The sequence below is a fragment of the Camelus dromedarius genome, chromosome X (assembly GCF_036321535.1).
Source record: "Camelus dromedarius isolate mCamDro1 chromosome X, mCamDro1.pat, whole genome shotgun sequence".
NCBI lineage: Eukaryota > Metazoa > Chordata > Mammalia > Artiodactyla > Camelidae > Camelus > Camelus dromedarius.
This window is the reverse complement of record NC_087472.1, coordinates 70,528,629-70,600,717: the sequence shown is the minus strand read 5'-3', so window position 1 is coordinate 70,600,717 and position 72,089 is coordinate 70,528,629. Positions and strand designations below refer to the sequence as shown.

General features: G+C 46.3%; 2 long non-coding RNA genes across 2 annotated transcripts; both read right to left on the bottom strand.

Annotated features, from left to right (window-relative positions):
* Positions 1-40,505: 40,505 nt before the first annotated feature.
* Positions 40,506-49,066, bottom strand: LOC135320145 (uncharacterized). The gene is made up of 2 exons (XR_010379380.1): positions 48,848-49,066; positions 40,506-42,748 (listed from the first exon to the last, which is right to left on the bottom strand). It is a non-coding gene; the product is annotated as an uncharacterized LOC135320145 (long non-coding RNA).
* Positions 49,067-49,125: 59 nt separating this feature from the next.
* Positions 49,126-59,082, bottom strand: LOC135320144 (uncharacterized). Its single transcript, XR_010379379.1, has 5 exons — positions 59,036-59,082; positions 54,229-54,359; positions 53,981-54,063; positions 50,659-50,745; positions 49,126-50,311 (listed from the first exon to the last, which is right to left on the bottom strand). It is a non-coding gene; the product is annotated as an uncharacterized LOC135320144 (long non-coding RNA).
* Between the last annotated feature and the right edge of the window lie 13,007 nt (positions 59,083-72,089).

Below are 72,089 nucleotides of genomic sequence, written 5' to 3'. Positions count from 1 at the left end.
ATTGACAGATGATTGGATATAGATGTTATATATATGTAGAGCATTGTGTAGAGCATACATATTGATATATATATAGACATAGATATAGATATATCTATAAATATACACACACATATATATACATACACATACATACAAACAAACATATACATACACACAATGGAATACTACTCATCTATACAAAAGAATAAAATAATGCCTTTTGCAGCAACATGGATGGACCAGGAGTTTTTCATATTAAGTGAAGTAAGCCAGAAAAAGAAAGAAAAATACCATATAAGATCACTTAGAGGTGGAATCTTAAACAGTTACACAAATGAACATAAATGGACTCACAGACACAAGAAAATATATTTACGGTTACCAGGGAAGGAAGGAGAGGGTGGATGGATAAGTTGAGAGGTTGGATTTTGCAGATTCTAACTACTCTATAGAAATTAGATAAACAACAATGTCTTACTGTATAGCACTGAGAACTCTATTCAGTATCTTGTAATAGTCTACAATGAAAAATAATACAAAAGGCATACACACACACACACACACACACATATATATATACATCACTATGCTCTACAGCAGAAATTAACATAAAATTGTAAACTAACTATACTTCAATAAAGAAATAAAGAGGAGGAAACAGTTCCCAACATTTCTAAAACATGGTAAGAAAATTAAAACTACAAATAGATCTCATAAATATGGACAAAAAAACACTAACAAAATCCACTCACGTAAAAAAAAGTATTATTTTTTTATAATCATGTTGGTTTTATCCCAGACATGCAAGATTAATCAAATGTACTAAAATAAATTTCTGTAATATACCACATTATGAGACTAGAGAAACAAAATACACACGATTATCTCAATAGTTCCAGAAAAAGTGTTTGACAAAATCCAAGACCCCTTCAATGCCTTTCATGAGCACTAAACAAACTAGGAATTGAAGATGATATGCTATGAACTGTACAGCCCAGAATTTCATATATTAATTCCAAACCTCTGATACATCGGAATGTAGCCTTAATTTGAAACAGCAGTTTTGCAGATGTATTTATTGACGTTAATATGAGGTCATACTGCTGTTCCCATAATACAATATGACTTATGTCCTCATAGAAAGAAGAAAAAAGTATACAAATGCACACACAACACCCACCCACCCACATAAACAGAATGTTGATATCTATATGAATGTGAAATATACTACTGGTGAGGTCTGAGACCGAAATGAGGAAGATCTTATTGGAAAGCAGAGCAGATATTTTGGGTAAATTGTGTTTGGTTGAGTAGAAAGTAGTGTAACTGAGCAGGACACTATGGGGTCTTCCCAGGACAGATCTCTCCCTTATATCCTCTGTTTTACCTCCTCTCTGAAGTACCTAGACAATAGTTTCTGATACCCATTTCTTGAGTTGCTTTAAAGATGTCAAACAAAGCACCAAATGGAAGATGTTCACTATTTGACGACCATGGGCACATAGCTCCCAGGCCTACTGGAGCCTAAGGACTGTTAATGTTAACCCTTGTGATACCACCTTATTACCTCACCATCAACAAATTGGAGAACCGTGATTACCCCCCACCATCTCATCTGGCCTTTAACAATGCCTTCCTGAAACCCATCAGAGAGTTCAGGTGTTTTGAGCATTATCTGTCCAGACTCCTAGTATGGTGTCTTACAATAGACTATGCAGTTTCTTTCACCAGAACCCAGTGTCAGTAGATTGACTTTACAGAATGCAGTCGACCGGACTCAAATTCAGTTTAGAAACAGTAGAACATGTAAGGAAAAAAGAAAAAACTTGTATATTTAGCTGAGGAGACATTTAAGCAGTGTTGAAAACTTGGCCTGGTTTCTCCTGGGCACTTATAATAAAACAACATTAGATGAATGATTTGAAAAAAATTATAAAACAGAAAATAATCAGAAATGAAAATTCAGGAAATTCTCAGCTTAACCATATTCCAAAGAAACAAACAAACAAACATAAGAACAAAATAGTGTGCTTTGGAGAAAACATCAGGACAGTGGCTAGACAAGGATTTGCTGAAGAGATTAAGTGTGGGACTTATGAGTCCAAGCAACAAATTCAGCAGAAACACTGTAAAGTTGTAGTGAAGAGGAGAGAGATGGGACAAAATTAAGGAAGGCTTTTAGACTTCTCAGATTCTACTGGCAGGAAATGGACATATAGAATTATTCAGCTGTGAATATGTGTTAATTTTCAAGTAAGTGTAAGAATGACCCTGAAGGTGGGGACACATCCTGGATTCCAGAGTGCAGGGCTGTCTCTTAAGGCTGAGGATATTAGGCCACTACCTTGGTGGACCCAGAGGACAGAACATTGAGTCAATGAGGATTATTCTCAAGCTTTAAAATCTAATGGAAATTGACACAACATTGTAAACTGACTGTACTTCCATTCAATCAATCAATCAATCTAATGAAATTTGACCAGCTGGATTTTGGACCAGCTATCGATTCATGATTGCTTTTTCTCTTCCTATTTCTCCTTTGTGAATGGGGACGTCTACCCTGTGACTAAGCCATCATTGTATTTTGGGAGAAAACAACTTCTTGCCTGATTTCACATGTTTATAGATGGAGAGATTTACCTGAGGATAAATCATATCCTGTGTCTCACCCATTTAGATAATACATAGAAGAAAACTTCAACTTAGGATCGATTCAGGAATGGGCTAAAAATTTTGAAGTATTTGGAAGGGGTAAATATGTTTTGTTTAGGAAAAACACATACATGTTGGGGTGGGCAAAAGGTTGACTGTTGTTGGGAGACAGAGGATAGATGTTTTGAAATGAGTATCTCCAAACTCATATGTTTGATGTATAACATCCAGTACCTCAAAACTTGGCCTTATATTGAAATACAGTTGATACATACATATTGGTTAAGATGAGTTCATACTGGAGGAGGGAGGGCCTAATACAATGTGATCTGAGCTCTGATGAAAGGAAGAAATGTGGACACAAACACTCACACAGGGAGAACATTGTGTAAGTATTGAATCCATGTGGTCAAAGAAAATAAATTTACAGAATCTAGGAGGAAAGACCTGGAATGGATAATTTGCTAAAATCTTCAGAGGGAAGGCTGACACTTTACTTTTAGATGTGTAGCTTTCAAAAATGAGAAAATAAATTTTGTTGTTTAAACCACTCAGTTTGTGGTATTTTGCTACAATAGCCCTAGCAAACTAGCACAGAAGGAAACTTCCCCAATTCATAATCCACCAAAAAACAAACAAACAAACAAACAAACAAACACCACCCACAATTAATATTATACTTAAAGTTTGAAGACTGAATGCTTTTCCCCAAATATTAAGAACAGGACAAGGATGTCTGCTCTCATCAGTTTTGCTAAACTTTTTCCTGCAGGTTATAACCAGAGCAATTAGGCAATTAAAAAAAAAAAATCAAAAGACAACGCTCATTGAAAATGAAGCAATTAAAACTGTCTCTATTCACAGAATATGTTATCTAGACTGTAGAAAATCATAAAGAATAACTAAACACTATTAGAAGTAATAAATGAGTTAAATAAGCTTGTAAGGTACAATAACGATACTGAAAAAGCAACAGTGTTTGTATATACTTCCAATAAAAGAAATCCCGAGGAGATTGAGAAAACCTTTCCATTTACAATAGTATCAAAAATAATAAAATACTCAGGAGTAGATTTACCAAAATAAGTATGAAACTTACTATTGTAACTACACAATATTGTTGAAAGAACCTAAAGAAGGTCTAAGTGAAAAAGAAGGCCTCCCATTTCCATAAGTGGAAGAATTAATATTTTAAGTTGGCAATATATTTTGAATTGATCTTTAGATTCACTACACTATTATCATCTCATCTGACTTTATTGTTGGTATTGATTACTTGATTCTAAAATTTATATTGTATTTCAAGGGACCCAGGATATTCAAAACAATCTGGAAAATAAGGAACAAAGTTGGGGTACCCACAGTCCTTGATTTCAGAACTTACTTCCAGAGAAACAGTAACCAAGATAGTGCTGTCCCCGGTTGAAGGTGAACATGCAGATCAATCGAATAGAATTCATATTTCAGAAATAAACCTTTGTGTCCATAACAACTGATGTTTTACAAAGGAGCTGAAAGCATTCAATGGGGAAATAATACTTTTTAAACCAAAGGTGGTAGGACAATTGGATAGTGACATTCAAAATAATTAATAGCACCATGTACGAAGTTATCTCTGATTAGATCAAAAGCCTAAATGTGAGTGAAAGCTTTAAAATTACTAGGAAAAATATAGAATTATAGTCATGATCTTAGATTTGGTAATTGATTTATTAAACGTGTCATCAAAACAGAAACAACAAGAAACAGCCTAAATGTCTATCAACAGATGACTGGAAAAAGAAGAAATGGTATATTTATACAATGGAATACTACTCAGCCATAAAACCCGACAACATAATGTCATTTGCAGCAACATGAATGCTCCTGAAGAATGCCATTCTAAGTGAGGTAAGCCAGAAAGAGAAAGAAAAATACCATATGAGATCGCTCATATGTGGACTTTAAAAAAAAAAAAAAAAAAGAATAAATACTGAACAGAAACAGACTCATAGACATAGAATACAGACTTGTGGTTGCCACGGGAGTGGGAGTTGGGAAGAGATAGACTGGGATTTCAAAACTGTAAAATTGATAAAACAAGATTATACTGTATAGCACAGGGAAATATATACAAGATCTTATGGTAGCTCACAGAGAAAGGAATGTGTCAATGAATATTTATATATTCATGTATAATTGAAAAATTGTGCTCTACACTGGAAATTGACACAACATTGTAAAATGATTATAAATCAATAAAAAATGTTAAAAAATAAAATAAAATAAATTGGACTTGATCAAATTTAATTGTTTTCCCCCCAATGGACAATATCAATAAAGTAAAAAGACAATTTACAGGGTGATAGAAATAATTGAAAATCACATATTGGCTGTCAAGAATAAACAAGTGACTCATAAAGCTCAATTACATAGAGACAAATAACTCTATTTAACCTGGGGTGGCAATGGATTTAAGTAGGCATTTCTCCGAAAGGAATATTAAGATGACCAAAAAACATATGAAATCATAGCGACCATCATTAGCCATCAGGGAAATACAAATAAAACCACAATGAGATAGCACTTCACCCCCGTTAGGTGGCTAGAATCAAAAAGTCAGATAAAAGCAAGTGTTGGTAGAATGCGGAGAATTGAATGTCTCATACATTGCTGGTGGGGCTGTAAAAAGGTGAAACCGCTTTGGAAAATGAGATTCCTCAAATGGGTAACATACAGTTACCGTATGACCCTGCAACTCCACTCCTACGTATGTTCCCATAAGAAATAAATATATCTGTCCCCAAACAGTCACAATCATTTAGAGCTGCAATATTCACAATAGCTAAAATGGAAATAACTCAAGCGTTCATCGACTGATGAATAGATAAACAAAACATCCATACAATAGAATATCATTCAGCAGTAAAAATAAATTAAGTACTGATATGTGCTGCAACATGTGTAAACCTGGAAAACATTAAGCTGAGTGAAAGAAGCTAGTCATAAAGGACCACATACTACGCGATTCTATTCATACGAAATTTCCACAAAAGTCAAATTCACAGAGACAGAAAATAAATTACTGATTTCTTAGGCCTGAGGGTTATGAGGGAACAGATAGACAGGTGATAGCTAAAAGGAAAATATTTTCTTTTAGGGTGAAGGAAATATCCTGAATTTGAATGAATACCCAGAACTTGATTGAACATATTTGTTAATATATAAGAATAATTGTACTGTACACTTTCAATGGGTAAATTACATGCTATGTGAAATATATCTTAATGTAGCTTTCAAATAAACAAGGGAAGAAAAAATACCTAATTATCCATCAAATACCATCTGGATAATTTTATTTAAATATAGTTGATATACAATATTATGTTATTTTCAGGGGTACTACATAATTATTTGACATTTCTATATATTATGAAATGATCACCATGGTAAGTCTAGTAACAATCTGTACCTATACAAATATATTAAAATATTATTGACCATATTTCTTATACTGTATACTACATTCCATGGACTTAACCTATTGTATAACTGGAGGATTGTACCTCTTAATCCCCCTCCCCTATATTTTGCCCACCCCTAACCCCTCCCTTCTGGCAACCACCTGTTTTTACTATTTATGTGTCTGCCTTTACTTGGTCATGTTTGTCTTGTGTTTTACATTCCATGCATAAGTAAGATCATGCAGTATTCGTCTTTCTCTGACTTATTTCACTTAGCATCATACCTTGTTGTTCTCTTCATGTATTCACAAATGGCAAAATTTTTGCTGCTGAGTAATATTCCATTCTGCAGTAGGTGTGTGTGTGTGTGTCTGTAACTTTATGTACTCATTTATCATGTACATTTAGGTTCCTTCCATAGCTTGGGAGTTGTAAATAATGCTGCATAAAGGTAGGGGTGCATATATTTTAAAAAAATGTTTTTTTGTTTTCTTTGAGTAAACACCCAGAAGGTAAATTGCTGGATCATATGGTAGTTTTCCTTTTAAATTTTTGAGAAGTTTCATATTGTTTTACATAGACTAAGAATAGACTTACCATATGACCCTGCTCCTGGGCATATATCCAGAAGGAATCCTACTGTGAAGCATGCGATCAGTCTCGAGTTTGCAGCTCCACGGCATTCTGCTACGGATTTCGAGTGAGTTCCAACCTGCGGTTCCGTGGTGACCTCATACGTCTCAGGGCGGTATCGGGCCCTCAGTGTCCCAGTCGGCGTCAGTGGCTTATACTGACCCATCAAATCTAAGAGGCACCTTAATCCCCACGAGGGGATTGGCCAGGCTGACGCAACGAAAACCATCCGTTGTCTTTTCTGCGAAACCGTCACAGAGTGGCTACACTGGGAGGGAAAAGGACATAGACAGCCAATGAGTCAATGCCCCTGTGCCCTCGGAGGCTAGGATGCTATTTTTTGAGAAAGTCTCCTACCTGATTCTGTCACAGAGCACACGAGACTTATTGTTCCCCTACAGAACTGACCCAAGTAGTGCCCCTTTTGCCTAGCCCCAGACCCCCAGGACTCAAGTTTAGAAGACGAATTCCTTCAGAACTCGGCTCACCCGGCCTTGGAGGTCCCTTTTCTAGTCCATTTGTTTTACCATCCGCCCTCAGTCCCATGCCCTTGATATGTTAGTTCAGGATATAGAGAGGATTTAATGAAGTATGTCCCTGGAACTTCTTGAGGCCTTGAGCTCCAGAGACATCAGCTGTGACTGGAATCCAGAGTCCCTGACGAAATTAGCCTTCAAAAAACTCATAGACTCAGCCAAAGAGAAGTATCTCTGGGAACTCCGGTGTTTTGAGGAATGAAGAAGAAAAAGATATAAAGGCTACCTTCCCAAACATCTAAAGCAACAGATCTATTATCCTTAAACATCTAAAAAGAATGGGAGGATCTAAGTCAAAACCCACCACTCTAGACTGCATGATAAAGAATTTCAAAAAGGGATTCTCAGGTGACTATGGAATTCAAATGAACCCTGGCAGGCTCCACACTTTGTGTGAGCTTGAATGGCTGGCCTCTGGAGTCAGGTGGCCCTCAGGAGGAACTCTGGACCTAGCAACAGTGCAAGCAGTCTATCAAATAATCATTGGAACACCAGACCACCCAGATCAATTCCCTTACATTGACTCCTGGCTAAATATTGCCCAAAATCTACCCCCATGGATTCGGTTCTGCTCAAATGGACCTGGACAATGCAAGATATTAGCAGCTTAGCTGGTCCAGGCCAAAAAGACAGACAAAAAAAAAAAAAAGCCTATTTACCAGCGAGACACAGAGAACAAAATGCGCCTGCCCCCTCTGTATGCCCCGGGGCACAAACACCTCCCCAACCAGAGGACCCAGAGGCAGAGCCCAGCCCCCAGCCTGAGCCAGTAGGAAGGTGACTCCGGTCAGCACAAGCTGGAAGGCCAGCACCATCAGCCCTCCAAATGCCACTGCGGGAGACACAAGGGCCACAACAAGTTGGGGAAGACGGGACTGTTCAGCCCGGGCACCCCATACTCTGCTACCAATCCTTTAGCACTACAGCCCATCTCAATTGGCGCCATTATACTCCTTCCTACTCTGAAAAACTGCAGGCATTTCAATCACATTATGGTCTTAACAAAATTAAGAAGAGCTTCCACAATAATAGCAGATAAAGAGCCACTGGTAAACTCATCAGGATTTTTGGTCTGCCCTCCAAAGAAAAGGAATAAAAAGTTTCAGAGAGGGCCACGGAAGACGTCAAGTGGAGCCACGCCAAGTGGTGGCGGATGGAACAGTGACCATGTCTGCCCGGCAACAGCAGCAGCAGCAGCCCCCACAGCCCCAGCACCACCTCCACCTTGGCCGCCGCCACCTCCATGGAAACTGTTGGGGAGGGCCGACCCCTGCCCACTCCCGAAGTGATGCTGGGATAGTAATAGGGCTCTGTCGCAAAGACATGTGAATATTTGGTCCCTGTCCAGCCCACGATGATTTCTAATTGGTGGTATGTGACGACTGTAATCAGGCTGTCAAACCGCAGGCTATGATTGACTTCGTAGAGTCTATCTTCCATTCTCACCGGCCCACCTGGGAAGATGTCCACCAGCTGCTTCTGACTCTTTTCAATACGGAGGAAAGGAGACGCATTCTCACTGAAGCACGAAAATGGCTGCAGGGCCAAGCCCCTGGGGACACAATGGATGTTGAGGGGTGGGCCATGACACATGCCCCTGACACCAGACCAGATTGGGACTTTAACACCCAAGAAGGAAGAGAAGTGCTGCGTGAGTACCAGAAGGCCAGCCTACAAGGGCTAAGAGCAGGAGCCAAGAAGCCAAATAACATGTCTAAAACGACCACGGTGACCAAGAGGCCAGACAAAACCCCCACTGACTTCTATGAGGGACTATGTGAAGCATTCCAAGTCCACACTCCTTTTGATCCTGAGGTCCAAGAAAACCAGCAGACGGTCAACACTGCCTTCGTAGCCCAATCATACCCAGATATATGCTAGAAACTCCAAAAACTGGGTGGATTCACAGGGATGAACACTACACAGCTGCTGGAAGTGGCAAACAAAGTTTTTGTAAACCGAGAACGGGAAGCCAGCGAGAAGCAGACCAGTGAATGAAGCAGAAAGCCGCACTCCTTGCAGCAGCTCTGAGGAAAACAAGCTTCACCCAGAATCCTGCACCACCCGGAAGAGGGGACCCCAACCATGGATGCCCCTGGGCCGAGACCAGTGTGCATACTGCCGGGAGACAGGACACTGGAAGAACGAGTGTCTAAACAGAAAGGATGGAAAGAGAGCACCCCCCAAAACGCCCACTATCAGCTGGTGCCACCAGCGAGTAATCACATCGGACTGGCTGGGGTCTACTCAGAATGGGAGAGATCGGGCTCCCTGTCCCTGGGACCCCAGGAGCCCAAGGTCAAGATGTGTATAGGGGACCAACCAATGACTTTTATGGTAGACACAGGAGCAGAGTATTCTGTGGTGATCCAACCTGTAGCCCCCCCGACCAAGAAAAAGGCGACTATTATAGGGGCTACTGGGGACTCAACTGCCTGCCATTTCTGCCAACCATGATCCTGCCAAGTAGGGGGCCAACATGCGATGGCCTGGATCACGTTGTTGAGCACTGTAACTTGCCCGAGATGCATGTGGGCGACTGGATGCTCTTTGAGAACATGGGTGCTTACGCTGTCGCTGCTGCTTCTACTTTCAATGGCTTTGGAGGCCCTCTTAAAGCGATATTTCCTAATTTCTCGTCTCCCTACTCTGTGCGCATCAGTCTCCCAGCGCTGCTTGCTCTGTGCACAAAGCAATCCAAAACAAGGGCTCACTGGACCAATGGGAATATAACAATGCAGATTGGCTCCCTTCAAAGATTTAGAAGTGGACTTTACTGAACTTGGGCCCAGTAAGGGATATAAGTACCTGTTGGTTGTCGTCTGCACCTTCACAGGGTGGGTAAAAGCCTACCCCACCAGGACAGAGAAAGCAAGGGAAATGACAAAGGCTCTCCTCAGGGACGTTATCCCTCGATTTGAAATGCCTACCTCCATCGGATCTGACAATGGACCCGCCTTCATGGCAGAAGTTGTACAGCAAATGGCAAAGGCACTGAGCATCTGCTGAAACCTGCACACAGCATACCAGCCTCAAAGCTCAGGGAAGGTAGAACGAATGAACAAAACACTAAAACAAATGATAGCTAAAATCAGCCAAGAAACCAAGCTTCCCTGGGTGGACATTTTCCCCCTGGCTGTGTTGCGAATAAGATGCACCCCAAGATTTAATATTGAGTACTCTCCCTTTGAAATCCTCTATAGGCAACCACCACCTTTAGTCAGGATGGGAAATCCCACCCCGCAGATAGGAAATTTAGGGCTCCACCAACAACTGTGGGGACTAGGACAAGTACTATGGGAAGTTTCGGGTTGGGTAATAAAGAGAACCCCCATTTCATTAGGGGTCCAAGTGCATCCCCATAAGCCAGGTGACCAAGTATGGATAAAGAAATAAAAAAAAGGAACCTCTCAAACCAACATGGAAGGGAGCATATTTAGTGGTATTAACTAACCCTACAGCTGTTAAAGTTGCAGGAATCATCCCTTAGATCCACCACTCCAGGGTTAAGAGAGCGACTTCACCTCAGACAGAGGGTCCTTAAAAACTTGAGTGTCCTGGGAGACCCGCTCAAGATCAAGATCAAGAGAGACCAGAAAAGGATCAACAAGCCCTGCTCTAGCCACACCTGGAAGCTGGCTAGTCAACACATGGCCAAAGCTTGAGGCAAGCTCAACGCAGCTGTTAAATGTATTTCTTTTGTGCTCCCTTGCCTCTTTCCTTGTTTGCTATACTAGTCTGCGTACTAGCAGTGGGGCTATCTAGCGCCACCCCACCTGACTGGAACATAGGCCATAAAATCCTGATAGCTATTTTATACCTTGTTATAATTAGTGCCATCACCGCAGCATCATGTCTAAGATAATCATAAGGCTGATGTTACTGGCGCTAATGCCCTCACTCTCCTTGGCTGTACAATGAATCTGCACGGAACCGGGTGACAGGTAGTCTTACAAAACAGGAGGGGTCTGGATGTACTCACGTCCAATGAGGGGGGACTATGCCTCTTCCTAAACGAAGAGTGCTGTTTTTATGCCAATCAATCAGGAATTGTCAGAGGGATAGTTCAAGAGTTACAAGACCGAGTGAAAAAGAGAAAACATATTTTAAATAAGAGCACATAAGTAGGCCCCTGGAGCTGGACCTCCTGGCTGGCACCGTTCATAGGTCCCTTACTCCTGATTTTTGCAGTTCTGCTATTTGGGCCCTGTGTCCTAAACTTCCTGACCTGCTTTGTCAGTGAGCAGATAGAGGCTATAAAACTTCAGATGTTAGCCTCCAATTATGAGCCCCTGCAACAGATAAATGATGATGCTTACTCCAACTAGGGTTGTGAAAGCATCAAGAGAGGGGAATGTGAAGGAAAAGCCGGGCTGGTCTAACAAGATAACTCACAAGTCTAGGAATGTGAAGGAGGGGCTGGTCTGGTCTAACAAGATAACTCACAAGTCTAGGAATATGAAGGAGGGGCTGGGCTGGTCTAACAAGATAACTCACAAATCTAAGTATCAGAATACTGATCTGAGTTCTGCTGGACTAACTTGTGAATCTAAGTTAATTAGTGTTGGTTTGCCGTTCATGTTTTTTTGCTAGCCAGCTGGATTATCAAAGAGATATATCTGGCTTTGGAATGTTGGTTTGCTGCCTCCCTGCCTCCACTTTTGTGATAATGATGCTGCTAAGGCTGTTCCATACCTATTGGCCGAATACCCCAAGCTTGTACTTTACCCTATAAAACCTCATGTGCACGTCTTGGAGGTGCTCAGAGCTTTGGAGCAGAAGCCCCTCTGAGCCCGCCGGCATAATACATCTGAGTACTTCAACCCTCCGAGTGGTGCTTGTTTCTTGGCTGGCCTGTCATTTCCATAACAGTACTTCTGTGTTACCTTGGTGGGTTTCCCTACTCCAAGACTCTAACTAGATAGCCCTCAGAACATTTATTCTAAAAAGAAATGATAGTTCTGTTTAGGCCACTATTGACATTACAAGGTGGGAGACCTCACCTGGCCAATTAATAATACCTGCTCTGAACCTGACCATAAATATGAGTTTTCTTATAAGATCACTCAAGCTCAATCAGAAACACAAGCAAAATTTTAACCCCAAAATGTAACTTCTCAATTATTAAATCCTTACTTGTAACTTTATTAATGTTGCTAACTGTATTACTTATATCCTGTCTATTTTATAAAATTGTTGTCTCCTCCATTTCCCAGTGTGTAACTAGGCCTCCAACAAGGTTGATGAAGGTTAAACATCTTGAGGAAATAGGTAAAATTTATAACCTTGCATAAAATAATTGTAATAGTGTGGTTCTAGGTATGGGAATGAGCAACAAGAGGTAAACATCTCCTGGATCATAATAGACTAGTAAGACAGGCGATCCAGAGAATTTTTAGTATCAACAGGGCCTGATCCAAAACTAGCACTTTGAGTGGCATGTCAACAGATTCTTCACCTGATCTAGGAATGAGCCTTCCTAGCACCGTGGGACAAAATTGGTCATGAAATGTCTCCCAAAATATTGGTCAAATTTAGGACCAAGAGGGAGCACTGTGAACGAAAATACTGCAATGTGAGTGAAAATACTGCAACCATATCAGTAAACAAAGAATGCTGACACCAAGTCATCAGTGGCTGCCACCCCCCCCCAGTGGGGACAGGCCTGTAGCCCAGCCTCTGCAGCCACTCACAATGGTGCACTCTGAGCGGACTCAAAACGGAAAGAACAGGATACTGGCCCTAGATAGCTAGGTGCTTGTCAAAGGAATGGATTCAGTGAGCCCAAATGTTTGCTTCCTCCCATACATAGAAAAACACTAAATTCTTTAACTTGAGATGCCTGGTTTTCTTTAGATAACAAGTAATCTTTTATTGTTCCAACTACCTGGTCTTTGTTGTAAAGCTCCTATATATCCTAGCTCCTCCCCTACCTCTTCAGTGCAGTCCCTCAGAGCGATCTGAGAGGCTGTCATCCCGGCTCGAGTCCTCCCGCCAAATAAAACGTAACTCTTAACTTTTAGGCTGCGTGTTTATTTCAGTCGACAGTTTGTATGTTACTAATACAGTTGCTACTACTCAGTTGTATTGTATTGATTTAGACTCTCACGTCTCTAATCATGCATTATTGTGTACTACTCACCTTTATGTTTTACTTATGACATCTTCTATTCTTAATGGTACACTAGAAGATGGATTTTATACTACCCATGTCAAGCCTCTGGCCTGGTACAATTCTTGTATTAGCCCAATAAACATTACTTCTCTCAGTATCTCTCAGGTACTCATTCTGAAGCGACAACCTCAGGTTTGGCTACCTGTTAGTTTAACCTGTCCCTAGGAGGGCAAAAATGGTTTTATTAGATTAACTCATGCAATTTCAAATTGCAAACAAAAATGCTTTATTTATTGCTTTTATCATCTCAGCCATCATCATTCTTGTCACCACTTCAGTAGCAACGGTGTCCCTTATTAAATCCATCCATACTACTCAAGTTGTTAATCATGTTATGACTAATATTACTAAGGTTATGATAACTCAGACTCAAATTGCTAATGGAATTATGCATCAGCTTCAGGCTTTGGAAGCCTCTTTGGAAGGGCTTGATAATTGACAACAAGCCATTGTTGATCACGAGCCCCTGCATTGTGATTGAAAACATAAGATATGTGTTACCCCTCTTAAATATAACCACTCATCATATTCCTGGGGTGTTATTAAAAAACACCTTCAAGGAGTTTTTTTCTTCTGATTTGCAAAATAACGTTGAAATTCTTTTCTTCCCAGCTGCATCAACAGCTCATTTACATTCAAAAGGAGACTCAAACAAATATGAAACAGGAATTATATGATAATATGAAATGGCTTAACCCTGCCAACTGGTTTCATAATCTCAACCTCCTCATCTCGGTTATTGTTGGATTTTGTATAGTAATCGCTTGTGTTTTTCTTATAGTCTTCAAGTTAATTTACTCCCTTCATGCCTCTTCAAATCAGCAGTGCCAGGTGGTGATGTCCTTTCCACAATCAAGAGTGATCTCCTTCAATCAAAACAAAAAGGCAGATATGTGGGAGCCCATGATTGGGTTAACAAATTGTAACAGACCCCAGGTTGTCACCTTTAAGAAGAACATATGTGCTTAGCAACTGCTTTGCTAGCAGGTGCCTGTGCATCCGCATTCCTGTCTCCTTGTCATAAAAAGCAGATACAATGCCTTGCTTGCATAGTTGAGGTTTTAGATAGCACTCTGCCCCTTGCAAACCAATGACCCAGGCCCTCAGCTATAAATGGCTGGGCATGCCTGCTGTTTAGATAGTCTATTATCCCCAAGAAAAGGAACTGGCTGGTCCAGTGGTCTGCTTTGTAATTAACATATCTAAAGAATGTATCTTGTTCCCCTCTCCCCATGACTTCCCTAAAGATAAACTAAGCCTTTGTGCTCATTGTGGAATCTACAATCTCTATCCCATCCTGTCTTTCCCTAAATTTCTGGGTTCCATCACACAACTGTTAGTGATTTTTCCTTTGATTGTACACAATAAATGTGGGAGAATTTGAGAGGCTCGTGGAGTTGGTCCCTGACTCCCTCTCACTCTCTTGACTTTCCACAGAGACTCAAGTAATTCATTCCATCTTGGTGGGACTTCTATCAGTCATAACTCACAATCAGTCTGTTCAAATTATCTGTTCCTTCTCACTTCAATTTTGGCAGGCTACATATTTGTAAAAACTTGTCCCTTTTTTATTGGTTGTTCAATTTGTTGGAATATAACTTTTTATGGTATTTTCTTATGATTTAAAAAGTTGTGCTATCAGTTGCTATTCTCTTTCACTTATATTCCATTTATGAGGATTATATTTTCTTCATGGTTAGCATGGCTAGAGGTTTGTCAATTGTGTTTACATTTTAAAATAACCTAGTTTTTATTTTATTGATCTTTTCTATTGATTTTAATCTCTATTTTTATTTATTTCCTCTTTGATCTTTATCATTTTCTTCTGCTAACCTTAGGTTTCATTTTTCTTTCTTTTTCCTCTAGTTTTTATAGGTAGTAGCTTAGGATGTTTGTGATTTTTCTTGTTTCTTGAGGAAGGCCTGTATCACTGTGAACTTCCCTCTTAAAACTGCTTTTACTGCATCTCATATGTTTTTTAATTCTGTGTTTTTGTTGATATTTCTCTAGAGGTATTTTCCAGTATCTTCTTTGATTTCATAACTGACCCTTTTTTTTTTATTAATAGCATGTTGTTTGGTCACCATGTGATAATCCCTCCCCCCCCCTTTTTTTCTGTTCTGTGATTTCTATCTAGGTTTATAGTGTTCTGGTAAGAAAAATGCTGAAATAATCTGTATCCTATTAAGTTTGTTGAGACTTGATTTGTGCCCTATTATGTTGTGAATTCTAGAGAATGTTCCATGAATCCTTTTTTGTTCATTTGCTTCATTTTTCAGTTTTATTAGGTAGAATTGTTACAATTTGGCTGCAGCTATAAAATATATTGCATGTAAAAACATATACACAATATACAGCACATATATTTTAAATTTACATATAAGTACTGTTCAGTGTTTCCAAGAGTGTTTAGAGTTTTACCTTTTTAAATTTCCATAGTTATCAAAGCAATACCCAAAAATAAGAATTGATTCAAAAATATACATACACCTCACTATTATCAGCAACATTATTTATAATTAACAAGATATGGAAGCAACCTAAGTGCATATCAATAGATGAATGGATAAAGAAGATGGTATATATATATATATATATATAATCTCCAGCCATCAGTCACGAGGATTTACAGACTTCTCTTTCAATACAACGTACTCAAACTCCCATCATTTCCTTTTCTCATTCAGCTTAATTATTTTTACATGTTTTCTCTTTTCTTTTGCATTGATTTCTTCTCTTTCCCACTTTTATTTCTCTCTACACTTTAAGAAGCCAAATTAGGAAATGTAAGTCCATTCAAGAATTTCTTCTACTTAATGTGTACTACAGCTCATTGTTAAACTTCTATCAGAGAATTTTGTTACTTCACTCTGACCCGTATTTATCCTAAGTGGCTGGCAGGCCCTCTGAGCTGACAGCTTCTTCCAGGAAAGAGCCCCACTTTAGTCCTTACTCCCAGAGCATTAACAAGCATTTAGGGAATATCTACAACATGCTAGATGATGGAGACACATGGACCAGGCCTCCCGCTCCCACCTCCAGGAGACAGTCCCTGCAAGAGAAAACCATGTCACAAGCATCTCAAGCACAGAGGGAGACTGACAGACCCCACTGCGGGGCAGGCCCAGGAGAGGCTGTCCTTTGACTGAGTTTTTTTTTTTCCAGTGTTTTATAATTGAGATATAATTCACATATAATAAAACTCACCCACTTAAAGGGGTACTATTCAGCAGCTTTCTGTATATTCACGGTTGTGCAGCCCTTACCATCATCTATTTCCAGAACACACCATCACCCCAAAAGAAATCCCCTGTCCATTAGCAGTCACTCCCCATCTCCCTGTCCAGCCAGCCCCTCGCAAGCATCATCTGCCCTCTGCCTCTGCATGTGCCTATTCTGGACATTTCAGATCACTGAAATCAACAATATGTGGCCTTTTGTGTCTGGCTTCTTTTACTTAACATGCTGTTATTAACGGTCGTCCATTTCAAAGTGGTATTAGCATCTTATTTTTTTTTAAAAGGTTATAGTTTATTATAAGGTGGTAAGTACTATCAAATAGAGAGGAGTATAAGGGGTGGGGTTTCAAAGGGAAAAGGGCGGGTTGAGCCATCAGGGTGGACTTCCCAGAACAGGTGGCCTTTTTCATCCCCCCCCCTTTTTTTCTTTTTTATTCATTCTTATGTCTGAATAATATTCCACTACATGGAGATAATGTATTCTGTTCATCCACTCAGCAGCTACATATGGACAAGGTCTGGAAGAATAAGTGTAAGAGGTTCCTAACAAGAATTTCATTCAAAGCAAAGGGCAAGATGTGCTTTAAAAAAGCCAACACACAGAGACACAAGGAAATTCGGTGCGTTTCTGAGCAAAGGGCATGCTTGCTTCGTCAGGACTACCGTGCAGGGCTGGGGCGGATATTGGTAGGAATCACGGTGAGGGAGTCACCTGAGAAGTCTCCCCACTGCAAGCAGCTCAGCCAATTCTCCTCCCTCATCCTGTATTTTTAGAGCTGTGTTTCAAGGTTTTCTCTTATTTCAAGTAACAGCACTTTAACTACACATCTGATCATCTGCATCAGACCACCTTACCTCCAAGCCACAGAAAGTCATTCACTGACCGGAGCAGCTCCAGAACAAATGGTGATGGACCAGTGAGTCCTGAAGCATCCCAGCCTGCAGGTACAAACCCCCTCGTATTTCCGCATGCGCCCTGGTGATGTCCAGAAAAATGCACAGAAATGTCTCACTGCTGGTGCACAACATCTGCCCCAAAATTGCCCCGAAAGCATGCTGGCAAAACACTACTCAACCCTTTCACTACAAAAAAAAAAAAAAAAAAAAAAAAAAAAAAAAAAACAAGCAAAGAAGGCAAATTTAGACTCTACAATTGAAAACCAGCAACCATCACTGCTAGTATCTGAGCTGGAATGGTCCTGACTTCGAAAAACAATGCGTAGATATTTTTCAAATGTGATAGACATATAAGTATTTCATGTAGATGGTATTAGAGAAGGATTTTACTTTTCAAAATTTCCAGTTGCAACATTAGCACAAGAATGTTTATGTTTCAGCTTTAATATCTATCTTCTACTTTCTTAACTTTTAACCTATTATTTTATAAAGAGAGCTATGCTGCATATTATAAACCGACTGTTTGGATTCTGCAAACAAGATCTTTACAAATTCACAATTTCAGAACAAGCTTTAATGATGCTTTGAGAGCTAGGACCTGGGGCGCTCACTAACAGCTCTTTAAATACTGACAAGGATGTGCTATTAAGTAATGCAAAGGCTCTAATTCCGTGTCAACTCTGAAACCAAAGAAACTACACCGAAGCCTTACTTTATCATTTCAGAATATTCCTATTCTTTTGAATATTAAATTTCTTTAAAGATAAGATATTTTTGAGAAAAACAGCAGCTATATTCAATTTCCTTTCACCAAGAAAGCAATCTTTATCAAGAAAAAAAAACCCCTATGGAAATGCAAAATATGGTGAATTTCTAGCTAAGTGAAGGTGCATATCTCAACACAAACCTAAATCCTATCAGATCTCACTTGAATGAGGTCAACAAAGTCCTGGGCTACCCTGGAATTTAGCTCTTCTGTTCCAAATATTGGCTGAGCTAAGACCACCACACAAGGCAGGGAAGGACAGAAGAGGAAAGTCAGCCTGGCTGCCACCATCTGCTTTCTTCCAGCCACAAGAAGCCACGAGGGCAGCCCCGCTAACAAGCCCTCCCCATAAGGAAATACTACATCCACACTGTCCCTGTTGTCCCCATGCAGCCCTGATGCCCCTCTCCCACTGGTCACCTCCCAGCCTGTGAGTGGTCTTCTAATGACCCTCCCACTCAGTGGCACCCATCCCCTCCTCCCTGCTAAACACACACACACACACACACACACACATACACACACAAAAGAGAGCAAGAGCGAGAGTGAGACAGCTAGAGAGAGCAGGGGCAGCTTCCCAAAGCACAAATTTGATTACATGACTCCTCCACTGAAACACTTCGGAGGTTCGCTGGTACAGTTCTAGCCCCACCCTCGCCCCTGCCTCTCATCGCCCAGCCTCACCGCAGTACCCAGGTCCCCAGTGACCTCAGGGGCCCCCTGACCTGATGCCTAGCTACTTCCCACCTACCTCCGGGCTCATTTTGATTCTGTTTCTCAAGGAAACCTTCCCTGCCTCCAATCCCCACACTTTGGTTTAGGTTTCCCTGATGTGTTCCTAGAACATTCCAAGCTAAATCAACTTCTGACACTGCTAAGCGCGCAAGAAGCAAGTACATTTTGCTTACTACTGTCGCTTCACCCCTCTCCCCTAGACACTTAGAAGTGCGTGTGTTATGAAGAAATGAATGAAGGGGTGGGTATCAAAGGGACAGACAGACCTGCTCTCACTGGTCCTGAACCCTTCTTTCTGTAGAACATCAGAAGCAAAACCAGGAGTACCTCTCCTGAGGGTCACTTCCTGCTGACAACTTTCACTGCCTCCTCTGTCAGTTCTAGTAAAAAACAAGCTCCTCCAAAGCCCTCCAACCCAGGCCCTCTCCAGTGTCCTCCCCAACAGGGGCACCCTCCACCCTGGACTGCACAGGGCACTCTCCCCGAGTCCCCACCCACAAACCTCCAGGCCTCTGCCCGTGATGCTCCTGCCACCTGAGCCACCCTCTTGACCCCTTCTCCTGGCTGATTCTTACCCTATCCTCACAACTGAATGTAGAGTCCATTTCCTCTAGGATGTCCTCTCTGATAATGTCCTTTAGCTCTTGGCTGGGCTCCCTCTACAGCAGCACTGCATAATGACCAACTGGGTGTTTGTCCACCTGCTCCTTTGAGAACACAAACTCTTGAAGTCCACGTGGGAATAAGGAGTGAGAGATGATAAGAGGGGTGGGAGAAGCAAAAAGCAAAAAGCAAAAAGCAAAAATCACAGCCCAAGTCCCAAATTCAAGGAGTCTCTCTCAGAAAAAAGAATAAAATATTTCATACGTGTGCAATTTGGCTACTATTTTTGTGGCTCGTGGAAAGCCAGAGCTTGGTGTTCTAGTCCAAAAACCAAGTTACATGCAAAGAAATGTATGTACTCATATCCAAAGGAAACCAGAGCTGCTCAAAAACAGTTTGCAGTTAGAATCCAAAGGATCTTTGATAAAAGTAATTTCTCTCTGTCTCCTTTTTTTTTTGGCATCATATAGTTTTAGAAGTATTTGCATGACTAAGAGATGACTACAGCCCTTGATTCTGCATTGGAGCGTTTGGGACCAAGGAAGCCCAGATTACATTCACTGTGTAAATGCAATCACACCAACACACTGACAGGTGCCCTGGTGGTGGAGCTGAAGTTCCAAAGCAGACAACCTTAAATTCCAAGACAGCTCTAAGTAGAAAGTAAGAGATGCAAAGTTCTGTACTCAATTTCATATGCTCTTTGGGCCATTAACTGATAGTGCATCTTGACTAATGAAACCCAAAAATAAACTGTCAACGTCGATTTTCTCCATTTGATCATTTTATGCTAACATTGGATACCAAACCCTCACTCCATACGGAAATCTCAGGCCTAAGTTGCAGCACAGTTACATCCCGCGGAAGAAAGCCGATCAAGGGAGAACTGGAGAGTTTCCCTTCAGAAGCTGCTAAGTCTGGTTTGCACCTGTACGTCATTTGCAACCACGTCATCGTCAAAGGAGTAAGACCTTACATCTGTGGGGCGAAAAGCACTGCGGTGCTTCCGAACCATCAAAGAACACTGAGCTTTGTGAAACAGTTCTGAGGCACTTAAATCACTTTTTCTGAAAGGATCCAAAACTGACCCACTTCACCATTCCAGGTACAACAGGGAGGTACCAGAATTAGTAGAGAAAACACGCCCTTGAAGTCTGACAAGGCCCTGCTTGAATCCTGCTACAGCATTTACTAGCCGCTAAATGGACCAATACCTTAACCCCTCTGAGAAGGCTTGCCAATCTGCAAAAGGGGGCTGCCACCGCCCACCTGGGAGGCATGGCTGTGAATGCAACACCCAAGTAGGGTGGCCGACTGGTACCTGACACGGGGCCTGGCTAGTTTCCCTCCGCTGCCCTTCTCCCCATTTAAACTTGCACTGTTCCCCCGGTAAGGATCAAGTCCCCGGGACAGGCTGCCCGATTCTTCTGTGTATCCCTGGATACATGCCTTACCCTTAGGAGGCCAGAAAAAGTACTGCCTCCTCCCTAGTCACTATCCGTGTTCTTAAGAGTTTCGTTTTTGTTTTTAAGACTACTAGGCAGGGAGAATATTCCAGAACTGTCCAACCACCATTCTCCAGGTTGGCTCCCCTCCCAACCCCCATCCCCTCTCACCTCAGATCCTCTGTCTGATCGCCTTTTCTATGTGGAAAGCGGAAAGCGAGTCCGCTGGGGTGGGGGCTCCCCAGGCCTCCCTCCCTCCCTCACAGGTGAGTGTGACTACCTTCTCCCCACTCCCAACTTCAGTTCCAGCTTCTGAGGAGGTGTCCCGCCCAGATCTTGCAGCTTCTGCATCTTCCTGAGATGCACATGTGGCCACGACCCTCCCTTCTGATTTCTTCCTGGGCGGCAACGCCCCCCTCCCCGGAACCTTGAGGATAAATCGCATTGCTCTGAAAATCCCAAACGCCGCTGACTGACACACCAAAGCTGCATTGCCTGGGCTATCCTCCAGCCCAGACACAGCCCTGCCCTCCCTCAGCCTCAGTCTGTACATCTCGAGGTGAGCTCATCCACATGCAAGGCTGTGAACACCAGCTAAGAATGACGACTCCCAACGTGTAACTCTACTTGGCTCCTTCACCTGAGCCCCAGCCTCATAGAGCGGAGTGCCTCTTTGAATTCATAACTCGGATGACAAATGGCATCTTAAAATGCCTCATGTCCACCATTTACTATGGAATTCAAACCCTTGCAGGTAACTCCCTGGTTCCCATTTTAGTAACAGCCCCAGCACCCACATAGGTGTTTGAGGTCACATTCAATTTCCCCTGTTGGCTCACCCCAGCCCTGCCCTTGAATCGGTCCTGTCATTTCCATCGCTAAGCCCATCTCAAGTCTGGTTCTCCAGAGACCGCGGCCGGAACTCTGCAAGCTCACAGAATGGTACAGTGAGTCACAGTACTCTGAAGGGTGCTCCCTGGAGGGGGAGGCATTTCCTGCCATGGATCACCGCAGAAGGCACTGGATTCTCACAAAGGAGGCCCAGGAGATGGGACTCAATGTTCTCCCGTGGTCTGAACTTCGAAGGGCCTGAGGTCTGGGGGAGCTCCTGGTTAGCAGACACACATGAAAGTGAGCAGGTGAGGATGGAAGAACCCAGGCAAGGCTGTTCTCATTCCAACCCCTGGGCTCTCAGGAGCCACGGGAAAGGCCTGTGTCCAGGGCACAGCCCAGCCATCACAGATCCCAGCCTGCATTTGCCAACTCGGACAGCCTAGACTCCTTCTACTTGTGACACTTAACTTCTGTTCTGTTCCCTCCCAGACTGTGATGGAGTCTTTCAGAAAGTTTGGCCTGTCTGAAGTGAGACCAAGTCAGTGAAGGATGAAGTGTCCACATTTGGACCAGAGCATGAAAGGAGAAACAAGGCCTCATGACCAGCATGAAGGTGGTGGTCAAACCCTTCCCCCGGGTGAGATGAACCTGCTTGGGGGGTGAAAATGCAAGGTCCTAGGTCAGTCAGCACATCTACCTTCATGGCTGACCGAGGTGTTGGAGTCTCACTACCACAAACTAACGACACGGCCGTCAGTGGTGGACGTCAGTGGCAACAGACACACAGTCAGCTATTTACTGCCAACATGGGTTAAAAGTAAAGGCTGATGCAGGGAGGCCTGCACGGCTGCTGAGGCAAACCACAGACCCGGCTCTGAATGCCCACGGGCTGAAGCAGAGAGGAAGCTACAGTCCCCTTTAGCGGTCCCTGTGTCCACCAGATCCAGGTGAGCCAGCTAGTTAGGAGAAGGCCATGTTGTCCTGATACTCAGAAAAACCAGCCTCGTAAAGGGAGTAAAAGGGTGACATGGATTTTAGACGCGCTTCTGCCCCTTTACGAGGACAAAGTAAAGTAAATGGCATGGGGAAGGCAAAAGCAAAAGAAAACCCGGTGACTGCTTCCTCCAACAGCGTCCCCTGCAGCTGCTCACCCCCGAGCCGGCCACTTCCTCACCAGTGACTGCTGGCCTGGAAGCGCCGTCACGCACGTCACACAGCGACAGCCAGGAGCCGCGTGCCGAGCACGTTTGTGTAAAAGCCAGAATCAAGCAAGGTGCTGCAGACTTTGACTTTCCAAGTGAAAATATCCATGAAAAACATCCCTCAGAAGGCGCCTAAATCAATTCGGATCTCACCTCCTCAAAACAAACAAACAAAATTAATAAGGGCTCATTTGTCACCAAATGTAAGGAGAACCAAACATGTTTCTCAAAGCAAGGATTCTACCAGGTATCAAACACCAGCAGGTGACATGCTAACAAAGCAAAAATTCCAAAAAATTAGAAAATAAAAACATGACTGAGATAATACATGAGTCAAGGCAACCATTAAGTTTTTGCTTTTAAAAGCGATGGAGGCAGCACGGAGGGCAATCTCGCTATTTCCAGTGCAGGGTGTACACAGACCACATTTTCAGACCCAAGAACATGCTCACAGGTAGGTCCAAGAGAAAACGGAAAAAAGAGAAAGAAAAAGAAGAACAAGCAAAAATTAGAAACCCACAGTGCTCCTAGCATCAGTGGCTGTCGCTACTCTATTGGACAGCAACTCCAGGGGTCCCACCAGGGGTCCTGGCTGAAAAGAGAGAGAAAGTGTCCACACTAACCCTAAAAGGATCTCTCTGAAACAAAGGCGGATTCAATTTTAAACGTCTGAAAACTGGTGGGCTGCACCTCCCTCCCCCCTTGGCTACAAGACAGCCCTCCTCCTTCCCAATCCCTTTCTGGATGTAGGGAAGCAACCCGGCACACAGCCAGGGCATCCGGCCTCCAGGTAGGCTTATCTGCTGTCTGTGTCCAGTCCCACCAAGTCCTCCTTCTCAAACGGGATGCAGGGGAGGGGGATCTTGTCCCTAGAATTGTCGGGGGCCCCGTGAAGGCTCTTGGACACGAGCAAGATGAAGAGTGACTCGATGATGTCCTCAACCCTCTTCTCCACCACTCTGCAGTCCTTGTAGGTTGAAGGCCACATCAGTGGGCGGCTGCTTGACCACCTCGCCATGCAGCCCAAAGGCAAAGAGCTGAGGGTCATAGAGCGTGGTGCCATACAGCTCCTCTGCATGTGGAGCTACTCGAATGTCTTGCCCAAGAGGCAGTCGGTGATGGTGACAAGGCCCACGACCTTGCGGTGGGTCTGGAAGTCGCTCCACCCATTCTTGGGCCCGTAGTGGTGCCTGTAGTGGGTACAGAGTGCCCACTGGGAGCCGCACGGGCTGATCTGGCTCACCGAGGAGATTCACTTATAGATGCAAAAGAAATTCTCCTCTGAGACGATCCCCAACAGGTTGGACCACCACGGGGAGATTCTGGTTGTCCTCAGCACACTGCACATAGTAGGGATGCTCATGTTGCAGGCCCTGCTGAGAGGGGAGAGGAGACTGAGGTACACACTCTGCTGTGGGCTGCAGGCCCTTCTGGGATGCGGTGACCTGGTGTGTAGCAGCCGTAAGGCAGGGAAGCCCAAGCAAAGCCAGGGGTACAGTTTGTCCTCAGCGTCTGCACATGGTTACCATAGCTCGGGTCACATTACCCAGCTTTTGGTCTAGGCTTCCAGGCCCTGCAGAAAAGGCTCAATTCTTGTTTTCAGTCTCCAACACCTAGCCAGGCCCTGATGCAAAGTCAGTGCTCAAAAATGCTGAATAAAGGAATGAACAAAGGAACTGCTTTCCCCACCCCACTTCAGCAGAATATAAAGAAAAGAACCACCGTGGGATCAAAAGATCTGGATTTCAACTGCAATTTACTTGAACTCCTAAGCTGCAGAATAATGGATAAGAAAACTTTCCTTGGAGAGGAGGGTACAGTTCAGTGTTAGAGCACGTGCTTAGCATGTACGAGGTCCTGGGTTCAATCTCCAGTACCTCTATTAAAAAAAAAAGAAACAAACAAATAAACCTAATTACCCCACATCAAATATTAATTTTTTTAATTCAAAATTCAAAAAAAGGCTTTGCAATTGACACAACATTTTAAACTTGACTATATTTAAATTAAAAAAAAAATCCTTGCCTTACAAGAATATATCTGAATTATGGAAGTTTGCAAATGTAAAATGCCTAGGGTACAATCTGCATAAAAAGTGGGGGACTGTACACATTTACTATCCCTCCTTTATGAGCTATATTTCCTTTGGGGGGGTTATAACCTCTCAGAGCTAAATTTCTCAGATTAAAAACAAGAAAACATTACCTGATTCTCAGTACTGCTGAATAATTAGATAACCCTATGAAAGCATCTGACCCACAGAGGTTACTCAATAAATGTTTGTTGAATGAATGAATAAACACGCAAGTGAATGCTGCCCCTGCCACAGACCATCACAATGGTACTGCCTGGAAATCTTTAGCCCACGTTCCACCCGACTGTACACTAACCATGTGGGTGACCTGGGTAGGCCTGTGTGCTTCTATAAACCCCAATTTATTCACTAATAGAAATGGGAGTAATAACACAAACCTCAAAGGGTTAGTGAGTCAATAACAAATTGTACTACAATTTTGCAAGATGGAATCATGAAAGAAAATTGGGCAAAGTGTCCATAGGCTCTCTCCATATTATCTTACAACTGCATGGAAATCTACTTTACATCTCAAAATAAAAAGTCCAATTTTATTAAAGGGGCTATTGAGATTAAATGAGCTCACTGTCTTAAATAAGGAACACACAGTACAAATAGAACAATGCACAGCCCATGAGATACACTCAATAAACATTCCCACCGAGCCCACTGGTCCCTCCAACTCCAGAGCACAAGGATGGGTCCTCATGGCCAGAGGCCACTGCACCTGAAGCTAACAAAGCTAATGGTCCCCACTTCCAAGAGCCCCTGCCTCCACCCTAGGTCTAATTTTGTATTTGTAACTTTCTTTTCTTATACTTAAATAGGAATACCCAATTGCATAGCCTTCAGGTCACCAAAACCTGACCACGGAAATCATGACAGCAGCCCTCCCCAGTGAAACAATAAAATTAAAAGCCATATCCACAAGAAGTCTGTGTAATTCTAATGGCAGTAACTTCATCCTGGACTGAGAGGAAGAGGACTGGGGAGGAGGAGGAAACTGGGGTACCCAGTCCCAGGAGCCACCTGTCCCATGATGGAATTTAGTCTCAACCCACACACTCCAGGAAATTCAAATTACACATAGACAGAGTGTTATGGACAAGATTTTTTTTTTTTTTAAAGAAACCCCTGATTCTCTAACAGGTCAGGTTTCTACTGAGACACAAATGGCTTATATGTATATTGTTTCATGAAAACCTAAAATAATATCACTCCAACTTGACACATGAAGAAACGGAGGAAAAGAGAGGTTTATCACACTGTGCAAGATTAGAGAGAGGCCACGTCAGAGGCTGTATTTAAATCCAAGCCCCTGCTCCAGTTCTCACACTAGAAAGTGTGACATACAGCCCCCTCCCTGCAATAAATCTCTGAAGTCTTTTCTGCACCACTTGGAAAGAACCAAAGTCACATTAACTTTCCAAAAAGAGCTGTGTCACCCCTTGGAGGACGTATCAAAATCTGAAGAATTAGGGTTGGAGCAGAGATTTGAGTTCTCTGTTTCTCAAAATGAGACATGGGTTTAAAAGAAACCAAAAAGCACTTATCTATTCTAAGCCCTCATTGTGCAGAGAAGGAAACGGAGGCTCAGAAGAGATGAGGAAAGGGCCTTATTTACAAATCTTGCCTCAGGGCAGCACCAAACCGTCCCTGGGCACTGCTGGGGAAGGACGTGGGAGGCCCATGAGAATGAGTGTTAGAAAAAGGAAAAAGAAGAAACATACAAGCCCTCTCTGTACACCGTCGTAACATGCAGTTCCACCAAATTATCCAGTATGGGAGCAGCCAACATTAAGGTGGGCTAAACTGCTTATAGAAACCTGGAAGTCTCAACCACAGTGGAAATTCCAACTTTTATATGGGTTTTCCCAGTTCAAGCATAAGCTCAGCGGAAGCTCCGTGCCAGGCACTACACGAGGCCTGGAGTTCTCCCAAATACAGACCTCTATGAACACATGTGCAAACCACATGCAGGCCCACCAGAAGAAAAACGCCCACAGATAAGTTGGAATTACTGAAAATGAAGGCAGCTAACCAGCATATATTACTAGCAAAAAGGATGTCGCTAGAAGTACTCATGGACATAGCAAACTGTGGTCAGCAGGTGGGAAAGGGGGAGGGACAGTTTAGGAGTTTAGTATGATCAGATACACATTACTATATATAAAATAAATCAATGACAAGGACCTACTGTATAGCACAGGGAAGTATATTCAATTTCTTGTAATGAGTTGTATTGAAAACAAACTCAAAAATATACATGTACATATGCATATATATAACTGAATGCTGTACACGTGAAACTAACATTCTAAACTGATTACACTTTAATGAAAAATAAGAATTTTAAAAATAAATTAATAAATAAAAGAACATTGTAATCCCCTTAGCTGAAGGTGGTGGAGAACACTGGTTGCAAGCACCAAGTCCACTCGATCACTCCAGCAATGGCTGTCACTCTTTCTGACCATCAGGGAGTCAATTGGCTTCACTGAGGTTACTTTTCTCTTTCGTGAAAAGCTACAGTTGCAACCAACGATATATATAATCTCATTATTCACAGACCCAACAAATTAGTGAAGACTTTCCATAGGCCAGGCTCTGGACAGATGAAAAGTTAGGGTCCCAGATACATTTATGGGTAGAAAAAGTTTATGCCATAAAGACATTAATTCTTCCTGTTCTGATATATAGATTCAATGCAATTCTGATTAGAATTCCTACCAGATTTTTCATGGAATGTAACAAGTTAATTTAGGGTCAGGAACAGCCAGGAAACTTCTTTAGAACCACCACTGGGGAGGGGTGGATAGATCATTCATTTCCACTGTTCTTTCTGAAGTGATGAAAACGTTCTGGAATAATAATGGTTGCACCACTGTGAATATACTAAAAGCCGCTGAATTGTACCATTTAAATGGGTGGAATTCACAGTGTGTGAACAATATCGCAATAAAGCTCTTCTACGAAAAAATATTTCTGGACCACTATTTTTCCCTCTATATTACTAGTCTGCCCCAAAATTTTAGAAAAACAAAACCCAACAAAAATTTGCCAGGAGATCTTTAGGACTGTGATGTTCCTGGGTCTCCAAAATGCCTCTGATGGTGCTGCTCCTCTTAACACACACTTGTTGGGCTGGACTAGTTAAGGACTAAATCTTTTTAAAATCGACCGTCACATGTTTCACCCTGGGAGAGGGGAGGATGGAGAATGTCACAGCCTCATGCCCTCATCTCTTTTTTTTTGTTTTTGTTTTTGGAGTAGAGAAAGTTCTTACTGTAGGGCCAAACAAGGAGAACAGTGGCTCGTGCTCAAAAACCCTGAACTCTCTGATGGTTTTTGAGGTGAATTTTTTCTTTTCTTTTTTTTTTATTAGGGTAAAGTTTTTAATAGGCAAAATGAGGCTTGAGGGCTTCCAGGTGTGTGACTTTTTTCTGACTAGTTGGTGGTAGGTAATAGGGCCGTGTTCCAGGAATCTCGTGCTCAGCCTGAAGTTACCATCCTCCACCTGGGTGGGGGCCTTAGCTCCTGCAGAATAACTCAAACATATTAAGTACAGCCCTGCCCCTACTCCTCAGCTCATTTTTAAGTGAACCAAGCCCTGCTTTCAACACTGTGATCACGCTCACTATAAAAACACGTGGCATCAACAAGCATCACCATCCTAACACCAGAAAAAGTATTAAGGGTATTTACCTGGGGCAGAAACACTGAGGGAGGAGAAAGAAGCATGCTCAGCGTTGGCGCTCTCTTTTCCCAAATCTCCGCCAGGAGAAGCTGGGCTTTACAACCAGAGGATCTCAGCCCCAGGGAATAGCGTCCACGCCACTGAGCTGGACCTCGGGGACAGGGAAAGGGACAGGAGTGCAGTCTAGGGGTGGCGGGGCAGGGAAAGCGGCGGGGAGCGCGGGCTGCAGCCCCGCTCGGAGGCCAGTGGCAGCCACTGTCCCCGCCCCCGCCCCCGCCCGGCTCCGCAGATCCCGCCGGCCCGGGACGCAGGCCGCCCAGGGGCGGGGCGGGGTCTGCGGCCAAGGAGAGGAAGCCCGGGAGGAGGGGACTCGCGGCGGGAGAGCGGAAGGGGGCGCAGGCCGCAGACTGAGGGGAGCCCGGCTGGGGCGAGAGGTGGCTGGTGCGGGCCGCGGTATGGACGGGGGTGGCCATGTCCCCGGCAGGTGCTTGCACGGCCATGGACAGGTGTGGCCTGGGCGCCGGGGCAGGTGGCACAGGCAGAGGGGGCTGGCGGGAGCCCCTCAGCTGGACACTCGCTGACTCGAGCCCTCGCAGGCTGTGACAGGCGGACCCCTTCTCCAGAGCCCCCAACCTTCCACTTACACAGCCGGAGGCCCCGACCCGGGGCAGGAGCCAAAGGCCTACCGGGCGAGAGAGCCGAGCAGCCACTGGGGCTGATCCCTGGCTCGGAGCTGGAGCTTCGGACCCGCGGTCCAGCTGGCATCCAACCTTGGGCATGCGCGGGAGGGCCAGCGATCCGCTCTGGGCTCTGTGTTCTGCGAGATACACTGGGGAATCGAGGGAGGGAGAAGATGGGAGGAGCAGGAGCGGAAGCAAAAAGTGGAGGGAGAGAGATGGACGGAGGAGGAGCAAGGAGAAGCGAGAGCTCTAGAGGGAGAAGGGGGAGGGGAGTAGCAGAGATGAAGAGAAAAAGCTTTACCTTCAAGGGCACCCCGAAGGAGGCGCCAGTCCTGCCTCCATGCCCTTCTCTAGCTCCTCAAGGCCAGAAGCTCAAATTTCACCCCCATGGTCAAGACCTCCAACCAAGGCCTTGCAAAACCCCTACAGGGATCACACCTGTTGCCCCCAAAAGGAGTTGGGCTTACTTTTGCTCCCGGAACCAAACACCCACAGGCGTTGTCGCTTAGAACTACCTTGGGAAGAGTATAAATTCCCCTTTTACAAGCTGGGAAACTGAGGCAGGCATGATCTTTGCCTTAGCTGCACTGTCCCAGGTGTTGGGCTAGCAGGGAACGGGAGGTACAAGTTCAGAGACCCAGACAGAGTAGACTGCCTGATTGTCCTTGCATAGTCCCCATCTCTCCTGGGTAAACCACTTTCCACCCTAGTGGAACAATGAAGGGCTCACAGTAGGTCCCTGGGTCTGGGAGAGCTGTCCTCAGTTCCAGTGCCCAGCTTGCTATGTAGATAGGAGTGTTCTCGAGTCCAAACTCATTCTCCTCAATACAGGACAGGCCAATAAATCAGGAGACCAGCTGTTGGGCATGGAATAGCAAGTTTCTGTAGACCTAGATGGCAAACTAATGTCCTGGAAAACCATCTCTCCAAGTCAGAATTCAGGCTCCTTTCCTACTTGCTTGGTTGTTGCAAACTCCTTGGTGTAGGAATTTTTTTGTTGTTAGAAACCTTTGTTATTGCAGCTATCCACCTGGGTCAGATCAGTGTAAACCTCCAACAAAACAAATGTTATTTTCTATTCTGCAAATTGTTATCTTTATATGAATGGAAAAATGTTAATATCCTTAAAGGTCAGAGCCTTCAGAATAGGCTCTCCTGTCTATTTCAGGCTCTAGGCAACACTGTTTTACAGAAGGTGCAGAACCAGCAAGACTAAGCCTAGGAAACAGAGCACAGGGTTAAAGTCAAAGGAACAGATCTAATACAGAGTCTGATTTGTTCCTTGCTATTATCGAGGCAGAAGCCACTTGAGGATTCAAATCCTTTTAGGTTAAAAATAAGTAAAACTTTAAAGGAATTTACATACATAGGTTGAAATGTGCATAAAATATTTGGAAAAGCTCACAAAAGATTGTAAACAGTGGCATCTCCAGGGAGGGCTGAGAGAACAAAGGATGAGGGAAACATTTCCCTTGTATATTTTTGTGCTGTTTGAATTTTTTTTTTTTTTTTTTTACCATATGCATGGGTTTCTTTTTCAGTTAAAAAAAAAGTGTAATGGAGGGAAGGAGAAACTAGATCAGCAAGTACAGCAGCCATGGAAAACTGAGCTGTCACTTTTGCTTTAAGCCAGGAAGCATTTATTGACTCTCTCCTATGTGCCCAGTGCTGTTTTATGACTTCATTTATTATGTATATTTTTATAATATAATAACATGCTATCCCTGACCCCTGCCCAGGGGAGCTGGTGGAAAACCAAGTGAGTATTTATTGCATTGTTTTCCAAGGAGTAGAGATGAGTTATAAACAGAACACATCTTCAGGGCAAACCAGGTGGAATGGGTTTCCAGCAGGCCAGACAGCTAGGAAGGGTTTTCAACAGAGATGCCCAAAGACAGAGAAAGCCTCCAGGGCCCCACAAAAAGGTGCCCAAAGTGGTTTCTCCTTGGCACTATTGTAATAGGAAAGAACAAATCTGACTCCATATTACATCTTTTTCTTTGACTTTAACCCTGTGCTCTGTTTCCGAGGCTTAGTCTTGCTGGTTCTGCACCTTTTATAAAACAATGTTGCCTAGAGCCTGAAATATACAGGAGAACCTATTCTCAAGGCTTTGACCTTTAAGGATATTAACACTTTTCCATTCTTATAAAGATAACATGTTGCAGAACAGAAAATAACATTTGTTTTGTTGGAGGTTTACAGGGATCTGACCCAGGTGGACAGTTGCAACAACAAAGGATTCTAACAACAAAGGATTCCTACACCAAGATGTTTGCAACAACCAAACACACCCCCTTCCCCTTTTTAATATAAAAGGAGCCTGAATTGTGACTAGGGGAAGATGGTTCTCCAGGACAATTACTCTGCCATCTCCTCAGTCAGCTGCCTTTCCAATTAAAGATGCTATTTCTTGCCACAAAACGTGGTCTTCCAATTTATTGGCCTGTCCTGCAGTGAGCAGAATGAGTTTGGACTCAGTAACACAACCAAATATTGAAAGTAATCATTTGGTATATTAAATGACTTGCTTCTGCTGGTCTTTCTTCCTGACTTTTCTTTTCTTGACCACTCCTGCTATGTTTATGAAAAATCTCAGTCTGCTCTTGTGGACACATTTACATCTCTAGCCACTACCCTTCCAGATAAGAACTTATGTCACCAAAATTGCTAAGAGATATTACATGGTCAGAAAAGACCAGAAGTGTGTACTGGCTGATGTTCAGGAGCAGGCTGGGACACCTGACAAGATGTCAGAAGCATAGATAGACAGCTGGGCACCAAAGGAGAAGCTTCTAAGCCTCCATGAAGGACTTGCTGGATAAGAAGGAAAAGTCCCAGATTGTAGATCTGATTCCACCATGAGCTTCCTGGGTGATGCTCTGCAAATCATTTAAGTTCTCTAGACCCGTGCTGTCCAACATGTGAGCCACCAGCCACATGCATAATTATGAAGTTATTCTGTAGCCAGGCAGAATTATAAATAAATATTTTACAGCAAAGGCTCAGCACGTATGATGTTTAGAATCATTAGTGGTTTTCTTGCCCTAACAGGCTATTTTTGTATGTCTAGCTTTCTGTGGTTTGTAACGCCTGTGACTAATGATTCCCTTATAGTGAGGTATTTTGAAGTTATAAGTTACTGGACACAGTACCGTCATATCACAGTTGAAAAAAAGATCCACATAAGCCAGGCCAATTGATTTAGTAGTTATGAGCAGGGTCTCCGGGGCCAGCCTGCCTCAGTATAAATTCTCACTCTGCCTCTGGGTGGTTCTGTGTAAATCTTGGAGAAATTTTTATTGTTGTTGTTGTTGTTGTTGTTGTTGTTGTTGTTGTTTTACTTATTTGTGCCTCTTTTTCCTAACCTTTTAATGGTGAGGAATATGTAGACTCTATCTCCTACTGTGCTGGCAGGATTAAGTGATTTAACGTCTGTGCTGCCCACTTCCCTGGGTTTCAGCATTCTCCAGGCAATCAGTTTCACACCCAGAGGCATTCTCCACTGTCTTAGTCAGTCTGGGGTGCTGTAAAAAATTACCATGGGTCAGGTGGCTTAAACAACCAGCATATTCCTCAAGTTTTGGAGGCTGAGACATTCAAGATCAAGGTATCTGGGAGAGGATTGCCTTCATGGCTTGAAGATGGCTGTCTTCCCACTATCTTCATGGGGCAGAGAACAGAGAGAAGCAAGCACTCTGGGGTCCCTTGTAAGTGCCCTAATCACATTCATGAGGGCTCTACTCTCTTGACATCATTTTATCCTACTAATCACCTCCCAAAGGCCCCGCCTCTCAATACCATCACCCTGGGAGATGGGGTTTCGACATATGGATTTTGAGGGGATGCAAACATTCAGTCCACACATCGGCTAAATCTCCCCAACATGCAGTCATCAAACCTGTAGCTAATTTCAAAGTAATGTTTATATCTCTCTGCCCATTTCCATTCCTACATCCACTAACACTGAAGCCCTGCTATATTTTATTCCTTATTTTTCTGGTAGAGATTTAATTGATTCCTCTACTCCAATGCTCCCCTCACTCCAAACAGTCTGCTTAACAGCCCTGCCAGGTAGGTCTTCCTTAAAACACCTTCCCACTTCACCTGGTTGTTTTTTAGGTGTAAATGTCAGAATCCTCTCCACACCCCATCCTAGACCTTTAATCCCTTACACTACCGCCCACTATGTTATTTTTCTATTACCACTGTAACAAATTTCCATAAGCTTAATAGCTTAAACCAGCACAGATTTATCACCTTATGGCTGTGGAGGTCAGAGATCCAACACAGTTCTCATTGGGCTAAATTCAAGTTACCAGCAGGGTGCCTTCCTTCTAGAGGGTCTAGAAGAAAATGTTTCCTTGTTTGTTTTTTCCAGTTTCCAGCGGTCACCCACCTTCCTTAGCTTATGCCCCACGACTTCCTTCATCTTCATGGTCAGCAGCCTTTCTGAACATCGCTCTATGGCTGCACCTCCCTCTGATCCTAAACTCAGATGGGAAATGTCCTATGATTGTAAAGACCCCTGTGATTACACTGGGCCCACCTGGAAAATCCAGGCTACTCTCCCTATCACCTCATCTCAGGATCCCCTTGTCCCACACCACTCAGGCATTATGTATGTGTCTGTGACACTCACCTTGGGTAACATTTCCTCTCGTGAGCAATTAAAGGTTCAAGACACTTGTGAACGACTTTTTGTTTTTCTTCCTTAGTCTTTCCACATTCAGTACGTCTGGTGAGATTATACAAATCCTGTTTATTTGTAACTTGGCACTAATCTTTAACAACGTATTATGGGTTTAAAAGGCTAATAGCCAATTTAGAAGGAAAATCCTCTAAGATTTTTTAAGATTTTTGTCCTAAAATGCCTGTCATCTGTTTTACTGTCTACAGTAACATATCACAGGTGGCTTCCCTGTGGGGTGGGGGACACATTGTTCTGCCACCACAGTCCTTTCATTCACAACAACTTGCTGGTCTCCTAACAGAGGACCTATGCTCCAGCTTTGCTCACTTACCCCTCCTTTCCATTGATCATCCTGTTCGCACCGCTTCCTTCGTTAAGCACATCAGGATTTCATGACCACATTCTTCTCTAAATGGAATGGATATTGTGCATCTAACGTCTAATAATTGTTCTCAGTGTATACGCACACACTCACCTACTTGTCTCCCCATCCATCTCTTTATTTTCCTAGAATCTTCCAGAGGAATCCGTTCCATGATGATGATGATGATGATGATACTGACAGTGATGACAGGGGCCTCTCAAGGACTCTGATAAAGAGAGAATCAATGAAGAGAGGGAATCATTGCAAAATTGCCCCAGAAACAGGTTAAAGGTAAATAACTGTTATAGTGTTTAATGAAATCGACTAAAATTTAACTATTTTTAAAACTTTATATCACTATATTTTAAATTTTAACGGGAATTTTCATTCACCACTACCCAAGATTTGAATTTAGGACCAAAATCTAAGAGGACTTCTATCTTCTAACAAATTGTCCACTAGCCTTTTAAACAAATGATTCTTTAAAAAAAAAAAAAGTTATTGCTGGGCTGCAAATAAGTAGGATTCATATAATTTCACCAGACACACTGAATGTGGAAAGACTAAGGAAGAAAAACAAAAAGCCATTCAAAACGTCTTCAAACTTACGTTGCACACAGGAGAACACGTTAGCCAAGGTGTCACATCAACATGATGCCTGGGTGGGACGGGGAAGCTGATATTCCTCATCAGACATTTATGCTGATTTGTTAGATGCCAACACAGTTTCCTCATTGGATTTGCTTCTAATAATTATGGAACAGTTTAGGCTCTACCAAAAGCAGACTAAACATTTTCCCCTGCCACCAAATCTCTGGACTGAATGCCCCACAAGAGGGACATGATTATATTTCACAGGAAACTCTTCCTGAGAAACAACAGGCTTTTTGAGGGCAGAACTACTGGTCCCCCAGGGACGGCTGGAGGAGGGATCGAGGGGACGCTGGAAATACAGGAGGAGTCAGTTCAGATAGTGCTGCTCAAGTAGCCAAAGACATCCTACCAAAAGTTTCGTGAGTGAAGGAGCCTGTGAACACTGAGCAGGTTGTTAAGACACAGCAGTACATAACTAGCATCACAAGTCAATTGTAGCATGTTTTGATATTTGGAAAATAATTAGCCCATTGCTCTTTGAAAATGCAGCAGTAGCAATAGAAATAATAAACACTGAGCTGTCTTGGAGATAACAAACAATAAACAATTCTAAATCTGCAGGATTCCTTGACAATATGCAAGCGATGAGCTAGATGTGTGCTGCAGATACCTCTTACTGCAGGGCTCACTCCTGCAAAGCACAGAACTAGTTTTCTCAGCAGACAGAGGGAACCAAGATTTCTAATCTTGAGAGGTTTACTATATGGCAGGAAAGATCAGACAAATAAATACAGCTAAATATGAATAAATGCAATCAAATATTATGAAATGTGTATGGAGCACAGAAGAAGAAAAATTCCTTTCACCTGGGATCTAGAGAAACTTCTTCAGAAAATGTAGCTTTGAAGATGGCCAAGGACATTGGTGGAAATTTGGCAGAACAGGACGTAAGGAATTTAAAAACTAATTCTAAAATTCATATAAAAATGCAAAAAATCGCAAATATCCAAAACAACTTTGAACAAGAAAAATTTTGAAGACTTACACTATCTGATTTTCAGAATTTTTAAAATAAAGCTACAGTAATCAGATAGTTTGGTATTGTAAAACAGGAAAATAGAATAATGGAACAGAATAGAATGTTCTGAACTAAGCCAACACTTAGATGGACAATTGAACCTCAGTAAGGATGCCGTGGAGAAAGGATCTTTTCAACAATTCGTGCTGGAACAATTACATATCCATATGCAAAAAGAGAAAAATGAACTTTGACCCATACCTCACAAAATACAGAAAAATTAATTCAAAATGGATCATAGATCTTAATAGGAGATCCAAAACTATAAAACTGCTAGGATGAAAAGCATAGGCTTAAGCAATATGACCTTGGGTTTGACAAACATTTCTTTGCTATGACACCAAAACTATAATCTGTTTTAAAAAGTAACTGATATAGAGAACTTTATCAAAATGAAGACTCTTCAAAGCTCTTCAAAACACTGCTAAGCAAATGAAAAGACAAGCCATAGAAACTATTTGAACCAGCTTACCCGCACCCTGACCGCACCGCGCCCGCCCCCCAGCAGCAAGCTCACCTGGAGACGGGCGTCCGGCTTCTTGGGCAGCAGAGGCCACCCCCAGGCCACGCCGCGGTGTGGAGCGGAGCAAACTGCCGGCTCCCGGGCGGCGGGCCCGCTACCCACGTTGCCCCCGCACCCCAATTGCACTGCCCCGCTCCCCTCCTCAGCAAGCTGAATGGGACAGGTGTGTCAGGCGACCTGGGGCAGCTGAGGCCGCTCCCAGGCCCGGCCTCAGGGAGACGGGAGCTAATCCACCAGCTTGCCAGGGGCAGTGCTACTCCGCTGCCGCTGCCTCTGCCGCTGCGGCCGCCCCTGACTGAACGCCCCGACTCCCAGGAGCAAGCTCACCTGGAGTCCAACTTCCGGGGAATCTCCTGCGGCCAAGGCCGCCTCCAGGCCAGGCTGCAGGGAAGAGAAGGAAACAACCGGGTTGCCTGGGCAGCCCCCTCCCGCCGCAGCCACCCCAAAAGCACCACCCCCGCCTCCAGGGGTCAGGCTGACTGCGAGGATGTGCACCAGATTTCTGATTCTGGCCACGAGCCTGAGCGCCTCCCTGCACCCCTACACCCCTGCAAACACTGCAGCCCCTGCACTGCATGCACTCTTGAACCTCTGCATTCCCTGCACTTCTGCACCCCTGCACTCCCTGTGCCCCTGAACTGCCTGCACCCTCCACAGCCCATGCACCCCTGGCACAACTTTCACCTTGCACCACCTACAACCCTGCACCCCTGCATGTCCCACACACCACCTCTTGGGCCTGTGGCAGAGCCTCTGCTGTTGCACCAGCGTGCAGGGACTCATATCCTTGCCAGTAAATGATGCATCAGTGGGCCTCTGGGGTTGCCTGCCAGAAAGTATATGTTCCCTGCCACTAGGCTGGGCCACTAGGGTGATCTCTGTGACGTCTCCCAGGACGGGCTCAGCGATGCTGTTTTCCAGGAAGAGAGGAGTTGAAACCGCTCTTGTGGGCAGAGCTGTGCTCACCAGGCCGTCCACGCTTCATGTTTTACACAGGACTTCACGGAATTGAAATGGACCCGGCCAAGTAAGAACGGCCTGCTGTGCGCCCACCTCAGTCCTGGGCTCTGAGGCAGACAGACTGGCTCCAACCCTCAAGGCCCAGTTTGGGCACCTGAATGGTCCCTTGGAGGCATCCCATCAGTTTTCATGAAGAAGTCTGGCTGCTCCCACCCCATGGCCCTCCTTCCCACTGTGCTGGCCTCAGGAAGTTTCCTTATTTGGGGAAGAAGGCAGCCCACCCCCTACCCCACTGCTCACCATACTCTCACCCAGGCTGGTGCTCTCTCTGCCCTTCAGGGTCTGGAAAGCCATCCCTCTTCAGTTATGTCTCTTCTGAGATGGACTTGCTTCCATTAAATACTAGGCGAGGATGCAACGTGGGATGCCCTGGGTAAGAGAACCAAAATAAATAGTTTCTTCTGTGAGATTTTCTGTTTATCTACTGGGGCTGGACTGTGTGTAGTTTGCTACAGCTATTGGTGTGAGAGGCTAAAGCCGCCTGTGTGTCCTTGTTTTCATCTCCCCGCTGTCTTTGGGTTTTCCCTAGATACTCCTGAGACATTTACTTCTTTTAGTTTTTTTCCTGTTATTACACAGGGGCCCTAATGACATGGAGGTGAGGCGATGGGGTGGTGGGACAGAGGGGAGCATCTGTAGCCCTGTGATTAGTTCTCATTGAGCCTGTGCCCTGAGCTGTGACCTCCACTAGTGTGTCTCTTTCCCCCAGCCCAATTTGGGTGACACAGAAGGGATTTCCCTTCCCCCAGGTTGGTTAGGCTCTGGTAAAATAATTTCTCATTAAAAAAACAAACAAAAAACAATTTCCCCCAATGAAACAGAATGTTCTGGGTGTATTTCAATAGAGTTATTTTCTCCTTTCCAGGCAGGAAGCATGAGGGGTTTTTCTCTGACCTTCATTCTGAGAACAGGGCACGGTCCTGGAGGTAAAATGCATGAAAAAGAGCATGGGGCCCCTCTGACTGGCCCCCTGAAGTTGTCACACTCAGACTTCCCCACCCTGAGCCTCCCACTGGCCTCAGGGACCTGTTAAATCTGCCTGCCTCCGAGGTTCTTACAAAAGCGGGTTCTGCCCTGGGAGCTGTGAGTCTCCAGGCCTGCCCGGCTGCCTCTCTTGGTTGGGAGCAGCTTTTCCCCTCAGTTTTCTGGGATCTAAGAAGAGCAGTGGGTTTGCAGCTCCCTCAGCTCTGGTGTTGTTTTCAGGACAGAAGGAGCAACTTCTGAGCTCCACAAGAGCTGGACCAGAGGCTGGAAGCCTCCCCTCCTCTGACTCCGTGCAATCAGTGGCTGTGGTTCTAGCCGAGTTTCTGAAGATGTGGACTTAAACACACATATCCCAGCCCCCACAGGAGCACACAGTCCCATAAATGCCCCCAGTTTCCACTGGTAACTACGGAGCCGAATGGGACACGGGTTTCGGGACCACAGAGGCCTGACTGCACGACTTGCTCTGTGGCCTATTAACGTGGTTGCTCTGGGCCTTGTCTGAAGTGGCTTGCTTACCGCACCTGGTACGTGGGAAACACAAAATAAGTACTAGAACCTTCACTTTTTCTCCCTCCAGGGCCTTCAAACAGAAAGTAATAAGTGAACTCAGTCGGCCTAGTCACCACAATGAGGTCAGTGCAGCCTGGGTCTCCTGAGTGATGGGCACTGACTTGCACGTTAACTCGGAACAGTAGGAGAACCGCCTTCCTCTAACTGGGCATCTCCCCACACCAGGCACGACCTCAGCTGAGACGGGACCAACTCCCCCATTGAGGTGTGTGCTGGTGGCTTCAGTGTGACCTGGCCCTGCCGGGACATGAACCTGCAGTGAGTGAGGTGGAGCATCGGGTGCAGGGGGGTCCCTTCTGGGGTGGCAGGGGGCCCGGTAGCACCCCGCCCTGCCTGGTGCCTGGGGCTCCCTAACACCTCCTACAGCTCCTGGGTTGGCTCTGGTCCTGGCCACTCCACTCACCCTCCCAGTATCTTTTCATTAAGTCCCTTTTTTGCTTTTATCAGCGAGAAGTGGCTTCTGTTGCTTATTCAGTGAAACAGTGCATCGGGATACCAGACTATTTCTAACATCAGTAAAATACCAACCTCGGTCAGCTCGCCGGGCAGACCGCGCAGCACAAAGGCCTGCACAGGGCTGTGCGAACGGCTTAAGTGACGGGTCCTCATCATCTGTCTTCAGAGATACAGAAGCTGGTGGATCAGGTAAAACCTCAGGGAGGGATTGAGGAATCCAAAGCTGGTTGGTTTCAAAGGCTAACTGTTCAGACCGGACCCCTGAGCTGTGGTCAGAATCCTAGCTCAACATCACGCAGACTCAGCGCCCTAAGTGCCGGTTGAGGCTGGTGGTGTTCACTTTGCAGGCTCTCGTTGGGGACTCACTGTATCCCTTAAATGCAGCAGAGATTCCAGCCCCCTTAGCCCCCACCCTGAGTGTTCCATGACACAAATCCCGGGAGTGTTTAATTTTCATCTTTGTTTAGGAGGATGAAGGTGGGGCAAGAGGAGACATAAATTCATACTGACTGACACAAGGTCACAGCCAGTACCTCCTCCTCGGAGAGCTATGTGCTCCCACAGTGGTGGCTGGGGGGCTGGACATGTTACGGGAATGACAGGCCAGCCAAGAAACAAGTACCACTCTGACGGTTGGAGTACTCAGATTTATTACGCCGGCGGGCTCAGAGGGGCTTCTGCTCCGAAGCTCTGAGCACCTCCAAGACGTGCACATGAGGTTTTATAGGGTTAATTACAAGTATGGGCTATTAGCCAATAAGGCTCAAACAACAAAAAGCAAGGAATCAGTACACTGAAGCTTATCAATTCGGAACAGATCACGTTACTGACACTTGTTGAGCTTGGATTTACGAGTTAGCTTGTTAGCCCAGTAAACTAACACTAAACTTCAGATTTACCAGTTAGCTCAGCAGAACTCAGATCAGTAATCTGACACTTGTTACACTTAGATTTGTGACTCAGCTTGTTAGCCCAGCTGGGCTTTTCCTTCACATTCCCCCCTCTTGATGCTTTCACAACCCTTGTTGGGGTAAGCATCATCATTTACCTGTTGCAGGGGCTCATAATTGGAGGCTAACATCTGAAGTTTTATAGCCTCTATTTGCTCACTGACAAAGCGGGTCAGGAAGTTTAGGACACAGGGCCCAAATAGCAGAACTGCAAAAATCAGGAGTAAGGGACCTATGAACGGTGCCAGCCAGGAGGTCCAGCCCCAGGGGCCTGTCCATGGGCTCTTATCTAAAATATGTTTTCTCTTTTCCACTCAGTCTTGTAACTCTTGAACCATTCCTCTGACAATTCCTGATTGATTGGCATAAAAACAGCACTCTTCGTTTAGGAAGAGGCATAGTCCCCCCTCTTTGGCCGTGAGTAAGTCCAGACCCCTCCTGTTTTGTAAGACCACCTCGGCCAGAGAATCAATCTGATTTTGCAGAGTTCCCAGGGTTTCTGCTATTCATTGGAGATCGTGGCTGAATTCACCTGTAAGCTGATAATAGTAATAAGAGGAAGAGGTGATGTCCCCGATTCCTGTGCCTACCCCTGTTGCCACTCCGAGCCCCACTAGCAAAGGGATAAATTGTATAGCTCGTTTTACTCTCCGTGGATGCTGGTGAGTTATGACAGTGATGGGCAGACTTTGATTATTAGGCATAATGTCCATTCGGGGAGTGAGATAAGCCAAAGCACACAACCCTGCCCATCTGGCAGGGAGGCACCGGTAGGCAAATTTGCCACACACAAAATAAGTCCCATTATTAGAACACCATCTTTGTGTGGGTTGGCACCCTAGACCCATACAGTGAGAGGTTTTAATACATTGATTTATAGTTAGATTGCCCTCTAAAGGATTAGTTCCATTGTTGAAATAACATTCTGGTGCCTTGTAAGCGAGCTGTACCTAGTTCAGCCTGGAACTCCTAGTTGTAGAAATGGCATCGCTATGAGTTATGGTGAAAGTCTTAGTGAGGTTTGTCAGAGGTAAGCCAGGTGCTGGATGGGGCCAGGATGCAAGCATAGCCAGCAATCTTTAGCCAGGTCTGGATTGGAATGATTGAGAATCCCATGGACTGCGGCTAACAGCCCATTTATTTGTGGATCCAGATCCCGAGGCTCAGCTAAAGATGGAAGTTTTATTGGCTTCCGGGTAGGTAATAACTTCTGGTGTTGCCTCTGGACTGCTTGTTGGACTGCTTGCCGGCATGCCTGGTCCTGTACCCCTCCTCCATCACTCATCCCATAATGTGTTTGCTTGGTCCAGCACACCAGCTTGCCGGGTGTGCCATAGCATTTGATGCTAGATAGATAATAAGCCTTAATTGTGCCAATCCAGTAGGATTTTCCCTGATATGTGCACTCTGAAGTGGAGTCATAGCATTGACTCGGCTGATAAATATAAGCTGAAAATACAGGCCGGTACATGGACCACCTGTCACTCGGTTCCATGCAGGTGCATTGTGCAGCCAAGGGGAGTGAGGGCATTAGCGTCAGTAGCATCAGCCTTATGATTTTCTTAGACATGATGCTGCGGTGATGGCACTAATTATAACAAGATATAAAATAGGTATCAGGATTCTATGGCCTATGTTCCAGTCAGGTGGGGCGGCGCTAGCTAGCCCCACTGCTAGTACGCAGACTGGTATAGCAAACAAGGAAAGAGGCAAGGGAGCACAAAAGAAATACATTTAACAGCTGCGTTGAGCTTTCCTCAAGCTTCGGCCGTGCGTTGACTAGCCAGCTTCCGGGTGTGGCTAGAGCAGGGCTCGTCGATCCTTTTCTGGTCCCTTTTGATCTTGATCTTGAGCGGGTCTCCCGGGACACTCTCAATTTTTCAGGGACCCTCCGTCTGAGGTGCAGTCGCTCTCTTGACCCTGGAGTGGTGGATCCAAGGGATGATTCCTGCAACTTTAACAACTGTAGGAGTAGTTAATACCACTAGATATGGTCCCTTCCATGTTGGTTTGAGAGGTTCCTTTTTCCAATCCTTCACCTATACCTGGTCACCTGGTTTATGGGGATGCACTTGGACCCCTAATGAAATGGGGGTTTTCTCTATCACCCAACCCCAAACTTCTCATAGTACTTTTCCTAGTCCCAACAGTTGTTGGTGGAGCCCTAAATTTCCTATTTCTGGGGTGGGATTTCTCATCCTGACTAAAGGTGGTGGTTGCCCATAGAGGATTTCAAAGGGAGAGTACCCAATATTAAATCTTGGGGTGCATCTAATTCGCAACAGAGCCGGGGGTAGAATGTCCACCCAGGGGAGCTGGGTTTCTTGGCTGATTTTAGCTATCATTTGTTTTAGAGTTCTGTTCATTCATTCTACCTTCCCTGAGCTTTGAGGCCGGTATGCTGTGTGCAGGTTCCAGCGGATGCTCAGTGCCTTTGCCACGTGCTGTACAATTTCTGCCACAAAGGTGGGCCATTGTCAGACCCGATGGAGGTAGGTATTCCAAATCAAGGGATAACATCCCTGAGGAGAGCCTTTGTCACTTCCCTTGCTTTCTCAGTCCTGGTGGGGTAGGCCTCTACCCACCCTGTGAAGGTGCAGACGAAAACCAACAGGTACTTATATCCCTTACTGGGCCCAAGTTCAGTAAAGTCCACTTCTAAATCTTCAAAGGGAGTCAATCCGCATCGTTGTATTCCCATTGGCCCAGTGAGCCCTTGTTTTGGATTGTTTTGTGCACAGAGCAAGCAGCGTTGCGAAACTGATGCACACAGAGTAGGGAGACGAGAAATTAGGAAATATCGCTTTAAGAGGGCCTCCAAAGCCGTTTTTCCCATATGTGTGGCTTCGTGTTGTTGTTGGACTAGACGATAAGCTAGTCGTTCTGGGATGAAAACCCTTCCATCCGTCATGATCCACCATCCGTCCTTTCCTTTCTTTCCTCGTTCAGCCTGTGCCCACTTGTTTTCATCGTGGCTATATTCTGGGGCAGTGGGTAGCTCTGGCCCTGCCATAACTTTAATTACTGAGTGTTCCCAGGAGGCTGCTTCTCTTGCCTTTTGATCAGCTAGCCTGTTCCCCTGGCTCACAGGATCATTTCCTCTTTGGTGTCCTTTACAGTGAATAACGGCCACTTCCTTTGGATCCCATACTGCCTCCAGTAACTGTAAAATTTCTTCTTTGTTTTTTATTTCTTTTTCCCCAGCAGTCAAAAGTCCTCTCTCCTTATAGATGGCTCCATGTACATGCAAGGTTGCAAATGCATATTTGGAATCGGTGTATATATTGACTCGTTTTCCTTTCCCTTCCCTTAGTGCCTGGACCAGTGCCCAGATCTCTGCTCGCTGAGCAGACCATCCTCGGGGAAGAGACTCTGCCTTTATTACCTCTCAGGTTGTTGTTACAGTGTAACCTGCTCGCCGTTGTCCATCTTGCATGTAACTGCTGCCGTCTGTGAAAAGTTCCAGGTCTGGGTTTTGCAGGGGCTTGTCGGTTAGATCAGGCCTGCTTGCATACACCTCTTCGATGATTTCTTCGCAGTCGTGGTCAGGCTGCCCTTCCCCCTCAGGCAAATATGTGGCTGGGTTTAAGGTTCGCACAGTCTCTAGACGGACTCTTGGATTTTCACATAGAAGCCCCTGGTAGTGGGTCATCCTTGTGTTAGTTATCCATTTGTAACCTGGGCCGTTCATCAGGGCCACCACAGAATGGGGCACTTTTACATTTAAAGTCTGTCCCAGTGTGAGTTTGTCTGCCTCATTGGCCAGGAGGGCTGTGGCAGTGAGGGCCCGTAAACAGGGTGGCCATCCTGATGCTACAGGGTCCAGTCTTTTAGATAAATAGGCCACAGGTCGCTGCCATGGCCCCACATTCTGAGTTAGGACTCCAAGAGCAGTTTGGTCTCTTTCATGTACAGATTAAACTCTCGCGTTACATCTGGTAAGCCTAGTGCTGGGGCTTGCGTTAGTAGTTCCTTTAATTGCCTAAAGGCATTTTCTTGTTTAGTTTCCCATTTGAGGGTCTCTTTTCCTGATCCAGCAGTTGCTTCGTAGAGGGGCTTGGCTATTCTTGAAAATCCGGGGATCCAGATCCGGCAAAACCCAGCTGTGCCCAGGAATTCTCGCAGTTTTCCTTTTGTTTCCGGTCTGGGTATGGCGCAAATAACTTGTTTTCGTTCTGGTCCTAGGGCTCGGTGTCCCTCTGAGATAATAAATCCCAAGTATTTGACTGTCTTTTTGCAGATCTGGGCCTTTTTCCATGAGACCTTGTACCCAGTTGTTTGGAGTAACCCTAGGAGGGCTCGAGTTCCTTTCCAACAGTCCTCTTTCCTGGGGCTGGCTAACAGCAAGTCATCCACATACTGGAGCAGAGTACAGTTCAATGTTTCCCCAGGGAATTTTACAAGGTCTGCGGCTAGTGCCTCTCCGAACAAGGTGGGCGAGTTTTTAAAGCCTTGGGGGAGACGTGTCCATGTCAGTTGAGTTTTTCCTCCTGTATGGGGATCCTCCCATTCAAATGTGAATATGGGCTGGCTCACAGGTGAGAGTCGAAGACAGAAGAAAGCATCTTTAAGGTCTAGGCATGTAAACCATTTGGCATCTGCCGGAATGAGGCCTAGAAGAGTGTATGGATTTGGCACTGCTGGATGTATTGTAGTGACTACTTCATTTACTTTTTGTAAGTCCTGCACTGGCCTATAATCTGTTCCTTCTGCTTTCTTCACCGGGAGCAACGGTGTGTTCCAAGGTGATCTGCACTCAGTTAGGATTCCCTCTTGTCTGAGGCGCTGTATATGCTTCTGGATTCCTAGGTGAGCCTCTTGAGGCATGGGATATTGCTTCTGTCTGACTGGGCTGGCTCCAGGTTTGAGGTCAATCACCAGAAGTACCTGATTATGTGCCAAGCCTGGTGGTCCATTTTCAGCCCAGACTAATGGAAACTCTTCCAGGAGTTTACAAGGATTTTCCTGGAGTTCTCTGCTCTCATACAGACGCCACTCTTCTTCTCGGGGAAATGAGATGGCTAGAATCATAGACTTTCCCTGTAGGGTCAAATGTGCCTGTTTCCCAGGGACGAATGTAATTTGTGCCCCCAATTTAGACAGAAGGTCTCTTCCGAGCAATGCTATTAGGCATTCAGGCAAATATAAAAATTCATGTGTCACTAGATGGCCCCCTACTTGATAGGATCGTGGTTGGCAGAAATGGCGGGCAGTTGAGTCCCCAGTAGCCCCTATAATAGTCGCCTCTTTCTTGGTCAGGGGGGCTACAGTTTGGGTCACCACAGAATACTCTGCTCCTGTGTCTACCATAAAAGTCATTGGTTGGCCCCCTATAAACATCTTGACCTTGGGCTTCCGGGGGCCCAGGGGCAGGGAGCCCGGTCTCTCTATTCTGAGTTAACCCCAGCCAGTCCGATGTGATTACCGGCTGGTGGCTCCAGCTGATAAATGGGCCTTTTGGGGGGTGCTCTCTTTCCATCCTTTCTGTTTGGGCACTCGTTCTTCCAGTGTCCTGTCTCCCGGCAGTATGCACACTGGTCTCGGCCCAGGGGCATCCATGGTTGGGGTCCCCTTTTCCGAGGTGGTGCAGGATTCTGGCTGAAGCTTGTTTTCCCCAGGGATGCTGCAAGGAGTGTGGCTTTCTGCTTCATTCGCTGGTCTGCTTCTCGTTGGGCTTCCCGTTCTCGGTTTACAAAAACTTTGTTTGCTACTTCCAGCAGCTGTGTAGCATTCATCCCTGCGAATCCATCCAGCTTTTGGAGTTTCTAGCATATATCTGGGTATGATTGGGCTATGAAGGCAGCATTGACCATCCGTTGGTTTTCTTGGGCCTCAGGATCAAAAGGAGTGTGGACTTGGAATGCTTCACATAGTCCCTCATAGAAGTCAGTGGGGGTTTTGTCTGGCCTCTTGGTCACCGTGGTCGTTTTAGACATGTTATTTGGCTTCTTGGCTCCTGCTCTTAGCCCTTGTAGGCTGGCCTTCCGGTACTCACGCAGCACTTCTCTTCCTTCTTGGGTGTTAAAGTCCCAATCTGGTCTGGTGTCAGGGGCATGTGTCATGGCCCACCCCTCAGCATCCATTGTGTCCCCAGGGGCTCAGCCCTGCAGCCATTTTCATGCTTCAGTGAGAATGCGTCTCCTCTCCTCTGTATTGAAAAGAGTCAGAAGCAGCTGGTGGACATCTTCCCAGGTGGGCCAGTGAGAATGGAAGATAGACTCTACGAGGTCAATCATAGCCTGCGGCTTTTCAGAGTAGGAAGGAGTGTGATGGCGCCAACTGAGAAGGTCTGTGTTGCTAAAAGTTTGGTAGTAGAGTACGGGGTGCCCGGGCTGAACAGTCCCGTCTTCCCCAACTTGTTGTGGCCCTTGTGTCTCCCGCAGCGGCATTTGGAGGGCTGATGGTGCTGGCCTTCCAGCTTGTGCTGAGCGGAGTCTCCTTCCTACCGGCTCAGGCTGGGGGCTGGGCTCTGCCTCTGGGTCCTCAGTTTGGGGAGGTGGTGACACAGAGGGTGGTGGTGTTTCCAATGGGAATGGAGTTGTCTGTGCCTTGGGGGCATATGGAGGGGGCAGGCCCATCTCGTCTTCTGTGTCTCCCTGGAAAATAGGGTTTTTTCTGTCTGTCTTTTTGGCCTGGACCGGTTGAGTTGCTAATATCTTACATTGTCCAGGTCCAATTGAGCAAAACCGAATCCATGGGGGTAGAGTCTGGGCAATATTCAGCCAGGAGTCAATGTAAGGGAATTGATCTGGGTGGCCTGGGTTTCCAGTGATTATTTGATAGACTGCTCGCACTGTTGCTAGGTCCAGAGTTTCTCCAGAGGGCCACCCGACTAAAAAGGCCGGCCATTCAAGCTCACACAAAGTGCGGAGACTGCCAGGGATCATTCGAATCCCATAGTTTCCTGAGAACCCCTTTTTGAAATTCTTAATCATGCAGTCTAGAGGGGTGGGTTTTGACTTAGAGCCTCCCATTCTTTTTAGATGTTTAAGGATAATAGATCTGTTGCTTTAGATGTTTAGGAAGGTAGCCTTTATATCTTTTTCTTCTTTACTCTTCAAAATACCAGAGTTCCCAGAGAGACTACTCTCTTGCTGGGTCTATGAGTTGTTTTAAGGCTAACTTGGTTAGGGACTCTGGGTTCCAGTCACAGCTGATGTCTCTGGAGCTCAAGGCCTCAAGCAGTTCCAGGGACTTTCTTCATTAAATCCTCTCTATATCCTGAACTAACATATCAGGGGCGTGGGACTGATGACAGATGGTAAAACAAATGGACTAGAAAAGGGACCTCCGAGGCCAGGTGAGCCCAGTCCTGAAGGAATCCATCTTCTAAATTTGAGTCCTGGGGGTCTGAGGCTAGGCAAAATGGGCACTACTTGGGTCAGTTCAGTAGGGGAACAATAAGTCTCGGGTGTTCTGTGACAGAATCAGGTAGGAGACTTTCTCAAAGAAATAGCATCTTAGCCTCCGAGGGCACAAGGGCATTGACTCATTGACTGTCTATGTCCTTTTCCCTCCCAGTGTAGCCACCCTGTGCCGGTGTCGCAGACAAGACAAGGGAGGGTTTTCGTTGCGTCCGCCTGGCCGATCCCCTCACGGGAACGAAGGTGCCTCTTAGCTTTGGAGGGTCAGTATAAGCCGCTGACACAGATCGGGACCCTGAGGGACCGATACCGCCCTGAGCCGTATGAGGTCACCACAGAACTGCAGGTTGGGACTCACTCGAACTCAGTAGCAGAATGCCGTGGAGCTACAAACTTGAGCCTGATCACATGATTCACAGGCCGCTCATTCATTCACACACACACACACAGAGGTTAACAACAGTCCTCCCACCAATACCAATATCCTGTTTCCTGTAGGAGGGGATCAGCCTCCTCTTCTGTCCACTGGGACAGGACCTGATTCCTGACCTGATTTCCCTGTGTGAAATACCATCAGACAGAGAGCCTGTAGGAGGGGATCAGCCTCCTCTTCTGTCCAATTGGACAGGACCTGATACCTCCCAGGGGTTCCTACCTTGTCCGGACGGCCAATTGGTGAGTCTGTCCGTCCCTCCACGGAGTCTGGCTCTGGTTGTAGCCCAGCCACCCGGGGGGGCCGAGTTGCCGTCACGAAAGAGAACCCGGAATACCGTCGGGCGGTGCCACCTCGTTCGCTGAAGGAGTCCCGTCCCCCGGTCGGCCGGAGCCACCAGTCCACCTGATCAAGGGGCCGGCGTGGTTGTATCTCACTGGGGCCTCCAGAATTGTTAGGGAAAAGACAGGCCAGCCAAGAAACAAGTATCACTCGGAGGGTTGGAGTACTCAGATTTATTACGCCGGCGGGCTCAGAGGGGCTTCTGCTCCGAAGCTCTGAGCACCTCCAAGACGTGCACATGAGGTTTTATAGGGTTAATTACAAGTATGGGCTATTAGCCAATAAGGCTCAAACAACAAAAAGCAAGGAATCAGTACACTGAAGCTTATCAATTCGGAACAGATCACGTTACTGACACTTGTTGAGCTTGGATTTACGAGTTAGCTTGTTAGCCCAGTAAACTGACACTAAACTTCAGATTTACCAGTTAGCCCAGCAGAACTCAGATCAGTAATCAGACACTTGTTACACTTAGATTTGTGACTTAGCTTGTTAGCCCAGCTGGGCTTTTCCTTCACAGGCAGAGACCCTCCGCTGGTCCCAGAGGGACTCGCTCCTCTGGCCACAACTGATGGGTTGGACAACAGATCCAGAGGGAGACAGAGCATCTTTCCTGGGAATTTGGAACTGACACACAGAAATCAAGTTCACTCATCTGGGGATTGGCGACGGAGAGGGGCGGTGGTTGGAATTCAAATGAAACCAGAGCATGAGAGAAAGTTAGAAGTTAAAGAGAGACGGACAGAGAGACTGAGCTTGTGAGAGCAAATAGTCAGAAAGAAGGAAAACAGTCAGGGGACAAAGGAATTCCAGCTCCTGACAGTCTAGTCTGTCCCAGCCCATCAACGACCCCGCAGGATGGTTAATATCATTCCAGTTTAGCAGATTAGGAAACAGGCTGAAAGAGGTGGGGGCTGGGTTTGGGTGCACAGTTAATATAAGTGCCACTGGACCCCTCACTTCCCATTGCCTGAAGGCACCATAATCCTCACTGGGACCCCGCAGTCCCCTGACAGCCCAGCACCCTGATCAAAGGGCCCCTGAGGAAGTGGTAACCCCTCTGAGTGTGGAGAGTTCCCTGCACCGACATGCCATGCATCAGCAGGCTCCCACTCACCCCAGGTTAACATCTCCCCAGCTGTGCAGTCTCCCGACCCGCTTCCCTCCCTGCCAGGCACCCCCGTCCTTACCACCGAGTGTACTGCAGGAATTCAGGCACAGGGATGCCCAAAGCAACACGAGCCCACTGGCTGTACAAACAGCAGACTCCCAGCCCCACCTGGGTTCCGAGGGGACAGTAGGCGTCCTCACATTTCATGTGTCTAAGACAATCTTCTTCTTCAGCTGGAGGTTATAGAGAAAAATAAAAGGTCCAAAACATAGTTCAGTGAGGAATTCCTCCAAGGACCTGACTCCAGAGTCTACAATCAGGTGTACCTACCCCCCAGACTTGGGGTGAAGGTCGATTATTTATCAGCATAACCCCCAGTGGCCCAGCTCCTTGGCTTGGCTGCCCAGAGGGGGCTGGGGGAATGGGTAAGGCCAGGGCACTCAGGAAGAGCACAGAGGACCTGACCTCTCCCCTCCGCACTTGTAAACCCTTCCCCAAATCTCAAGGCATCGGACAGAGAGCCTCCACCACAATAAGGAGATGCTCCCATCTCTTCACTCACTCCTGTCGGTTCACTTACGTGCTGAGCATCCAGTGGGTCCCAGGACATGACACACAGTATGGCCAATGGGACAGGCTTGGTCCTTCACCCTGGACCCTGTTCAATCTGATGGAAGAATGATTACTCATAAAGAGTTTCACAAAATTATACAGAGACCAAGGACAAACTGCAGAGTGAACCAAATTTAAAAATATATATGAAGGTCCCCCAGTCTCCCCACATAAGGTTAACAGCATAAAGCAAAAAGATCTTGCCTTTGATCACCAAGGAAGTTGTCACCCCCTGTCAGGTGGAAAAGAGAGTTATTCTTTGAGCAGGACACAGAAGTGCTCCATCAGATTGGACCAGGGCCTCTACATTCATTCAGCAAATGTGCATAAGCTCCCACTACGTACGGGAATCTCCTAACTAGACCTGTTCCCAAGGCTCTCGGGCTTTATCAGTCAACAAAATAGACATGACTCCCAATCACTGGGGGCTCAGAGTTTTAGAAGAGGAAACAGGCTGCATGTTAGGGGTAGCAAGAGCTTGGAAAAATTAAAAAAAAAAGAGTGATATGAGCAAACTCGGGTGATGGCAGTGGGGTGGGAGGCAGGCAGGATGGAATAAGGCAATCCTGGCAGATCTCACGGAGTAATGAGCTTGAAGCAGAGTAAATCCGGAGGAAGAAGGAAAACCTGGAGCCAGAGGCCCCCAGAGTGAGGGGGAGAGTGTGGGTGGAGAGGCAGAGCACACCGGGTCCTGAGGCCTTTGTAACGACTTTGGCTCCTAATGAAATGGTGACTCATTTAGTGAGTTTTGAGGGGAGGCGTGATGTAGTCCAACTTATGCTTTTGTGTTTGTGTTTTTTTGGGGGGAGGTAATTTATTTATTTTAATGAAGATGTTGGGGAGTGAACCCAGGATCTCATGCATGCTAAGCATGCGCCCTACCACTGAGATACACCCACCCCCTCAATATATGCTTTTATAGGCTCCCTCTGACTCTGTGTGGATGAGCGAATGTAGGAAAGCAAAGATGGAAACAGGAGGCTATTGGTGTCCAGGAAGGGCTGAAGGTGGCTCTTAGGAGGGTGGGGAGCAGGGAGCAGGTGGTTAATGAAGACAGAGTATCCAGAATTTTCTAACAAGCTGGATTTGCTGTCTGTGTGTGTAAGAGAAAGAGAGAGAAAGGACACGGTTCCAACATCTGGACCTGGAAAATGGAAGAGATGTCCTCTCCATCCACTGGGTATGGGACAAAGTGGGGCTGAGCAGGTGGAAAGGGGCTGGAATCAGCTCAGTTCTTCAATGTCATGGTTAAGGGGTGTATTACATATTGCCACAGAAATGCCTAATAGGTAGAGGAGTCTGTTTTCTTATTCTTTTTAACACTTAATGAATATAATTTAAATGTATTAATTGTATTATGTGAATGATTTGGGAATTTTATTTCATGCCAAGGTATATGTTATATATAGCCAAATGGAAAATATATCAGAAAAGGGGAGAAATGAGGGCCTTCACATAAACTGACTGTTAATAATGTAGGTAACATTTCAATAAAATTAGTCTTCAGTGCAAAAACCTCATCTCGATGTTACATAAAAATAAATGAAAAAGGACTATGTTGATGTATCATTATTTCATGTTATGTAATAGCCCCAAACAAACACACTGTTTAACTATGAGGCTTGTAGAAGTACTATTCGCTTTATTCACATAAATACAGAAATGCAGAAATACTCTAAGGTAGAATAAGCATCTTAGTGGAAATAATACTGACTTGAGCATTTTACATGATATATATGTACTGATTCAAAATTTCGAAAAGTAATTACATAGTAGAACATATGTATGAATGTGAAAGCAAGATGAATGGAAGAAAAAGAATGTGAGTCTCAGGGATAAAGGTCCAGATGGAAAGGTCAAATCAGGGAGTTTTGGAGAAATCGAGAAATTTATGGCATGCCAATTTTCAAGGCTGGGTTGCTTCCACCAAAGGAATAGCAGAGAGAGAGAGGAGAGGCCCAGGAACCAACCCTGGGGCACACCCACAGTATATGTTTGGAAAAAAGAGGAGACATTGGCAAAGGACCAGCCAGTAGACCAAAAGCAGAAAGCATACAGAGCGATGGGCTGGAGGTTGAAGCAGGAATACAGGGGAGGAGGGATGGAAGAGCTGGGTCAAATGCTGCTGAGGGGCCACGAATGATGAGGACTGAAAATTGACCACTATATTTCACAACGTGGGGTCACTGATGGCCTTGACAGGGCAGTTTCCATAGAGCGAGGGATCAGGGGAAAAGCCAGAGTGGGTGTAAAAGGGGATGGCTCAAGGGAAGATGCAGACAGTGAGTTTAAACAACTCCTTAAAAATTTGCTGCAAAGACACAGGTTGGCAATTGGTGGGGGTGAATTAGGGTCAAGGAGTGCTGTTTGTTTCTTTTAAGAGAATGGACGTTTATATACTGATAGGAGCCAACTAGCAGGAGAACAAATTATGTGAGGTAGTGAAAGAGAGGATGGTTTTGGGAGTGACAACCCAGAGAAGATGGGAGGGATGGGGTCCCAGGGACTTTTGGAGGATCTGGCTTTCGATGCCACTTGTAATAATAGGCGGGGCACCGAGAGTGAGGTCACAGACATCAGAAGGCGAGTGGATGTGCTGGGAGTTGCTTGTGAAATTTCTCTTCTGTTGGCTTGTTTGCTTGTTCAAAGTAGAAAAGTAACTTTACCAGCTGAGGAACGAGGAGGAAGAAAGAGTTACTGGAGCCATGAGCAGAAGATAAGAAAGAGCCTTCAGGGAGAATGGGACAGTGAAAAGAGCAGGGGGAGACGGGGGAGTGCGCTCCCAGAAAGTTACATTTTCTCTTTGACGCCCCCAAACGTGTGATGTGTGATTACCCTTCCTGCTGTCTACGAAATAAAAATTAAGTATGGTTCAGAGGAAATGCTATTTCATTCTAAGAGGCTGCCTGTTTCTCAGGAATGGTCATCTTAAACTGCAAACATTACAAGAAGTGTTGAAAAGATGAACCTGTGTACCTAAAATCCCCTATTTTCTATTAATCTGGTTACTATTTAGTTCCCCTATCAATAGCACATAACCAATACTGCCATGATGGAGGTACATCGATGCTTAAAAGGAAATGAGATCTGTATCCTTTTCCTAAATTCCATGGCTTCCTTAATATGCAGTTCCCCTTGGAATTTAGGAACGTCTGATATAAGAAGTGAGAAACAGTTTGAGAAAATCCCGGCTCAGAATTACACAGCACAACCGCATCTCAGAAATATATACAGCCGTAAAAAATTTTAGAAGCAAAACTCCGTAACTACTCTTAAAGACTTTTGCAAACCTGGGCCTGTCCAGATGTTTCCAAACTGGAAAGAAACTCCAATCACTTGCCTTTTACCGGGACCAGACGCTGGTTATCCTTTTCTGTAAAAGCGAGAGAGTAAATATTTTCAGTTTTGCAGATCATTTTGTTGTAACCATGCAGGTCTGCAATAAGAAAGCTAAGAGCACTGGGAGACAGGAAACAAATGGTCATGCCCACACCCTCCTTTCCACTCAAGGCAGCTTCTCTGTGGTGGGGAGCTTTACCACAATCACTTGCTTCTCTGATTCCATTGGTTTCTTTGTTTCCACCTTACTGCTCAAGCTCAGAACTTCAGGTGGGCCTGGTCCTTCATCATCCATGCAGAGAGAAGGCTGAGCGGGGGTGGGAACCCCACCTGATGGAGAAGAGAGATTGCTGGGAGGGACACTGCGGTGGCCACCATGACACAAGACAATCACACCTTCCGGGGTGAAAGGGAATGAAGACAAGGGAGGGACACAGCAGTGGGACCCCTAGGTCGCCTGCCAGGCTTGCGCTCCCTCCACGGCCACCCTGGGGGCCTGGGGGGTGTTGGGCTTCAGCTACGGTGATTAGGCTGAAGGGACTTAATATAAAGGACCCTCCACCTCCTCACTAGGTTCCAAACGCAGCCACTCTAAGTCCACCCTCTGAGTTTCTGGAACTCAGCTGGAAGAATACATGATCAGGCCAGACCCAGAGCCCAAGCCAAACACGACAGGGGTCACGTGGGGTTGTAACCCCATTCTCAGTGGTCGGGGACTTCTTGCAAATCTGCAGAAATCCCTGTTCTGCCTGATTCCTGGGAGGAACCCCAGATCTCCTCCTGCTCTGTCTGTTCTTCTCTTGAGGCTATTGTCCTGGGGGGATGCAGAGTCCTTGAACCTGGCCCTCCAAATGTACATAAGCAGCCTGTTCAATAAAACAAATTATGCACTTTTTCACATTTGCCAGTTTTTTGATTCCAGAAAGGCTGTGGGACTCATTCTCACAGTCTCTTGTGCCCCCACCACTTGGTGGCCCTCTGCTCATGGAAACACGATTTCCCACAACTGCACCCTGCCTCCCAGCTGGTCAGAGAGGAGTGTCCCACAAAGACATAGGTGTTTATGAGGATCTTGTCCCCCAGCAGAAAGACTACCCCTGGAGCAACAGACAGGGATCTGGCCTCCTGAGCCGCTCAGCTCTAATTCAAAGCCTAAAGTGGGGACCCCGAACATTGCTGAATGACTTTCTGAGTCATCTGGACTGGAGGGGCCTGATTTTTCTTTCCAGGAATGGAGGTAGCGTAGCCTCCATTTTCAGGGCTGACATTGATGATGGATCTAGTTCCCCCCACTGCACCGCAGGAAGGAGAGGCCCTTCTATCCCACAGCTTGGAAACCCAGCCCAGGGAAGTTCTGAAGCAGTGCATCGCTGCCAGGTCCAGCATCCCTGCAGAGTGGCCTCTGCCCTGAATGAACCCATTCCCTGGGACTTTCCTGCCCCGACACGACCACACCCCAGGCTGTGCCAGAGCTCTGGGGCTCTGCGTGTCCAGGGCACACAGGTGGGACCTGAGCCAGGTGTCCCCTGGGCCTCAAGGGGGAGAGGTCTGCCTCTGCATCAGGGGAAGGTGACCCCTCATGGCTGGCAGGACACTCTCAATATGGACCTCCAGGAGCCCTGGGAGCAGTTTCTCTGCAGTTGATAGGAGCCAACATCAGGAGGGCAGGCCCCTCTTTGTGCAGACCATCCCGCAGTGCTGGGCCCACGTGCTGACCACAGAATTCTACATGACCCCAGGATACCCCAGGCAACCTCACAACTTCATCACTTGGTGACCTGGGTACCACGGGCTCCTTGGCCATCCCATGAGGGTGGTCCTTGCAGGCATGGTCTCCAGGTGCTCCCGTTAAGAAATCCTCCTGGGTTTCTGTGGTCACAGAGCCCACACAAGAAAACTGTAGTCCTGCAGTGACCCCCACAGAAGTCAGCTTCCCTGTGCATGTCCAGGACAAATGACAGCAATTTATTGCCAGGAACCGTGATGAACAAGGGGGTGGGATTCCATACTAAGTTCAGGATCCTGGTAACTCACTCTGCACCCCAAAAAGCATCCATGAGAAATGTGTGTATTGGGATATCTGTGCCCCTAGAAGAGCTGTTCCTGAGGGCTCCTGGGACCCTCCAGCCCCTCTCAAGGTTCTCAGAGCCTGGGTCTAAATTTCTATCTCCCTCCTTTGGTGTATGGCCACCTGTGTCTCGTGGTCACGGGTCACTTTATTGCATGACTTGGCATGTTCTTAGTGCTCGTCCTCCACCCCTGCACTAGACTCCCAAGATGTTCCCACTGACCCTTGGCTCCCTGTGTGGGTCAGGGGGCCCTAAGTCTGCACCCTTCACTCTCCTCCTCTACCCCCACGCCTGGGGCCACCCCTAGGTGGACTGGGAGGTGTTTGTAAATGAGTCTTACACAAGGACATGACTGGACAAAGCAGGAGCCCACCCCCGGAAAGCACACCTGCTCCCTTCTCTGAAGAGGATCCCACAGCCCAACATTGCCTCCCAGCGGTCTACTCAGGACACAGTCCCCCAGTTCTGGGCAAGGCGTCTCCCTAGAATCCTTGCTTCCAGGAAGAGTCTCTCTGTCCTTCTTCAGAGTTTAGAGTTGTTCCCATGTCCCTGACCACCAAGGTGCCCAGAACAGACCCTTCAGTGTCCTAGAGAGACTAGGAAGATATGTGGCCACAGGTCTCACAGGACACACCTGCTGGGACCCCAGGCCAAAGGACCGTCCTTCTGCCTTCTCAGGTGTGGATCCCGTGGTACCTTTTTGCAGGAGGCCCAAATGGGGAGTGGGGCCCAAAGCAGTTCATGGGGCTCTCTGGGCAGGGAAGACTTGGGCCAGGCGGCCTTGCCTGGTTTCCCTGTAGGGCCACTCTGAAAACCCCCGCTACTCTGGCTGTGGCTGGAGGCCCCCCAAGCCTCGGGGCGGGGCCCTTTCTCTCAGCCTCCACTGCCTCCAAAGCCACGCTGGCGCTGGCGAGGGGAAAGAGCTTTCTTGCCCTCTTGTGGCCAAGTTGCTACAGGTCGATGCTGCGGGGAGCTGGAGAGAGAGGTAGCACTTGCTCAGATGTGAGTGGTTAGGCAACTTGACACCCTGTCAACTAGCCGTAAACATTGGAAAGAGGAGTTTCCCGGGAAAGCTGGAAGTTACTTTCACTAATTTGTCTAAAGATTTTTTTTTTTTCCCCTTAAAGACTCATAAAACCTCTCCCAGGTCATTCCTGGTATGGACCATTATCCAGGGATCAATCAGGAAATGCAGGAGGACAGGGGTGGGGGTGGGGGAGAGGGGAGGGGAGGTCAGAGCCCACGGAGGGGAGATGCCCCCCCCAGGAGCCACACACTGGGCAGTGGCTGTTGGAATCCAGCTCTCCTGTTCTCAGGCCCATTTCATCTGTGGGGTGTTTCCAAAAGAAACAATGGTGGAAGGGCCATGGAGGACACCTAGACCTCCCGGAATAGACAGGGGGAGCAGAGTCACCATGCTGGCCCTGGGCTTGGAGACAGACCTGCAGTGGAGACCACAGGTCTTCTGAGAAGCCAGTTTCAAAATAAAGGCAGTATGCGCTGAAATACCCAGTTCGAGCGAGTGCTTCATCATAGACATGTAATTTACATAGTTCTTCTCACCAGGGAACTCTGTGTTCCCAACACGCTACATGAATGACGGCTTCAACACACATTCATTTCTGAGATGTGAACAAGTGTAGAGCCGCTCTTTCATCCAGCATAATGGGCATGGTTACACCTAGGAACGCTTACCAAGATTTCTCAGCAAGAGCCAATTTTGAAATAAAGGCAGTTTGCGCAGGAAAAGCCTGTTGGAGTGAGGGCTTCCCCATACACATGTAAGTTATATAGTTCCCCTCACCATGAAACGCTGTTCCCAACACGCTACATGCATGAAGGCTTTGACACACATTCAGTTCTAAGATGTTAGCATGTGGAGAGCCACTCTTTCATTCAGCATAAAAGGCATGGTTACACCCGGGAAGATTTACCCAGATTTGTCAGCTGGTTCCTTCACCCAGATTCAAAATAAAGGCAGTTTGTGCTGGGAAAGCCTGTTGGAGAGTGTTCAGAGCTGTTTCGGGCTCTGTTAAGGCTGGAGGGTGGAAACCCTAACCTCCAGAAAGAGGGGCCAGGCCCCCACCCGCCAGGTGGTGTTGCCTTTGTTGGGGAACAGTGATATTTGGGTTAGATATTTTGCGGCTCTCTCTAAAAACTGCTTTGACTTAAGTTTGCATCCTAGTCACCAGTTCCAGGGCAACAGAAAAAGCATACCCTACATCCCTTTGCACTCAAATCTTCCCAAAAGAGCAAATATTTGCCCATGAAAATACCAGCTGCTCTTCTAAGGCCCCCTAAATACCCAGCAGTGTGGGTGGTGCACTCTTGATCAGGGACAGGAGGAGAGGGACCAGAGGTCCTCCGACAGGCTTGGCCCGGTGTGGCAGCTGCGCTGTGGGTGCGTGGTGGGGAGGGCCACGCAGGGAATCCTGTTTGAGGGGCCTCTGTGCACGCCTGCATTATGGTCTGAGGTTTCATACAAAGGCTCCAGGCGTCCTAACTGGTCAGATACAGCCCCCACCCTCGGGGTGGAACCACCAGGATTTCAGTACTGGTAACAGGGACAGTGCCCGGTGTGGGGAGAGGTCATGGGACACTCTGGGGGCAGGGGCGGTGGTGCTGGGGAAGGCAGGGGATGCAGTGAAGGGTGGAGGGAGCAGGGTCCCTTGCTTGGGGGTGAGAGTTCTTGGGGAGACCACAGAGCATGGTACACACCATCCCCACCCCATACCCCAAATTCCTAGCCCCGCCAACACAGGGGCTGCTCTGCAACCTCTCACCGTGGCTCTCCTGTAAGGCCGCACCCAACCGGGCATCTGGCACCCCTGCCCTACCTCCCATCTTGGGACAGATCTCATCTTCTTGGAAACTGCCCAGCAGCGCGAATTCAAGGCCGGCAGCGGGCCTGGCGGAACTGCACTTCAGGTGCCCTACCTGGCCAGGGGTGCGTGCCTGGGCTTAGTCCTCTATCTTGCCCACCGGCAGCCTGGGTCCACGTCCGGTGCAAGCGGAGGCCGCGGAGCCCAGGCTGAGCCCCGCACACGGACAGGTGAGGGGGCCTCCGCCCCGCTGCCCCGCTGCCCCGCTGCCCCGCTGCCCCCCTGCCCCGCTGCCCCGCTGCCCCGCCCACTGGTGGCAGCACCGCCCCAGCCTCCGGCCGGCGCACCTGCAGGTGAGGACGTCCTCGCGACCCCGACCGCCGCGGCCCCGCCCAGCTGTCCCATAAGCCTCCCCCCAGCCCCCGTCCTGGCAGCGCCCTGGCTCCCATTGGCTCCGCAATTCTGCCCTCGCACGTATAGCCTCGGGAGGACACAGACGCAAGCGCTAGGGGAGGGCCCCGCGGCGTTGCCATGGCTACAGGCTCCGCGTTCCGCGCGGGCCGGCGTGCGCTTCTGGGACGGGCAGCGGGCTCCGGAAGTGTGCAGCTGCCCGGGACCATGGCGGTGCTTGCCGCTGGGGATGGCGGCTTGCTCGGCCGGGCGACTAGTTCTGTCCTGGCCAGTCGGCGGCCGACATCCTGTCTGGGGCGGCGTCCCACAGACGGTAAACGTACGACCGCGCCGTTGGCGGGGCCAGTGGACATGGACCGGGGTGGGATCCGGGTTGGTGTGGCGGCCGGGGAGGGGCTGTGGTGCCGGAGAGCGGGTTGGGGCGGTGGGGACAGGGCGGGGTCACAGCCTCGGACTTTCCTCCCCCTCGGGCACTGGGGCTGGGACCTCGAGTCCGGGTAGCCCTGCGTGGCCGCTGCCTCCCAGAACCCCCCGGGAAGGGCAGGCGGAGGACCCGTCTTTTATGAAGCAGGGCCTTACCTGGGTTTTGAAGAGCCCCAGAATCAGATGTTGGAATGGGGTGGTTTATCAGCCTTGTTTATCTGCAGGGAAATTTCAGTTCCATCCAGATGTTGGCTTCTTCGATAAACCTCAGGAATAAGACAAGGGTCAGTGCCGATTAGCAGTTATCTAGGGCTTGACTCAAAATAGACTGTGTGGGGTGTAGGGATGGTAGATGGGCCCTCCCTCTCAAGGTTGGCAGTCTTCTGGGATTAGAGGCCCCAGTTGAGGATTACATCCTCATCTGCAGTAATGGAGGTTGTGGGAAACATTAACACAGAGAAGGGAGGGGTGTGGCTGCAGTAAATCATTAAAGAAGCCAGGACCCTTGCCTGGCTCTTGTGTAGGAGAGTCTCGCCTAGGGTAGGGCAGCAGTTATCAAAGTGTGTCCGAGGACCCTGAGATGCAAGACTATTTTCGTAGAAACGCCGGTATGTCACCTGCCTTTTGCACACTCTTGCACTCCCGAGTTTCCTGTGGGGTTTTCCAGGGAAAACCTGGTCTGTGATATCACAAAACAGGGAATGTAGAGGCAGATAGAATTCAGCTCTCACCAGTCCAAAAGAGATTTGCAGAAATTAAAATCACTGCTCTTCTTCTCATTAATGAGTTTTGTTTAGAAAAATATACTTATTTTTTGCTTAAGAGTATTAATGGTAACATGTAGTAGGTTGTTATTATTTTTAAGTGAACTCATAAGCATTTTTTAAAGTTCTTATTTAACTTCTAACACAGGAACTATTGATAGATTTAACCCACATAAACAGCAGCCTTTTGGAGTCCTCAGTAATTAAGAGTGTACAGGGGTCTGTAGACCAAGAAGCTTGAGAGCCCCTTGAGAACGGGTGCTCAGGTACTAGTCAGGTGCTTAGTGTTGTTAGACAGATGCCAAGATGTCTTCTGCACGTGCTCCCGGACTCGAAGTAATTGGCCACGTGGAGATGGGTGGGTAGTGCCTCCACTATACAAACCAGAAGCTGCTGAACGTGTCTTGAGTCTAGGCCATGTGCTGTGCAGGGATTCCCGTTGTATCTGTTCTATCTAAGCCGGGATTCCTGTGCAGAGGCCTGGCCCTGAAGACCCGCTCTCCTTTGCTCCGTGCCAGGTACCTTCTGTGTGACGTCAACCCTCCAGAGGTCTTCAGCCTCCATAGGGGCGACTGTATCCACATCGCCTTCCTCCTGAAGACCCTGCTGAAAATGGAAGAGTCGGTGCTGGTGCTACCCCCTTGGGGCCGCCTCTACCATTGGCAGAGCCTGGACATCCACCAGGTCCGGATTCCCTGGTCTGACTTTTTGATCTCTCAAGTCTCAGCAGAAACATCCCTGACACTGAGTACGAACAGTTCATTGCAGGTGAGATGGTGATCGTTTAACTGGGGCCAGACGGTTGTTGTTCTGGTTCCGATGTGAACATTGGGCCGTCTTGCTTCGGGCTTGTCAGTCTGCTTAGGGGCCCTGCTCATGTTTCCCGCACTGCAGGTGAATTTGTTCTTTCCATAGTTTTTCTCAGGAAATAGATCTGAAGTGTATGAGCTCTGTGTTCCCTCCTCTCTGAAAACCCTGGCCTCCTGGTGAGATGGAGCGGTGACAAGGAGGCCACTGCCACAGAGGCATTGTCCCAGCAGGACTCGCTCCCTGGGCAGTAAGGGCCATTCTTACCTGAAGGAAAACACGATGTGTGTGTAGCATGGGCCACGTGCTGGAGAAGGTATGTAACCTCTCATTCAGTATAATTTGGTCCTGCTCAAGCTTCCCATTTTACTTTTTGTAAGAGGTAAGAGTTGAAGATTTTCTTTGAATAAAGGTATTTAGAGCTTATCTTTTTTTTCATTGAAATGTGTTTGATTTACAGTGTTTTGTTAGGTTCAGATATACAGCTGTTTTGTTAGTTTCAAGTATACAGCATAGTGATTCAGTTGTACATATACATAGTCTATTTTTTTCAGGTTCTTTTCCATTATAGGTTGCAAGATACTGAATATTTTCCCCTGTGTTCTACAGTGAATCCTTGTTTGTCTGTTTTACATATAGTAGTTTGTAATTGTTAATCCCAAACTCCTGTTTGTTTTCTAAGTCTGTGAGTCTGTTTTGTTTTGTAAATAAGTTCATTTGTATCATTTTTAAAAATTCCACATATAAGTGATGTCATATGATACTTGTCTTTCTCTGTCTGAGTTATTTCACTTTAGTGTGATAATCTCCAGGTCCATCCATGTTGCTGTAAATGGCATTATTTCCTTCTTTGTTATGACTGAGTAATATTCTTTTATATCTAAATACTACATCTTTATCCAGTCATCTGTCAGTGGGCGTTTAGGTTGCTTCTATGTCTTGGCCATTTTAAACAATGCTTCTGTGAACATTGGGGTGCAGGTATCTTTTGGAATTAAGGTTCCCTCTGGATATATGCCCAGGAGTGGGATTGCTGGATCAAATGATAAGTCTTTTTTCAGTCTTTTGAGGAATCTCCATACTGTTTTCCATAGTGGCTGCACCAAACTACATTCCTACCAAAAATGTAGAAGGGTTCCCTTTTCTCCACAGCCTCTCCAGCATTTATGGTTTGTGGATTTTTGAATGGTGCCATTCTAACTAGTGTGAGATGATAACTTATTGTAGTTTTGATTTGCATTTCTCTGATAATTAGCAATATTGAGCCTTTATATCATATGCCTATTGGCCATTTGTATATCTTCATTGGAGAATTGCTTGTTTAGTTGTTCTGCCCATTTTTGGATTGGGTTTTTTTTTTTTCTTATTAAGTTGTATGAACTATTTATATAGTGTAGAAGTTAAGCCATGTTCAGTCTCATCTTTTGCAAATATTTTCTCCCATTCCATAGGTTGTCTTTTTGTTTTGCTTATGGTTTCTATTGCTGTGAAAAAGCTGATAGGTTTAATTAGGTCCCATTTGTTTATTTTGGCTTTTATTTCTGTTGCTTGGGTGGATTGCCCTAGGAAAACATTGCTGAGATGTATGTCAAATAATGTTTTGCCTATGTTTTCTTCTGAGAGGTTTATAGCGTCTTGTCTAATGTTTAAGTCTTTAAGCCATTTTGAGTTTGTTTCTTTTTTGGTTTTTTTATTTTTTTGCGACTGTATTGTATGCTTTTGATTTGTGGTTACCTTATTTTTCAAGTATATCAACTCATTACTATATCTATTTCCTTTAGACTGATAATCACATAGTCTCCAACACATCCTAAAAATAATGAGAAAAAAAAGAGGAAAAAAAATCTATCTTTTCTTGCTACCGTCTCCCATTCCCACCTTTCTGTATTTTGATGTACTTTTTCTTTTTTATATCTTCATGTTAATTCTCTTGTAACTCGTTATTGCATTTCCAACTATGGTTTTCCCATTTCTATAGCATCCTGCTTCCTTTCTGTTTAGAGTAGAGCCTTTTAATGTCTCTGTTTGGTTCAATAATGCTGAATTATCTCCCCACCCCCCCTCCCCCCTGCGCCTCTGAATCCTCAGTCCAGGGAAGCCTAACCATCCTAGCCTTCATCAGTTCTGGGAAAGCAATCTTCAGAGTGGGAAAAAAATTGAAAAATAATATTCTGTGTGTTGCTTTCTACCCTTGCCCAGAGAGTGAGAATCACCTCTGAAGGTGGAGGAAGAAAGTTGGAAGTGCGGGGCACAAAGTCTTTTCTCCTTTTGCTACTGAAAAAATGATTGCTTTTGTAATTAGTGATGATGCCCTTTAAATTGGTGAGATCGAGATTCCACAGCTTCAGCGCCTGTGAATAACCAGCCGGGAGAAAGTTCTCCAGGGCCCCTGCAGTGGGAAAGGCAGCCCTCTGAGCACCTGTTGTTCTGTATTCTTCCTGCCTCCACACGGGTTCGCTAGACACCATGCAGGACGATGCAGTTACCCCAGGTGGAGGACGGGGAGACCCCTGCTGGGTGGCGAGCCACAGGAGCCCACACTTGAAGGACAAAGTGAAGATTAGTGGGGCGGGCATAGGAACAGAGGATGGTTGAGACCCAGGATGGTGTCCTGGAGTCCAGCAGACGAGGCTGGCGGGGCAGATAGGGCCCTGGGGCATGGGCAGTCCTTGAGGGATCTGAAGCAAAGATATGAACCAAGAGACTGGATTCGTGTGGGGGTACAGCTCCCCCTGGAGGCCACGGGGCAGCGCAGCAAGACCAGGAGGAGCGGGCACTTCCCCAAAGTTGGGTTGACAGGTCACAACCAACTCACTGGGAACCGAGAGGTACCGAGATATTGTTAACTTTTTGTCCCTCTTCCTGGAAAAGAAACTGCTTCCTGTTGAATAGCCTGTGTCATTAGTGAGAATTAAAGACATGAAGCAACATTTCCTCAAAAGTCACCCATTGTGTAGTTGTTAATAGGGGTCAAATGCAAACTTGAATAGATTAAATCAAACATTCATCATCGGATTTTAAAATCCTTTAAAATAAAAATACTTGCTGTCTTTGTACTTCATTTCAGGGTTCACTTGGTGATAATAATAGTAACCAAAGCAACAGCAAACCCTTACAGAACTCTGTCCTGCTGTTCCAGGAACTCTGTGTTCACGATAACCCAGTGAGGTGGCACTTTACAGGAAGGACACTCATTAATCACACAGCTAGTAAATGGCAGAGCTGGGACTTGAAACCAAGCTGACTGGCCCCAGAGCCCCCTCTCAGGCCCTTCACTGCAGCTCATCACTTGGGATGCCCGACACAGGCCAGCATTAAGGAGCAGCGTGACCTTGGCCAAGGCTGCTTCACCACTTGGTCTCTGTTTCCTCATCTGTAGAATGGGGGTGTGGGCAGTGAACTCTGTGAGCTCAGTGGTCACTTCCTCCAGCTCTGCTATTCTACTGCTTTGAGTTAATTTAGTAAGTATCCGAGCCTCTGCATGGCCCACCCATAGGCTGGCGCTTTGCTAGGCCCTGGGTTACGGAGAAAAGTAAGATCAGCCTGCTTCTCCAAGGAGCCTGTGTCCCTCCACGGCAAACAGCTGTGAGGCCCAGGCTCCCTCACTGTCGGTCGGGGGCTGGGCAGGAAAATCTGATAGAAGATGGAGACAGAGCCCCTCCGGGAACAGTGGTGGCCACACAGCTCTCAGGAGCGGGAGAGTCTGTCCTGGCTGCTGAGAGGGGAGTCCTCATGAGGCCAGTAGGACCCCCAACCTAAGCCCTCAGGACAAAGATCCAGCCATCCTCGCAGTGTCATCATAGAGCCAGTCCATCCTCATCAATGTGCCTCTGTGCTCCTTTGTCCTGGGGACTCTCTTCCCCCTACACCCCAGAGAATCTTCTCCCTCTCTTCTCTGAGTGTCCCCTCACTTCACCCGTGGTCCCTGCTTCCTGGGCAACCATCTCTGGAGTTGACACTTTGCCCCCTCACACCCCCCGTTTGATCAGGAGCTTGGGTTGGCCTCCTTGTGCTCACTTTCCCCCTTCAGATGATTGCTCCTCCTCTCTTGGGAGCACCTGGAAAACCCAGATCCATTCCTAGCAGTGCCTGCCACCCTGGACTCCCTGCTCATCTGCCTTAGTCAGGAGCACCTGGACCACCAGCTCTGTATTGCCTCACCTCCTACCATCGAGACGTCAAAGTTCATTCTCCCTCCACCACCCAGTGTGGTCATTGTAGGGTCTTCTTCTCCGTGAGCCTGAGCCAGCCAGCCCCCACTCACCCTACCCCGGGCTCATACGCAGGCGTGTCTCCACCCCAGGTCCAGCCTCTCTCCTTTAAGTGCCCACCACTAGCCATCCAGCTGCTTCTTCACCAACCTCCCTGGCCCTCCTTCACCCTCACTGGGGCATCAAGCGCTGACTCCTCTGCTTTCCTGCCTGTCCACGTTCCTCTAATTTCCACTTCCCCTCCTTCCAGCTCTGCATCCACAGTCAGCAATCTCTTTATGACAAACAAAACCCCCTTGACCCTTGATCTTTTCAGTTCCTCACCAGGCCGACTTCCATCTTGGTTCACCGAGCTCTATTTCTTCTGAGCCTGCAGGCAGCAGGCTCTCCCAGCACAGATTTCTAAGACTGCAAATCAATGCCCACCATGTTGCCACTGCCAGGCAATCCTCCAGGATTTCTCTAGTGAGCACATTTCCCCACTTATCACTCAGTGGTGTCAACATTCTCTGCTCTCTGCACACCTCTAACCTTCCCTCTGTCTCTTCCCTGACTCCCAGCAGATGGCCTTGCTTCCTGCTTCAGAGAGAATGACATGTTACTGGAAAGGAACTTGCTCACCTGCAGCAAATCTGCTCACCTCGCCTTTTATCTGTCCCTCTCCCACCTGGACTCTAGCTGTAATTGTTCTTAATTTAGTGAGTTTAGTTGACATATATATACACAGTTAAAAGCATAGCACACTATAGGCCACCTTCTAGGGCTTACTTTTTCAATTTAACATAGAGTGTATGATTCATCCATTTCGGTGCATGTACCTGCAGTTCATTTGTTTTAACTGGTCTTAAATGATGTGTGTGTGAAAGTAACACAAGGCAAGGGTAAGCGAGGATTCAGGATGCTGGGTACTTCCTGTGAGAAGAGGCCAAGGGCAGGATAGGACAAAGTATGTCACTGTCAATAGTCCTGTTCTGAGGCTGGGTGATAGGTTCACAACTGTTTCTTATAATATTAATTTTAATACATAAATACCTCTGACAGGCACCTAAGGTGAGAATGTGTCATGAACCAAGACATACAATGGGTAATATTACATCATTATTGTTATGTAATCTTGTTATAAAATATATTAATCATAATCCTACATTGTTATGTGTTATATATTATATAGATGCATGAATTATATATTATGTATATAAATACCTACGTATGTATTATATACTATCTGATAATAAATAAATAACATAATATGCTAGTGTATCTACTATTATGTATTATTTAATAAATAATAACATACTATATCCTGTTATATGACATGGCACATAATCTTTAATCAAATAAAAATATGTCAGTATATGTAATGGTAATTAATAAAATTAAATAAAAAAGCCCGCAGCTTTTAACGCCAACACCGCTCCAGCTGTCACTGTCTTTTCTCTTCCCATTCATGGCCGAGGTCCTCACAGTGCTATCCGTTCCCCCTTTCATCTCCTTATCCTGAAACTTCCTCTTCCTCCCATCCCATGCTGCCTTCTGCCCCGTGGTCCCTCTAGTCACCAGCGGCGTCTGGGGCGCTGATTTGTGGGCACGGTCTCAGGCCCCAGCTCACCTGCCTGTCCGCCGCCTCTGCCACCGCTGGTGGGGGTGTGGTGGGGGGCAGAGGGCACCTCTTGTCCTGGAAGAGAACACAGCACAGACTCAGTGACCAGCAGCAGGTGTGGCTGGGACCTGCAGGACTGAGGGGAGAGCCAGGCTGTCTGCATCCAGAGCTGGGGCACTTGGAGTGTGAAGAAGCCCAGTCTTCACTGCCCCTGAAGTGAGGAAAACACCCTCAGGTGAGTTAAAGTGCTTATGACCTAGGTCTGTTGGCTGGAAAAGACAAACGGGCCCCTAAGGGGAGGGTAGTTGATGTTCCAGGCCCCAATAAGGCCCTAAGGGCTGGCGGGGAAGCAGGCTGGCTGCTCCACTGAACCCAGTGCCCCCACGGGGGTGGGGCCTTCAGGAACAAGCAGAAAGCCCTCGGTCTCTGGGGGGAACGGGTCAGTGTGGTAGCATCCCTGCAGCGAGTCAAGTGACGTCAGGGCCTGCAGGATCCATTTTTATGGCCACATCGAGCCTCAGCAGAAGCCACAGCAGGAGTGGATTCCTGTCTCTCCAGCTGTCATCGTGTCTGAGTGCCAGGCTTCAGACCCGATCCCCTGGGGCGCCAAGACAGTTATAGACAGAGGCGGCTCGGGGAGGACTGAAGAGAGCGGTACTGGCCTTCCTGCAGACACGATTACACAAAGATCAAACAATCCATCGATGGGAAGAAAATAAGGACCATGGTCACATCTGGACCCCAAGCTTAGACGAGGTGCATGGGTGACATTTATCAACAATCCAGCGAAGTTCTGGCCAGAGCTAGAGGCCAGGGCAGCAAGACGGGAGTAGCACTAAGGAGCATCGTGGTGCAGAGGCCGGACTGGGGATCTGCAGGCTGCTTCCAGGAGGAGACTCAGTGTTTGGGAGGTGGCTAACATGCCTCCTTCGTGTCACCAACAAGAGATGCCACCTGTGGAAAATCAGCTATAATCCTGAGCCGGATCAGCCCTGGGTGATGTGATAAAGGCTCCTACAAGAGGGGGCGCCAGAAGGATAGTGAACCAACCAACAGGCTGATGAGTTTCTGGCCTGTGTTTATCATGCTTTCTTAGCCAAGAATGAGGAGAGAGTTGAATGGCTCACCATGAAGATTTTAACAACTTAAGAGGGTTCCGTGTCTCACCCGAAGGAATTCAGGAGGTGTTTAGACCCAGGGGAGACTAACGGCCTCTTGGTTCCTCATCAACCTGGCAAACCCACCAGCCCTCTATGGCCAGACCTTGGCAAGTGCCTTCCCTTGTTCTAACAAAACCCTTTCCACCACGCCTGTGGTAAGCTTTTATTTTTTTTAATTAATGGGAATGAAGATACCTTACAGCCTCCTCAGACCTTTCCTTAGGGCTTCTGCCCTTAGACCTCAGTAAGGGGGCCCACTGCCCTGGGTCCTGCACTACAGAGGGTCCCTCTGGCCCTGACACTTCCTCTGGCCACGCCCTCCATGGGGTGGAGTCAGCAGGGCCAAGGATACATGGTCATTGGCTCCATCCCGTGCTCTAGAAAGCCAGGACCCCAAATGCCCTGCCTCAGCAGCCCCTGACCCATTTCTAGTGCCTGCACCGGCTCTCCCCAGAGTTCAGATTCCTAGGACTCACAGAGAGGCCAAAGGGCAGCTGTTTGCATGGAGGGTATGAGCAGAGCCCAGACGTGAGGTCTGAGTGTCCCCCTATGCACATCCAAGGCCCCTTGTGGCAATGGATGGACCCAGCATTGGGAAGAAAAGGGTCAGGCTAGTGATCAGAGACTGGGAATCAGCTCTCCCCACACGCTCACTTTCTTTGCTGGACTCCCCTGTGTCTGGGAATCCTAAATTTGAACCTGGCCTTCCCCCTTATAATGAATGTATATTTGTAAAGGCAGGAGTTTAGAACCTACTGCACTTAACATGTTTACATGTATAGGATGTGAGCTCCCAGGTATGCTCTGGCCCTGCACTTCCAAAGGTCCAGAGCAGTTATGTTGGCTCTACTGAGACTGTAAGTGGTAAAGACCATCTCCAGAGAGGAGGGGCTCCTGCTTCACGCTCCAAAGTCAGGATCTTCTGAGTGGATAAAACAATGGACACTGTGACACTCAATTGTAAATTGATTTAGAATAACGCCGAAGTGTGTATGATGTGTGTGTGCGCATGCACTCACCTGGGGACGTCTGTGGTACATGACTGTGACTGTGTGTGTGTGTGTGTGTGTGTGTGTGCACACACGCGCCTGGGGATGTATGTGGTTCTGTATGTTATGTGTGTGTGCGCCTGAGGACGTGTGTGGTTGTGTGTATGGTATGTGTGTGTGTGGTACATGACTCCATGTGTGTGTGCGTGTGGGGATGTATGTGGAGCAGAGCCAGTGTGTCTGCACGTGTGTTTGTGTGTATGTGCATGCATTAGTTTTAATAGTAGAAGCTGTCCTTTAGAATTATGAAGTAGTAAAAATTGTATGTCCTTCGCTGTATAATTCAAAATTAAAATAATCTTCAATCACCAGAAATTTAGTCCCCCTCAGATTCTGATTTTTTTTCCATATTGATTATGTCTTCATTTTACTGATGAGGAAACTATAGCTTAGAGATGTTAACTGACTCAACAAACTAGGGCATGAAGCTCACGAGCCCAGGACCAGGACGCAGTCCAAGCCACGCTGCTCCAGAGGCCTGGAGCCCTGCTCATGATTACATGTGGCCTCTTGGCAGGGGAACGGATTCTGATGGGCTGTGGCCAGCGTGCAGGCTACCCAAGCCGGGGACTCGGGAAGCCGGGCGGAGAGTACCAGACAGCAGACAAGAGTGAAGGGCTGCTCAGAATTCAGATAGTTTCCTAGGTCTTGGATGAGGAAGGAGGCTCACTGCTCATCCTTGATCCCTTTGCTGGTGGCTAAAAGGGACAAAGTCCCACGAGAGCACTTCTGGGAGCTGCCTGCCAAAACCTGGAAAAGGACTGCTCAGGACTGGCTCTGCAGTAGGAGCAGAGGAAGGATATGTCGCCTCCTGGTGGAAATCCTTGGTGATGGCAGTAGGGGGCCTAGCAGCCTTGGTATAGAGGTGGCAGGACAAGGTCCTAGTGAATGATCATTTTCACCTGTCCTAAAAATCATTGCTTCATATATTTTATCCATTTTGTGGTCTATTTTAGGATGGTAAATATGGTCTCTGTTACTCTATATTACCTGGATTGATTAATTTTTTTATTGTTAATTTTCTCTTCAGTGATTTGGAAGCTCTATTGCCTCTTAATGAAAATTCTCTCTAAATTTTTATAAATCATCTCTAAGTTCATAACTTTATATGCAATTGGACCAGTAATCCTATAAGAGTCTCAAAAATGAAATAATCTATTAGATCCTGTTCCTCAATAATGATAAACTTAGCATATTTTACCTCTCTGCTGTTGCAAATTGTGTGTGTGTTTGTGTGTGTGTGTGTGTGTGTGTGTGTGTGTTTGTGTGCTCCAGTTACTACTGTTTAGACAGTTGCTTTAAGTTTGTTACATTAACAAAGAAAATATAGGTATAAACATCTTGGATTTCATTGCTCACTACCACTATTTAATCCCATGTCTTTCCCACTTTTGAGTTGTTTACTTGTCGGTATTTCCCAATCAGCTGGACACATGATTTACTAATTTTTTTTGAGCTGTGGACTTGGAACACTTACATATCTATATGCAGATTTATTTTCTCATCAACAACTCTCAGCGTGTTGTTGATGGCCCAAGCCTTGTTTTAAAATAAGGCATAGTTTTCTTCACCAAAAAAAAAAAAAAAATCTTAATTTAAGGTGGTCTTTTTATGGCTGGCTAGTCTTGTATGGTGAATGGATATTAATAGAGATTTCCTTAACCTTCCTCCTTCTTTTCGCCATAACTCGAATTCATTGAGAAGCATGTTTTTACCATTTCTCAGATGGGCTTCCACTTTGACTTCCACTTTAAACTATCACCCCACTCTTTTTCTCCATGATTATTCCTGAAAAAGTGAGCTCTCTATCTGATTAAAGGTGGTTCCCATCAGAGATGTGTGGCCCCTTGTCCAAAGGTCCAAAGGAAGAGAAAAGGAAAGATTCCTGTTTCTGGTGGTTACATTTTGTCAGCTTAGAGACCTGTGGTGAAATCTGCAATATCTTGGCTCAGAGTTTCCTTATTCTGGCTTACTAGGGGAGCCGCATTAGCTGGGGTCACGGCGCTGTGGCCGTTGTCAGGATCCCGGGGCTGAGCCAGCCCCTCTCCCTCCTTGTTATTTTGATCTTGCAAACTGGGTCCCAGCCATGTGACCCCTGCACCTGGCGGCCAGGATCGCCCCCCACGTGACGTGTCCCCAGTTCCTCGGCGTCCCTCACTGCTATCAGCTAGCTCCAGTAAGGGTACTAGCTGGCTTCCACTGCGGTCCTTCCTCCTTCCTCTCCAGGCAGGCCATCCTTTCCCACTAGTTGGCCCTATACCTTCTCTCCTGCGCTACATACCCTGAAGGAATTCCTCAGCGTTTCCAGCAGGTAGATGGCACTCTTCTATGTTTGGACCCCTTCAGTGCTTGCAGTGGAAATTTAGAAGGTGGGAAGGAGGAGCTTGGGAGTTCTCCGTATCTAGGGGCTCCCTATCCAGCAGATTCAACTAACTGTGGATTGAAAATATTCGGGAAAAAACAGAAAGTTTCAAAAAGCAACACTTGAATTTGCCATACACTGGCAACTACTTACATAGCATTCACGTTGTATTAGATACCATGAGTAATCTAGAGATAATTTAAAGTACACAGGAGGTCACAGCAAAAGAGAATTTGACAACGAATATATGTATATATTCATGTATAACTGAAAACTTGTGCTGTATGCTGGAATTTGATGCAACATTGTAAAATGACTATAACTCAATAAAAAAAAAGTTTGTATATATAAAAAAAAAAAGTACATGGGAGGATGTACATGA